This window comes from Alosa pseudoharengus, unplaced genomic scaffold, assembly GCF_046254945.1.
Source record: "Alosa pseudoharengus isolate Yale_2024_CS ecotype anadromous, Long Island Sound unplaced genomic scaffold, YU_APseudo_1.1 YU_APseudo_1.1_scf_19, whole genome shotgun sequence".
Lineage (NCBI taxonomy): Eukaryota > Metazoa > Chordata > Actinopteri > Clupeiformes > Clupeidae > Alosa > Alosa pseudoharengus.
Genome location: NW_027468657.1, coordinates 33916729 through 33967690, shown reverse-complemented (window position 1 = coordinate 33967690; position 50962 = coordinate 33916729). Strand labels below are relative to the sequence as shown.

At 44.7% G+C, this 50962-nt stretch overlaps 4 protein-coding genes across 6 annotated transcripts in view; 3 read left to right on the top strand and 1 right to left on the bottom strand.

The window, feature by feature from the left end:
* kdrl (kinase insert domain receptor like) overlaps nt 1-2026 on the top strand; it is a 46903-nt gene extending 44877 nt beyond the window's left edge. Inside the window, exon 30 of the mRNA XM_076292517.1 lies at nt 53-2026. Within this exon, the coding sequence (XP_076148632.1) occupies nt 53-236 (184 nt within the window). The 3' untranslated portion in view covers nt 237-2026. The remainder of the gene's footprint in view (nt 1-52) is intronic.
* A 9196-nt stretch (nt 2027-11222) lies between these two features.
* cdx4 (caudal type homeobox 4) lies at nt 11223-13753 on the top strand. The gene is made up of 3 exons (XM_076293031.1): nt 11223-11658; nt 13273-13418; nt 13520-13753. Exons 1-3 carry the CDS (start codon nt 11223-11225, stop codon nt 13751-13753), a joined length of 816 nt encoding a protein of 271 aa, XP_076149146.1.
* A 1552-nt stretch (nt 13754-15305) lies between these two features.
* On the top strand, nt 15306-21570 carry chic1 (cysteine-rich hydrophobic domain 1). Its single transcript, XM_076292516.1, has 6 exons — nt 15306-15448; nt 16392-16446; nt 17738-17893; nt 19016-19072; nt 19642-19701; nt 20014-21570. The coding sequence occupies exons 1-6, from the start codon at nt 15306-15308 to the stop codon at nt 20062-20064; spliced, it is 522 nt and encodes a 173-aa protein (XP_076148631.1). The 3' UTR covers nt 20065-21570.
* A 1521-nt stretch (nt 21571-23091) lies between these two features.
* On the bottom strand, nt 23092-41264 carry lnx2b (ligand of numb-protein X 2b). Of its 3 annotated transcripts, none has more exons than XM_076292513.1 (10): nt 41027-41264; nt 36342-36996; nt 33809-33993; nt 32285-32481; nt 28350-28820; nt 27440-27571; nt 25718-25892; nt 25310-25553; nt 24899-25057; nt 23092-24630 (listed from the first exon to the last, which is right to left on the bottom strand). In XM_076292513.1, exons 2-10 carry the CDS (start codon nt 36767-36769, stop codon nt 24495-24497), a joined length of 2127 nt encoding a protein of 708 aa, XP_076148628.1. In that variant the 5' UTR covers nt 36770-36996; nt 41027-41264; the 3' UTR covers nt 23092-24494. The 3 variants fall into 3 exon arrangements, with proteins under 3 accessions (XP_076148628.1, XP_076148630.1, XP_076148629.1); XM_076292515.1 differs by having other exon boundaries at nt 41171-41247; XM_076292514.1 differs by lacking the exon at nt 41027-41264 and adding an exon at nt 38044-38217.
* Nucleotides 41265-50962: the final 9698 nt, after the last annotated feature.

The window sequence follows — 50962 nt, the reverse complement described above, 5'->3', positions numbered from 1 at the left end:
ACTGTTCAGTTCAGCTTCTGGTGATGTTAACCTTGACGCTTTCTCCCTCTAGAATGAAAACTGTGAGCAAGAGTAAGGAGTCCGTCCTAACCGAAGGGGACAGGGAGAAGTACCAGGCACCCGTCCCCTCGCTGGACTTCAGCCTGGAGGACTCGTCCCTGGACCCTGAGCTGGAGTGCCACAGCCCCCCTCCAGACTATAACTCCGTGGTCCGCTACTCAACCCCGCCTGTCTAGAGATGCCTTGTGCTGAGAGACCCAAAGAGCCACCAGTCCTCTCTGCTCCTCACCTGGGCAAACTGATCGCCTCTGCTCCCCTCCTCTCCCCTCCTCTCCCCTCCTCTCCCCCTCCTGAACTGAAGCTTGCGCCTCCAACTCCTCAGGAGTTGTCACAGACAGCCACTCCAATTTCTGTTTTTGCTCTAGTTTTCAAAGACTTTTTGGTGCCTTAGTTGCGGTCGATTCTTTGGACACTCGTTCCTTTCTCTGTTCTGTTTTCAAATGAGCACTTTCCAGGAGTAGATTTTTGTTTGTCGAGTACAGTGGTCAGAGGAAGGGGATGTCCATTTTTCATTAGCCTCGCCAAGCGCTGCTCACACTGTGCCCACACCACTGTGCTATCCACAGAAACAGCTAAAGACAGCCTCAGGTATTCCTTTTATCTACTGTGAACACAAAAAGAAGCACAACACATTCTTATTATAGCAGCAGATCTAATGACATTCCACTAAAGGCACTGGTGGCTATCCAGAAATGAAGCAAGCCAACTTTCCTTAATGAAAAATGCAGCGCGATAAGACAGCGGGGAGGGTAGATTTTTGAATGGTTTTGACATATTAATTATTTCAATTCTGTACAAATATTTTATGAAACTGGAATGTTATTTGATATTTTATTTTAATAGTATGTAATTATTTTGAAAATAGCCCTAAAATATTTTATAATATTTTTTGAACAAATGTTTTATATCTAAGCTTATTCTTGGGCTCTCTAAAACATGTATTTTTTAAAAGCAACTGTCAGACTAGCAACACAGGGGTCCTTGAATTATTAAAAATGCCGTCTGGAAATATATCTCACTGGATTGGCCAGACTTAAATAATCCACATTAAATCCACACAAAAGATGTCTCACCCAGGTAAATTTGAGGAAGCCCAGAGTTTTTATTGCACCCTCTACACAATCACTATACACAATCACTTATTTATTTCATATAGTCATATCAGATTTTATTCCACATGGACTTATCTCTGTAGTATGTTAAAGGAAGTATGAATGTGGGTGTGTCTGGAGGGTTTGGGTTGTTTTGTTGTCAGTGTTATTAGTCATCACCATATGAGTTATATGTCATCAGATTATGATATGCATTTGGTTAAATCATCCGCAGCAGTAAGTCAGAGCAGTCAAACCAAAGGTAATGTCTTACTCCCTCTGATGCAAGGCCTCATGCTGTTAACACTACTGTATACATGATCATTGCCTGAGTATTGCTGTTGCTAACCACATTGTTTGTAGTGAAGGTATTTTTTTTCCTGCTAAAATAAAAGGAGAGCTTGCAGGGCAGGCTACAAGTGAGCTTATAACCTTTTCAACAGGCTGGTCACTTTGGTATATACTGCTCATGGGAAGTTAAGTTAAACGCTTGTGCAAATTTATAGTTTTTGCTCTGTATTAAAAGTGGAAGTTATTAGAAAGATTATCAGTAGGGAATGAGGACAGTCTTGTAAAAGTCTTAGATTAAGTTGATCATTAGAGAAGGTCCTATGTTTCTTAACACTAACTTAGTGTGTATGTGCCAGTATTGCAGTCAGCATTCAATTTTACACCAATTTCCAAACAACACGTACTGCCAAATGATGTCAGTATTTGTTCTAGATCGACCAGTCTGTGTGCGCTTTGATGAAGTAAAATGTATGCACTGATATTTTTATCAAATATGGATTTTTTTTTGTATTCAAAATGTATTTTAATATTAACCAAGCATATGACTTAAATAAATAAATAAAGATTTATATATTTATACTTTCCATTTTGTCCATTGTCTTTCCTAACACATTCTCTGTTAATATGGTGTACATGTCCTGTGAAGTTATCACTCCATTCATTGAATTTTTTTTTTTCATTTTCAAAATGTTTAAATTGTTCAATTATTTCCAGACACTACACAAAATCCACCTGTTATGTACAACCCTTTGGCTAGAGTGCCAAGGCCTACAGTGAGTGTCTGCTTTTTAACATCCTGCAAAAGTACTGTGTGTGTATGTGTGTGTGTGTGTGTGTGTGTGGTAGGCGGTGTGTGTGTCTATGTCCATGTGTGTCTACTGTTTATGTGTGTGTGTGCGTGTGTGTGTAGGCTGTGTGACCCTGAGCGTGAGGATGGCTGACATGTTGGGACGGTGTGTCATCAGCGTGTGGCGCTCCTCCTGCTCCTTAGCCTTAGCGCCACGCTTCCTGAGCGGGGCGAGGTGCCGGCAGTCTGTCTGTCACCGGCACAATACCTCTGTGAGCGGGAAAGGAAGCAGGCCTTCATCATTCCCGTCATGACCGGGGGACTCTTCATGCGGGCCCTTCCTATGGGCCCTCAGTGCCCCCTGGCTCTGGCACAAGGTGTACCCCTGGCTCTGGCACAAGGTGTACCCCTGGGGCAGGCGGGCAGGAGGGGCTTTCTCACCGCTCCCCCGTCTCCGCTCGTCATGCTTACTGCATGTTTACAGAGAGGCTGAGTCGCTTATCTAAAAACACCAAGCTGGTATCAGAAGGTCAGCGTCAACTATCGAGCACTCCACGCAGGTTGGCCAGTGATGTAAACCGATCCCGGAATATGAGGCATAAACAAACAGGGGAAGGATGTTAGGGAGGGTCAGGGCCCATCATCTTCTTGGCCACAAACACACAGCACTTGCACACACACACGTATGCTGTTACTCACACACATATGCAGATACACACACTCACTCAAATATAGATGCACACACAAATCACGCACCTCTGGTATTTTTTCACTCAGGACAAAGTTGGGAAAAGACATACATATATGCATGCACACACACACTTACACACACACACATAAACATCGCCAACCCCTACTCTTGAGCAAATCATGAACGCATAGGGTTGTTTTAAGACTTCCCTAAACTCCTTCACAACTGATACAGGGTCAAGCCCCTCAAGTGGGTCCAATAACGACTAAAACAATATAATTCAAAAATAAAACTATCTGCATTAGAGACCGCTAAAATAATGTGTGCAGCTGAAACAGGAGAATGAGATCAGAATTTCATCTCAAACCCTAAAACAGGAGAATGAGATCAGAATTTCATCTCAAACCCTAAAATAAGGATAAGCCCTCTCATATGTCATAATTCCACAAATGACAACTTAAATATAATTTTCATTTAGATAAAATACAAAGTAAACAAGTCTTGGAATCATGCACAGGGTCAAGTATTCCATGTAGAGCCAACTTGGAAATGACTTCAAACTCTTGTAAACATCAGTCCACATGCGCACGTAACTGAAGACAAATGAGGATGAAAAAGTTACATTTGCATGAAGGAAACATGGCAACATGAAATGGTCCTGACCAGTTCTGACAGTTATTCCAATTGAAAACACATCTCCGGTAAGCGGAGGAAATTTCATTTGCTGCTGAGAGGATGGCGGATGTCCTTATACCTCACTCTTTGTTTTTGGTTGAATTCATTGTACTATAACAGTATGGTGCACTCGTGATCAAAAACACATTTGTCTGTAAAAAAAATAAGTAGTGGGAGCACATGAACCATATTTAATAGCAACCTGCTGGGGTACTTCCTCTAATGTCTTTGTAACACAATAGACAAAAAAACATTTAATTGAGAAAACATCCCGTTTGCATCTAATTAAAGCCTTTCACCTATGGGGACGTGTTTGGGACTTCTTTCCTCCACACAACTGGATGCAAGTAAATCCCTGCAGTGACTTCCACCAGCCCTTCCCAAGACAAACACAGCCCTCAGTGGCAGGATGCTCTATTAATCACATTACCAGAGGTGACACGTCCATGGGGCCCTTGAAGGTTGGCCAGAACACATTCTCTTAATCAGAGGGAGACTGAGACGGCCATCAGCCTCTGATTGTGAGCCCCCTCTTGGTTCCCTGCCACCTTAAAATGAAAACCCGATCCCAAATTTGCATTTCCAGCAGGGTCTCATACAATGCCTTTGCACAGCCTTCCTCTAAGGAGGCTGCGTCCCCTCTGCCTCTCACCTACAGGCAGAACAATGGGGCCAGGATGCCGTCTTCCAATGCAGACTTGATTTACCCCACCTTTCACCTAATCAGGAAGCAAGAGACCGGACCAATAACAAGAAACCCCCAGAGAGAGCTTTCGGCCTCCCAGAGCTCCGCAGGAGGAGAGAGCGCTCAGCCGGAGAGAACACTTTGTCTGAGGGCCACATGAGCACTCACAGGGGACTAGTGGGCTCCTCAGCCAAAAAGAAGCATGTTGCGCTAGAGCACAGCTCAACTACAATTCAATCTGTGTCATTTGTATGAGCAAAGTCTCATTGAGACAAAGTCTGGGATGGTTTTTTTGCCATACTCTACAGTCTGTAAACTTTGGGGCCCATAAAGATGTGGAAGACCTCCCATGCTGTTTGACAAAGACATAACAACAGTCTGCAAACTTTTACATTCAGGAAAAGCGAGGTTGGATTACAGAGGGGTTCATGAATGATGCAGGGTAATATGAGAGGGACAGGGGGCTGTGAACGTTGGCACAGTCTATTGAGAGAGAGATTTCCATCAAAAACTGGCCCTGTTTACAACCACAAAGTCGAGCTGAGTTGGTGTGCTGGAGGGTCTGTGGTCTCAGACGATAGGATTGACCACCACACCACACTCTGAGTGGGGTCCATGAGTCCTGCCCAACAGGCTCAGAGAACTGGGCTAGCCACAGACATGGAGAGGAAGAGAAAGTGAGTAACAGACAAATGAAAAGACAGAAAGGCAGCTCCTGACAGAAATCCAAGGGCTATAGTGTGGGTCCACAGTGGTCTGGGATGGGATTAACACTGCACCCCACCACAAACATGTGTTTGTGTTCATTAATAGCCCCTTCATCCTCGGAACTGATTATGGCACAGCAGTCGCTGCATTTTTCCCATGCCCCTCTGATGTCTCTGTATGGCTTTCTCGCCTCTCCCTCTGCTAACAAAGGCTGGCTACTGTTGAGCTGGTGCAATCACTTGGAAAGGCATGGAAATATATGCAAAGTCTTTGAGTCACATGACTGACCTGATTGCGTTTCAGGCATTCTAGCTTTCTTTGGGGAGTCTGGGGATGCTTGAACTTATGACAAGTTCAGCAATGTCGGCCAGGCTGCTCATTGTGAAAATCCTGTCTAAATGCATTCTTCTGGAAGAGTTTTGGAATAGCTTTTAAGTAATTTTGTCTGATAAGCCTGTGTTTTTAATTTGTGCACAAATACATAAATGGGAGATGGCAGAGAGGAAACACATGCTATGAATAGAGTAAACATTGTGCAATCGCTCTTCAAGTTGATTAGCGTTTCCCCAATGGCATGCCCGTCAGATGCAAATAAAGACAGCCTCACAGGCATTCCATTGTTTCTGTCATCTGTGTTTGTCGAAATTCCTCCATAAAGCCTTCTAATGGAACTCCGTGCACATCCCCTTCCTAATTCACAACATATGAGAGAAAACTAAAATAGACAGTGATTCTTTGATTGAGTGCATTAGAAAAAAAAGTACATTATGTAAAAAATGCATGTATTTAGGAAATACATAATTGTGTCATGACTCAGAGAATGACAACAAGATAAACTTTTTGGCTCAAAAACTGATTTCTCCATGAAACAGTGTTGGGATACTTTTTCATGGTTATATATACTGGGATTTGAGATGATGTCAGGCATTTATAACAGTAAGCCATTTATGAGTGAGGCAAAAACTGGCACATGAATGGCTCTTTTGCCGTTTCCTCTTTTACATCTTGCCCCAATAAAGGTATCCTCCACTTTTGTCAAATGCAGGTTAACAATTCCAATGGTTCAAATAACAGCACTTTCAAAAAAACAAAAGTAGGTCCACAACCAAGAAAACAGTTCTTTCTGTTATCACCTAAAACAACAGAACAGCGCTTCAACCATCAGGCTTGAAGCATCCTGTTGAAATTGAGACGGCATGTGAAGAGGCTACATCCAAACAACCAACCGGGTGCAGCTCCCACCCTGAGCAGACTCTGGAAATGTGTGGACAGGGTCATGTTTAAGCACTGCTCCTGCAGTGCGTCTGGAGGTCCATTTCAACAACATCTCCCATGTTATGCAATTTCTCTACGCCTCTCTAATTCTAACTTCAACTCATTTCTAGTAAATACCAGTCCTCACTCATGGTTATGTTGTTGTCCAGTGGCCAATAAAGTGGCAGAATGTAGGTGGTCAGGTTATTTTTTAGCTCACCCTGCTAATGATTTCATGTTCAATTTTATTTCCAGACAAACAAAGATGTATAAGACAGTTGTATAAAAAGTTTCTGAAATATGCTATACTGCAAAGAACTGAAGATCTAGGAAAAGTTGTGTGTAGAATGTATTTTAGGGTCCAACAGTTTGTGGAATCTTTAGATAAATGGTGAAACCGAAATGCTGGGATCCAGCCTCATTGTTTGTTTGTTTGTTTCTATGTACGGTTGCTTGTTTATTTAAATTGCTTTAACATAGCCCACAAGAGGACTGAGATATTAGAATTGTACACAGGACAAATGCATTATTATTATTATCATCATCATTATGATGGTTCCATATTGGTGGAATGACTTGCCCAGTTCTCTCCGTTCCTGTGATAGTTTTGGGTCTTTCAAGAGCTGTCTAAAGGCATATCTGTTCAACATGCACTTAGTTTATTAAGCATTTCTTATGTGTTATGGTTTGTATATTATAGTTTTGTTTATTTTCTTTAGGCTATTGATTGAATTGACATTGTTGTTTATTATTTATATTCTCCTTAAGGTAGTCTTACCAACTTTTAAATAGTTTACTGTTAAATGTAACTATTGTATTGTTTTTATTTGTCTGTCGCTTTGGACAAAAGCATCTGCTAAATCCCATAACCATGATAACCATCATCATCATTGTAATACTACTGCTAATTATTATTATTATTATTATTATTATTATTATTATCATCATAATTAGTGTGTTTGTTGTGCTCTGTTGTTGAAGCCTTAAGAAATATTAAGATTATATCTGATGTTATTATATATTAAATATATAACTAGAAGGTCAGTATACAACCCCAAAATAAATACTGTAGCCTACATGAAAGCATAGCTAAGAGGTTTACTGTTGCTGAACACCAAACAGTACCAGGATGCCAGCTAGTGGCCCTTCTTGGTGCAATCCTGTGCATTTCTTCTTACCTATATGCAAACAGGCTGCTTCTGTTTCTAACTCATTTTGAAGAATTTATTTATTCAAAGTTGGTATACATGATGCCAAAATGTTGCTGATTCTAAATTGTAAAGCTTTCTGTCATAATATGTTGAAATGGCAATACAATTTTAATACCTTGCCACATAAACAGTAAATGTGTCATAAACGTGCCATGCATTGCTTGACAGGGTTTACATTTCACAGGTTATTGAAACCTATAGTAATGGTGATATTCACATGCCCACAATGCATATCTGGCATAGCGCCACCATTTGGCAACACATAGAAGGGCTATTACACTAGTGGCATGTGATCAATTTTGACGCACTTCTAGGTGGTTGATCAGAATCATTTCAAAATGATTCATGAGGACATAATGTCAAGATGTTGATGTTGAATAGTGAAGGGATTGTTGATATGTTGAAATGTGTCAAAATGGTGATGCAATTCATTTAAATATCTCGCTGAATAAACCCAAAATCTATCATGAAGTCACAATGTATTGGCTGATTTGGCTGAAACTACACAGTTTATTGATTATTAATTCAATTGATTAGTAATGATGATACCCAAAATGCATGTCTGGCATAGCGACACCATCTGGCAACAGATAGATTGGCTATTTTAATGGTCTTATCTCTACCATCACATCAGTTTCACATCAGATTTGTTTCACATTTGGTGTTTGCACTTGCAAGTGTTCTGATTTTATGGGGGGCCATGTAGACTGATATGAATAGTTCCCATGGGTGAGATTAATGGTTTCCATGGGCAAAAACTCATGAAATATCCTCTATTCAAGGACAGTGATTTGGCCCGGGGACTCCATAGCGCCCCTCTATGTCATTAAGTCTTGTGGTCAGTAAATAGTTTCACCCACACAGAACAAAAGTTGTTAAGAGATGTGGACCTCCCTCAGAAGAGCATAACGAGCATGTGGACCCCACCCTCAGTGGGTAGACTGAAAGTAGTTTTATAGGATAATTTGACAACTGTTGCACTGGACATCACAAACGTTATATCATAAACTAGTTACTTGGAAGTGCATCATTGTACCCTACATATTTGCGGTGTAGTGCCACTTAGTGAATACCATCGTTGTAAAACGTCACACCCAACAGGAAGTGAGTAAGCGTTTCCAATGTATAAAACAAAAAGCAAAAACAAATAGCACACACATCAGATATGTGCATTTGACAAACGCACCACATGTGAGTGCATTGTTGGATTCCGAAAGGTTACGGGTCGCGGGCCCACCATCACCACTTGCGGCTATATTTTATTCATTTATTTTTACAATTTTTTCCTTTTTTCTAATGTGCAAGGACATAGTATATATTTGTCCTGCACCTGGCCTTTAGCAAGGTGGGATGTGCATAACATAACTCCTTCACTAAAATAACTATTAAAGCCCCTTTATTTTTTAGAGTGATAGCAGAGAGGGTCAACAAAAAAGTAGCATACCTTTGGCCATGACATGAAGTCAAATTCAGTGAAATCAATTCCTTCCACCTTGAATATGAGGTGGTGATGTGTATCTGTAACCTGCATTGTGTTTGGCATCCGTTACATATCCACTCGATGAGATTTATAGAATCAGACCCAAATAACAACTTTCCCTGGAACTTCTCAGACGTATGTCCTATCAGTGCTCCTATGCTCTGGCAAAAGTTAGAAAAAATATCAATACTGGTTTCTTAATGTCATGTTCTAAAAAGAACATCCACATAAATTCAGCTGTCAACAACTGACACATTTGTTCTATGCAGTGTATCTTGCTCTTACCCTTTACAGTAATGATATAACCGACGGACTTCTTTGAGCAACAAATATTAGCACAACAGTCTATGTCAAATTAACTAAATAAAATAATATTCAGACAAACATTTAGTTCTGATCTCGGTAGGTTTCACGTTTATGTCACCCCACCTCACGTCACCTTCCTTTCTTTGGTAGACATCGCCACCTTGAGGGAATATTCTGTAATTGCATGTTATCTCGGACCTACCGTCGTCGGCCACCAGAGGGCGAAATATAGTTAAGTAAAAAGGTCAAAGAACAAATGCGAAGATAAGAGTTCGGATGTCAGAGAAAGACATAGACAGACGGAAATAAGGAAAGGAAGGAAAGACAGAAGGAAACGCACGATCTAGCCACCGCAGATGTGTGTTGTGTTTATACGTTCATATCACTATGGCTTTCATGATGAGGGCTCCACATATGATATAATTTATGAACAACTGCTACTTCTTTATTATTTTCACGAATAAACAAGTAATATGTATAATGGACGCTCAGACAAACTCTAGAGGCTATAAGCTACTTTTACGATTTTTTCAAGCTGTCTGAACATCTGCCAGTGCGTTACAGTGTCTTAGAAAGGCTACACAAGTGACCTGCCCTACCCTACAGAAGTAGACTATAGACCTACGAAAGGCTACATTGCCATATTTGAATGATTACTATTGTGTATAAAACTTCTTATAGGAAAATATAAGTGTAGCCTATAGGCCTACGTGATTTAAATATTTTTAGCATGCAACGCCATAATAATTGCAAAACAGGTCGTCTTGGCCTTCTGTGTCTTTTCTGGTGACTGACTAAGTGGCAGGTTTCGGGAGGGTAGTCTAATTGCATAGGTAAAGTCTGCGTAAGTGCAAACTGTCACTGCCACTGCAAATTGATTAATAAGCAGCTAATATCGCCAATTTGGAGTCACGTAAATTCACTCAACGATTTGGGGTGAAATAATCGAATGACTTCTTAAATGGCACGCACACGTATTGGTTCTTTCATGGCGTGGGAGCCCTAGTCTGATAAACTACATGATTCCCTTCAACCGGAATTAGCTGTGAAGTGTGACCTCTAAGTGTAAATGTGTGAACACAATCGAATGTGAAAAGTTCGCCCAACTACAGGAGCTGCCACATCTCTGCAACAGAAGATCTTAGGCGAGAAACGTGGCTTGGGTAGGCTACTCTGCAGAAGTTCCATTCCCAAGTTACAACTCGCTCTCCAACGGCCTTGCTTGACTTAAACGCTAATATGTAATTGCCATTGCAAATCGTTTTATGTCATTGTTTGCCTCATCAGGGCAATATAGTGCTATTATTATTGTAGCCAATTCTAAAACTACAAATGTCATGTGATTTAAAATAATAATAATGATATTATTATATATATATATATATATATATATAGGCCTATATATTAAAAAAGTAAAATATAGGCTGATAAACATAATATTCATAATTATTTCTAGTGTTCTTATTGTTGATGATAATTATGATGGTGCTGATGACGAGATTTTCTTCTACTTTTAAATAAATAAAAATGTTTAATCTCATCATGGTGCAGACATGACATAGACTAAAACCATGGTTTTTAAATGAATCTTACTCATTATGTCAAATATAGGCCTATGCTTTCAGACCAACGTCTATCAATGTACTCTTCTTAATTGTTTTCCTCAGTTGCTGCATACAAACGACGCTAGGGGAATCTGGCCACGGCGGCGTTATTGGGCCTTCATTTGAATGCAAATCTGAAGGGTTTGAAGTCTTGTCTGACGTCAGGAAGAACTTGGTATACCTTAGCCGCCACCACCTTGTCAACAGACCCACATCATGTTTGACTGACCCAACGCAAGGACTACGTCGCATCAACATTCTGCGGAGCTTCTTTGGACTAGAGGTCTAAAGAGTCAACAGGTTGATTTGTGTTAACTAGCCAGTTGTATGGCTAGTATGTTGCCTTAAAAACGTTTTTTGGATATTAAAAAATCGAATCATGTATGTGGGATATCTTTTGGATAAAGAGAGCAGCATGTACCACCAAGGACCTGTACGTCGTTCCAGCATCAATTTACCACCACAGAACTTCGTTTCAACACCTCAATATTCTGATTTTACTGGATATCATCATGTGCCCAACATGGACACGCATCATCAATCTACGGGGGCATGGGGAGCTCCTTATGGTGCACCAAGGGAGGACTGGGGTGCCTATAGTCTGGGACCCCCTAATACTATATCGGCACCCATGAGCAATTCTTCCACGGGACAAGTTTCCTATTGCTCAACTGATTACAATCCCATGCACGCTCCAGGATCTGCTGTATTACCTCCACCTACAGAAAATATATCCGCGGCCCAGCTTTCTCCAGACAGAGAAAAGCGCAATTCCTATCAGTGGATGAGCAAAACTGTCCAGTCGTCTTCAACAGGTGAGTTTGATTTTTTTTTTTAAATGTCTTTTTATTACTAACTGCATGCTGTCATAAGCATTTCTAAAATAGTGGCAGATAGTTCTGCTTGTGTCTGGCGGACAAAATTGTGTTAAGATATCATTGTTGTTGAGATATCATTTTAATAGGCCTGCCGAACCTCTTGTGCTTTATTTCATCAAAGGTTTTAGGTCATCAGGTAATGAAGATGCAGGTAATTCATTTATTAATAAACAATAAACATGCGGGTAATTCATTGCATCTTCAGTAATTACATTAAGATAGGGTGGCTGAAATGATATTAGGGTATCCATGAATAGCATAGAAAATTGCTTGATGTGGTTATGTCATCTTGTAGGCCTAAGTTGATTGTGCAGGTAGTTGCGCTGTGGTTCAATGACAATTTGACATATACAGAAAATGCTGAAAATGAATTACTCTTTGCTAAAAAGGACATGTGTGTGTCATTATAAGTACTTTATGTATTAAATCTCAATGTAGGCCTATTAGTCATACATTGTCGGGATTTTTAAAAATCTAATATAGGCCATGACATGAACATAAATCTATTTTTTATCATGTTAACAGTTGTCAGTAGAAGTAGGCCTAGGTGTTGGGAAATGGCGCCAGGCTTACTTGTAATGCTAATTTCTCAACTCCTGTAAACTGAATGTGAGGTCTACGTTTCCCATCTACATTGTCCCACGTTTTTGGGTTATCTATCGTGTTCAGGCGGCGGCCCCCTTTAACACCTCCTTTTTACTTTGATATGCACCAAGTGTCTTCCTCTGTCTCGGTTCTTCAAAAGTCATGCTGCCGGAAAAGGGTGACAATTTTCACAGCATATAAAGATCGCCTGTCCCTGGTGCATGTTAAAATTAAGTGGTTTGATGCAACATGAAAACAATTCCCTCAAATCAAATCAATAATTTCAACTAGTTCGTTCAAAATGATCATCAAAATAGACAATGAATAAATAAAACGAAAACAACAAGTTGATCACGACCCCCCCCCCCCCCCCCCCCCCACACACACACACAAAAAATATACCTTTCATAAACAATTTCCAACCACTAACTGAATATAGTCTATACCTGTGGCTGACAAAGCTATATGTTGATGTATTAGCCTACATGTTGTTGAGTTAAAATTTTCCTAAATCAAACAACGTTACCAGACCATAAGGAAAGGATCTGAGATAGTATCGCCTTGTAACCCTCTGTGGGTCGTGTGTTGCTTTTTTAACACCTTCGTGGAGTTTGGGTAATATCTCCAAGTCTCTTTGTTCGGCAGTTTGTTCATAACTTGACTTCAAAGAAGATCACAAGCACAATTAACATAACTGGCCGAGGCGAAATGGCGCACGACGCACAATGGCTCCAATTTGCTATTTATCGCTCTTGCTAATATTTTGAACTGCTATAGGGCTTTGCCAACATCTTTGGCCTATATATATATTATATATATTTAAGTCACACTTAAATTCAGTGCATTCCACTTAGCACAGAAAAGCACAGACACGTTTTTTAAACTAATGTATTCTGTATAAGGTAGCAAAATAATTGTATGCTTATTTGATGCGGTGTAAATTAAATCAATCTGTTTTAATTCTAGGCAAAACAAGAACAAAAGAGAAATATCGGGTGGTGTACACCGATCATCAGAGGCTTGAATTGGAGAAGGAATTCCATTTTAACCGTTACATCACCATCAGACGAAAGGCAGAGCTGGCGGTGAGCCTCGGACTTTCAGAGCGACAGGTAATGTATGAAATGTGGCCTATGCCATGCCAGTTCAGTTCAGTCACATAAAACTTTATGGCTACTTCGATTCCATATCTGACGTCTTTGAATTTTCACAGGTGAAGATATGGTTCCAAAATCGCAGAGCCAAGGAGCGAAAGTTAATCAAAAAGAAAATGGGCCAATCTGACGGCAGCGGAGGGTCTGTACATAGTGACCCAGGTTCGGTGAGCCCTCTACCTGTGCCTGGGTCTCTGAGTCCGTCGGATATACATGGTTCACTCTATCCACCAACAGGCATGAACACCTTACCATCGATGAGGAACATACAACAAGTTACTGTTACACAGTAAATTCGAACTTGGGATCATCCAATTTAATCGAGCACTCCGCACGCTGAAAGGACAGTGCGCATGACTTAGCCTATGTGGTCCTCATGGATTATAAAATTCTACGAGACGTCTTGAAGATCACATCTTGTGGATTAAAACAAGGAACAATCAAGTTTTATTTGCAACGCAATGCAGGAGGCTCTTGACATATCATTTTAATAGAATAGTTTTTTTTATATAAAAAAAAGAAAGCATTGTACGTCTGGTCAAAAAACTAAATATTTTAATGGTTTGTTTTGTGTTTGATCAATTAAGATATAAATATCGTTTTCTTGTCTGTGGTGAGTGTATAGGTGTTTGTAAATAAATACGAAAATCCGGTACAGTGTTTTACGAATGTTAAATGTCTAAAGTGCTTGCCAATATGCAATATTGCCCCATTTTTTTCACAAGCACACTTTCACATTGTTTTAAATGAAAGAGGGGTGAACTACCAGTGATTCAGGTCGTTGTGTGATGTGGTCATATGTAAATAAATTGCTTTTACAAGTAACTTACATAAATCTCTTCTTCCTTTCAGACAGGGCTACTGAGAAACGTTGTTGATTGCTTGGGTATTTCTTACAGGCAACAAAATTTATCTGGGTCCAAAATTTGAAATGAATTATGTCAACTCAGGAAAAAAAGTTACAATTATAAGGTGTACAATATGTGTATAATAATGTTCAAAGTGAGATTTTATGAAGCTAGTGTATTTCCTTCTGAAATAACAATAGGCCTACTTTTCCTCAAATAGGCTCCACTGAACTTTTGCTCACTTCCATTCACCATTCAGACTGTTAGGCTTGTCAAAGATGTAGGTACCTAGTCAACCTAGACTTTCCAAAGGTCACATAATGTAGCCTAAGCCTAGTTTCACTCTTTTCTCACACTGTACAAAGGTTAGTCCTACTGCTCAAAACAATCATAACAAAGTTAAGGCAGACCAAAGGTAGGCATTTGGCTACTCATAGTCTACCAGTGCTAGGTTTTTGGCTACCTGTTCCCATAATTTTGCCATATTAGAAACTCAGTTTAATAGCAAATTATCCACCATCTGCCTTAGCCTCTTTCAGTGGTCCAGAGCCAAATGCACAAATTTGAAAAATGGGCCCCCACATAGCCTATTTTCTGCCTGGGAAGAAAACATAATATGGATAGGGTATTATTAAGAGTTGCCTAGCCATTTGCGCTATATACAACTTCAATCTGCTATGGTGTAAGTGTAAGCTAAATCTTAGCCTAGGCCTACATTTCAAGAGCAGTGTGCTTTTCACTAGGCCTACCATAAAACGTTTCTTTCAGTTTAATATTAAAAGCAATAAGCCTAGCCGCCCGTGCCTTTTCGCGAACTGAAAAATGTGGCCTACAGAAGTAATTACATTTTGCAAAGGCCAATAACTGATACATTGTATCCCTCTTCAGCTATTTCCTATTTCACTGGCTACATTGTAATAATTTCCCGCGCCACCTGTGCTCTGGTGGCGCGTGTGAACACATTGCCTGATGTCATCTTGGAAGCGCTAGAGACGTCATGAGCGTCTTACTGCCCAACATGGCGGACTTTGATACCATTTATGAGTTAGACGAAGAAGATGAACGGATTGTTAGTGAAGAGCACCTCGCAAGATACTGCCCCGAACCTGTCATCATGCGAGGAGCTGGACACATCACCGTGTAAGTTAGTCGTTAGTCCAGGATATCGGTAACGATTGTTAATTGAACATTGGTAGGTCAGCTAGCTTCTCTGCTAACCAAGGCCAAACCAAACCAATGTGTAGAACGAATGTTCTGTTTCTTGACAGTAATCACTTTTAGGCAAAGCATTGTCTCTGACAACTATTCAGTCGTGCGAGCAATGATTTATTGCTTTATTGCAAGCCATGCATAAATTCTGCCCCGTTACTCGTAAGGACGTTAGCTAGCTAACGTTACATTATGACTTCAAAACAAGTATGGACCATCTAGTAAACTGTCAATCCACAATCTGACCATCAGTTACCTTTTTGAATACCCGATTTTGTTCTTTGCTAAAACAAATGTCACGATAAAAAAAGGAAAAGTCAAAGAGCAATGAAAATATGTATTTATTGCTGTAGGCGTTTCTATAAGCTAGTATGCACATGTCACAATCGGCTGTCTTACAGTTATAGTATTTCAGGTTTAGGGCCCAGACCAGAGGACTCGTAAAGGTTAAAGATAACTTTTTCTATCATAATTTAATTTTCTCTAATTTCATATTCGGGCAACCCATATATTCGTCGTATTAGACTCATACTCGCCTGCTACAAGAAACACATCATCCTCGATTCTAAGTGTAGTTTAACATTCAGAAATGCACAATACCTCAAATGCCAACAAACGACTTCTCTCGCTCTCTCCCTCACACTCTCACACACACACACCACACACATGCAGAGAAACAGTGTTGATTGCATGCACACCATTGTGTTTCCAAGTAATTTCAGGTTTGTTTGATTGAAGCAGTAGTTCATGCTACATACATACAAACAACACACCAATAAATTATGGTATATTCTACTATTCTACTTTTTATTGATATTGGTAATCAGCCATTCTAATTCATGTTTCTGAACCTTTTCATGTTTTATATCTACAGGTTTGGCCTGAGCAATAAGTTTGATACAGAATTTCCTTCAGTTCTCACAGGAAAGGTAATGTACAATTTAGTATTTATCTCTAGTCTGGGCTAATCAGTTAGCTACAATTGATTGAGCACAACTGAACAAAGCAATGGTTGAATAATATGAATTAAATGTTCTCATTTTAAGACGCAGAAGTGTATAATTGCATAATTATACACATTACTATACATTAATAAAGGCAGCTGTAATATTGTCAGATTATAAATTAATTGTCCTTCATAGCATAGCTGCTAGTTTTTCTTACAGATGTTTTGTTACAATCAGATGTAACCGGCCCCCCCCCCCCCCCTGCTGTGGCACATTGGAGAGTTGTACACAAGAGTGTTCACATTTCCAAAAATGAAAATTACTTTATCCTTCTATCATTGGTGACTGCTATTGTTCCCATAAGCCTTTGACAAATCAAGCAGTCCTTAATTTGCTCTTTCAAGCCTTTTGAGTGTCTCCAATCTGATAGTAATGCATCTGCAGTCATGCACGTCAGTGTGTCTAATGCTAGCTGATTGTGCCGTGGCACTGCCCTGTCAATAAGTAAGCTATCTCTGTGTCCTCCGTTGGTCGGGACCTGGTGCTGGGAGGACACAACTCCAGGTGACAAAATAATGACATAAAAGACTGGGGTGCGCACAAGAAAGAGGAGCTTCCTGGGTCAGACACAGAAACACAAAAAGGCTGGAGGGGGCAGAACAGGCCGAGGGAAGTGCGGGGCAATAAAATGTAGCTCCAGTATTGTGACCCTGGGTGACATGTGATGGATGAGGTCACGATTATGATGATTGAAGGGTGCGGATCAGGCCTGCTGGGCTTTATTTCGAGGTCTTTCTCTGTTTGCAAAGAGACCTTTGCATCCTGTCATAAAAGATTACGACCCCAGTTTTATGGCGTACATACCCAGAGAGAGGAATGAGCATCCATTCATGTTGTTTAGACGGCACAGCCACAGGCCATGAGCTTATCTGCCCTTTTTGTTCCCTACTTTGCCCTGACACTACAAGAGGTTGGTTAGCTAGTTAAAAGCACACAACTGAAGATCTCATCTGATATCTGAAAATCTCCACAGACCTCCGCCTATATATTCTTTCCCTCTTTCTATGCTATACCCCAGTTGGGAGAAGATCTGAGATTTGTACATCAAACAACACAGTCACAGACCTCCATTTTTCCACCCATTTCTCCATCATATTAATATTGCGATCAGAAGAAAAAGAATGACGCACAAAGCACAAAACGCTCTGTCCCTCTGCCCCTCGCCTCATGCACCCTCATCACCCTCTTCTTCTCCTCTCTCTGCACGGCGCAGGTGGCCCCAGAGGAGTTCAAGACCAGCATCAGCCGGGTGAACGCCTGTCTGAAGAAGAACCTGCCCGTCAATGTGAAGTGGCTTCTGTGTGGCTGTCTGTGCTGCTGCTGCACTGTGGGCTGCAGTCTGTGGCCCGTCATCTGTCTCAACAAGAGAGTGAGTCTCCAGCCTTTGTGCTTGAGTCTGGGTTATGGTCCTTTGGTTATGGCCCTTTGGTCAGGGTTATAGTCCTTATGTTCCCCTCTTCGAGAACTCTCTTGCATCCGAGGCAGAGTGACATAGCCTGGCCCCGCCCGCCTAGTCATTTTCATCTCACTGAGTAACTTGTTTGGTTACTCTCAACGTGTTTACTTTTCCCTCCGTCACCTGGATGGTGGGTCAATTAGCGACACAAAAGGGGATGACATTCATTTAAAAATCGAAAGTGGTTGCGGTAAATCGGTAGTAGGAAATATCAAAAAATTAAAAACATCAAAAAATGACATGCAGAAGAATGTGTCAGTTTATACAGCAAAGGTATCATTGTTTCCTGACTGCTTATATGCTTCATTATCAGTTTGTAAAACGGTCAGGCAAAGTAGGAAGTAACGTTAGGAATCCCTGATCAATGTGATTGATAAGGCTGGACTAATGATTTCAAAGTTAACACTGCGCTGAGTTAAGTCTATTCCCATGCTAGTGTATATTTCCCAATTGTGAGTACCAAGACTCAAATCTGTCTTTTATCTTAAATATTCTATGCTGCTTATTTATTGTTTAGCCTGCACCAGAGTTTTTCCTTAATGTAATATTTAGAGCCAGGATTTACAATGACATTTTTTACTGTTTGTTTTGAACTCCCTTTTTTCACCGCCTGACAATCGGTCGGCCCAGGTTTGATTTTTGCTTGATTTGGGCTCAGTACAAACCTTAGTAGTGCTGTGAACAGTGTTAGTCATATGGTTATCTCTGAAAATAACATGTGAGCGTACAGAAAAGAAAACATTATTGTCGATCAAAGTGGTTTTGTTTCATAATCCATTATGATGTAAGATTGCCATATCCATCATTTACCTGTAGAGGAATAATCTTGGGTATTGATATAGGGTAGTGGTGTTTACGTGTTGTTGTGGGCCATGGTGTAGAAATTATGAGCTGTTTAAAGAGCTTTAGTCCATAAATTGCTCTTCCCAACTGGGGATTTTGTTGTCCTTTACTGACAGAGTGATTTACCTGTGCAGAACTGTGTGTGTGTGTGTGTGTGTGTGTGTGTGTGTGTGTGTGTGTTTATTTCCGCAGACAAGAAGATCTATTCAGAAGTTGTTAGAATGGGAAAACAATCGATTGTATCACAAGGTAAGCAGAACACAGTCAGGCGATCGGCCACACATCAAACCCTAATGTTGGCAACATACAAAGTGTCAAATGCTGACCCCATAGGTTAAGTCTTCCTGGTGAAAGTTTTTAAGAGTGAATTTAAGAGTGTTGTGAACAGTCATTGTTAACACGGGTCAACTTTGACCCTTCCAAGCACTCATTTCCCTTGCAGACATTGCTGTCTGATCCATTGATAGAGGCCTGAGAGTGCCACCAGTGGTCTATAGAGGTCAACAGTTTAGAGAAGGGTAAAAAAGCCACGTTAATTGTGTTGTGTCTCGTGATGGACAGCCAGTAGCCGCGCAGACACATTACCAAAACCACTTGGAGCACTGACCACTCACTGACCCCTCCAGACAGTCCAGGCCTCAAGGCCCTGAAAGACTAGAAGAAAACATCCTTACAGACCTCAGGTGCTCAGTCAGATTTGGTGACTGATGTAGAGAGCAGGCTCTTCCTGTGTGTCTGTGTGTGTGTCTGTGTGTGTGTGTGGCTGTAGTTGGCCTCTGGGTAGCTCTGTGTGACTCTGTAACCCTGTTCCTCACCAGCTGGGACTGCACTGGAAACTCAGCAAGAGGAAATGTGAGAGCAGCAACATGATGGAATATGTGAGTGAGAACTTAGTTCTGCTGTCAGTATGATTATGCAGTGATATTTATAAACGTGTGTACTTCTAGAAGGCAATTGTAACTAGCCCTATTATCAAAGAGGAATTGCACACCAGTTGTGTCATTTTGATTAGTACATTCATTCTAATGCTGGTTCAATGCTAGAGGAAAACACACCGTTGATATGATTTAAAAATCTGGTGGTTTTATTTTATTGATATGCAGCAAAGTATATTTCTGTGATTTTGTGCACTGTTACATTTTCCCCCTTATTTCTGTCTCATCTGCCTATATTCATCCTTGTTTCCACAGGTGATTCTTATAGAATTCTTACCCAAATATCCCATTTTTCGGCCAGACTGAGGAGCCGGCGGGCAGATTCTGGTGTTGTATCCCTCTCTCCCATCCTTAGTGCCTTGTACATATGTTGGACTGAGGGTCATCACTGGCATCTGGACAGCTCCCCTCCACACCCTAACCCAACCTCTTGTCTCCCCTCCCCGTACCTTGTACAGTAGAAGTTGCAACACTGTCACTTTGTTTTAGAGCAGATTTTGCACATTTCCTGATGTAGTAGAAACGCTCCTTTTGTTGCACTGAAAAACATTTGGTTTTGTTACATACGATGACAATTGTATTCTCAAGACAAAAAGACAACAGAGAACTGAAACTGTTTAAAAGTGCATTTACCCCAAAGAGCCATCAGTCCTCTTCACATGTTGTATCAAGATATCTTTGTAAGAAAAGGTCACCTTTTGGTGCGTATTTGCCTTATGTTCAATGACAACCTTTTTTTCTAACGAGATGAGTGTTACGGGAGGATTTGCTGTATAGAACTTGTTTTACCGTTTAACAGGTTCTGCTGTGAGGTTTTGGGCATTGCCTTCTAAAACCAGTTGTTCTTTCCCCACATCGGGGAAAAGCAGGTGTGGAATGGTCTGGATGCTTGGTCTAGGACTTGACAGAAGTCAGCACCATGGTTTTCCTGCACTTTTGGAGATTCTCCTCGGGCTACGTGTAGGGGGGATGTCACATGACTGACTTGTAAATATATATTTGGATAAGCTGTACAGTGTGGTATGCCATGTTTACATAATGTTTAGCAGAGTTCATTTGTCTTTTTGTTTTGCCAATATATACCTGTACTATAGATTTGTTAATGAACAAGTGTCTCCATAATGTCTCCAAGTGATATTGACCCGTGTACCTTAGAAAGCCATAACCTTTGATGTACATATTGCCAGAGTTTAAGGCTGAACATTGCACTTGAGTGATGGAGGAGGTGAGGGTGCCTGTCCACTCTCTGGCTGACTCCCAGAGACTGGGCCTTTTACACTGATACCCACTGGCTGTGGAAGCATGGTCATGCCAACCAAGGAAGCCATTTCACAACAAGCAGAAGTGTCATCTATTTCAACTCAAGTGTCAACATGTGATGGTTTCCTTTTCCATTTAAAAAAAAAAACCCTGCACTTTGTTGTATCCTCTCTCTCCTGCCATTTTCAATGCGTCATAGTCTTGGGGTTAACCTTTCACATTTTACTTATGTTGTTGATGTGCTAACTGTGCCACATGTGGACACTGTCTAGCACTCGCTGAGGAAATTTGCCCTCTGAAGTGTGTCACTCACCAGTTAATCTCCCTCCCTTTATATGTAGTCAGCCCGCTGCATTAGAGTGCCTCTCGGACTTGTAGATGAACCTTGGAGAAGAGCTGTGCTCAAGGACAATGGTTTAATTTGCCATTAATATATCGGTCTAACAGGGAGTCAGAAATCTCCTCTCAGTATTGGTCCTGTTACAGAGTTCTTGTAAATGTCATTACCCAATCCTAGGGAAAAGGCTTAAATAAATGGTTGATTTTTACTTCTCTTTTCCCAAAACTGGCTTTTGTGTTTTATGTTTTACGAATTGATTCTGTCATCTACAAACATTTAAAGATGGGTATTTAAAATGCATGGCTTATAATACCTTCTCCCTTATATACATAGCAATAACTGTAGTTGTTAGATTATTGTTAAAAAAAACATACTGCTTGTAAAATGACAGGATTATAGCACAGTTACACTTTAGGTGATCTAATGGGCTAACTATGGCCTCATGCTCTGACAATTTGTTTTGCTTAACAAGGTGTTGAATCGTTAACACCCAAGGCACTAATTGCTTACCACTTTAAAAAAATTAAGACAGGTTTGTAGCTACTTCTGACACCACCCAACCCCCCTCTCCAGTGCAGGCAGTGCTTGGCAGGCACCCTGGCTCTGGTGTGGGACCGAGGCAAAGAATCCTCAAGGAATATTCCCCTTACTTACAGAACTGTATAGTAATGTCCAGAGGGTGCTCCAGATATATGTTCTGGGATGAACAAAAAATATTGCATTCAGGCTCCATTATGTTAACATTGAAATTCTCTCATGCTGACATTGTTTGAATACACCAATGTTGACTATTAAAATCTAATATCTAAAATCTAAAATGTTAAAAACCAAGCTACTATCAGTTAGACAAACAAACATGAACATCAAACTTGAAATCCTCCCAAAAGACATCCTGGTACCCAACTTGCCCCCAGGGGGCAGTGTCTCATATGCTGAACTGAACTGACCATTGGGGGAGGAAGGGCAAAACCAGTATCTTGGCATTACAGTAGGTGGGAAACTTCAGACTATTGTCTGGAGTCCATGAGGGCACTGTAGAGTGTTGCTCAGAGTGTAGTGGTGGCATATCTGTTTGCACCTCCTGTTTTCTTTACGGCAGCTGCTGCCTCCACATCTGTAGCAGCAGGGAGGCGACAAACATCTGAGAGAATGTGCCAGAACAGAGGCCCTCCACACCGCCAGAGGGGGTTTCACTGAGGCTTTTGTGCAGTGAAGTCCCCAACACTTGTAAATCACAGCTGACATCTCTCCCTTGAAATATGATTTGTTTATGTGTTATATAGTTGAATTATTGTCTCTGTGCCCTTTGGTCTGGTGATGGCACAAATTGATCAGTGTACCGATTGTTCGATGTTATTCCACAAATATAAACATAAACAAACACATTCACTACAGCTAAACATCATTTGATGTTTTCCATTGCTAAGGCACATTGTATTTTGACCCCTACATACATGTTCAAACATGTACATGAACCATTGGATGAGAAATCTAAATACTTTTGTTGAATTGGTCATTTAGTTGTAAGAAAATTGCAAATCTGACCGATTAGTCAGTCGAAACACACACCAATGTTGAAATGTGCTTTATGTATCCAACTAAGCTCAATTAATTCATATAGTTGTAGAATGGTTCTTCCAACTCAGTACATCTTATAGTCAGTGAAAACATCATATATTTGTATAATGGTTCTTCCAACTCAGTACATTTTATAGTCGAAAAAAGGGCCCGGCTGACCATGTGATGAAACCATATTGCTTTATTACATAACCACAGGGACCCAGGGGCTGGCCCCTCCATGTCTTTGCCATCCCTGGGGGGGAGGGGGGGGGGCTGGGGTTGAAATGGAATGCATCCACTGTGTGTGTGTGTGTGTGTGTGTGTGTGTGTGTGCACTACACATAAAGCACTCATCAACCCTAGTAATACAACAGAGAAGCAAAAAAAAAGGAATCGTTGATTGCAAGTTTTTGGTCTATTGGCATTTAAGGCAGGTGTGCATAGATTCATCCTTCGTATACATATGCAAGGCACCCAAATAAATCAACATTCATCACGATGCATTCAACAAAACTTCAAATAGGTAGCCAATTATAGTATCAAACCCCAATTAATACTGCAAATCTAAAGTCATTATGATGTTCTAGCACAGTTTAATAGAGTATTTGGTAAAAAGTATGAGAATATCAGCATCATCAAATCATAATCCACTCAAATTTGGTCTGCTCTCAGCGGCATCTCCCCACACTCAATATACACGTAGGTCTGCCATTCTCACAGGGGGTATGGAAACTGAGAGCTATATGCAACAGTTAGATTCACTTAAAATGAATGAGGGCATATTATACTGCATGTTCTCCCTTCTTGCCTTCATCACAAGAGGGCAATTCCACACAAAACTGTCACATCCATCACGCCAACACAATGCAATGGTATTTTAGTTTGCGTTATGGATGTGACAGATTTGCGTGGAATTGCCCAAGAGTAACATTGCTTTACTGATTCAACACAAAACAGGCAACTCTGAACTTTATATGTTTCATAAGTGTAACATTCAACCAACTCTCAACGTTCTCAACAGCACTCTAAAAAGAGACATTTAAACATTGTCTTCTGTGATAAAACCTTAGGTCCCGTCCTGCCCATTAACAGCTCACCACAATGACATTGATGAGACAAAGCCATTCAGCAATCAAACATAAACAAGAAGATAAAACACCTTCAAGACTTTTGCCTAAATATAAATTGTGTATTCCTTACATAATCCTTCATATTGAATGAATTCCTGGTTCTTGATTGTCAGTTCTCTTCCCTGATTTGCTGTCATCTGTCTCCAGGGGCAGCCATTTGCAAGCCAGTAACAGCGGATGGCCTCGAGTAACTGCACACCGCAGAGCCAGTGATCAAACTCTACATAAAACATTGATAGCAATTAAAACACTTCCACGGGGAGCCCAACTCTCTCATGCTTCGTCCTGGACAACGGAGACTTGGAGATACAATGTGACTGAGACTTTAGTTTTTTTCTTTAGCCAACGGGCTTCCATTTTGCAATCAGTTCTCGATCGTGATGCACGAACCATAAAGAGAGCGGCGTCCAGAAGACAGGCTAGGGCAGACAGGACAGAGGCGTCGGCTAGACCAGACTGCCAGGCCAAGAGACTACAGTAAGAGTGACCTTGTTCTTCTGCAGCTTGAGCATGGGGATGAGAGATGAGTTGTTCATGCCCACGGTGGTGGCGCCATTAACGGCCACTATCTCATCCCCGCACCTGTGGGAGAGCAGGCAGACGGCAAACTCCATGAGCACAGCACTTCATTCAAACAGCCTGAACCCAACCCCCCAACCACACACGCACACCCATCAGTGGTGATGCTATTTATAACCCATCTCCAATAAATGGATATAACAAAAATAAACAAGCCTGGGCCTGAAAAAAAAGAGACTCGTATTCAGTCTTTCCAAATTTTTTGGAAAGTAAAACTAGAAACTATCTTCTCTTATCTTAGTGGGTGCTTTGAGGAGGCAGGCTGACTCACTTCAGGCGCCCATCAAAGTGGGCCGGTGTTCCAGGCACTATGGTCTTGATGAAGAAGGGCTGCTGGCCGCGACTCTCCTCATAGCCCCCGACGATGCTGAAGCCCCAGCTCTCACTGTTGGTCTTCATCAGGACAATGTCACGGCACCAGTGCATGTTGCTTGGGTTGAAAACATACAGTCAGTGTTGATAGGTAGGCAGCTCAACTGGAGTTATATGGCTTTGCGTGCACAATGTGTATGCAGTACACATGAAATGAAGGTTTACATTTTCAGTTAGAAAAATGATTGATCATTTCCTTCCGGTGAAGTGTACGCAACATTTAAAAACACGCATGTGACAAAAATGGCAGCAGGGCAGAATGTGTGATGCCTGATCTGGCCTGCGTAATGCCGGACCTAGGCGGTCTCACCTGGGCAGGCCCAGCCAGCGGGTCCACAGCGGTGCCCAGTTGATGTCGTCCTCGCGGAGACTGTCCCCGGCCTCCTCCTCCTCCTTGGTGGCGGCATCTGCCTCCTCCTCGTCCTCCTCGGTGACGGTGCGGATGACACGCAGCGCCACCGATGGCTGGGCCGTCTGCGTCTTCAGCGCTGACACCGCCTCGTTGTACGTCAGCTGGGTCAGGTCCACGCCATTGATGCTCAACAGGATATCCCCTGCGCAACGGGAACCATAGCAACCATTAGCCCCAACTCAATAGGCTACATGCAAAACCAGATCAGACATATTTGAATATGGCGTGGCTGGAATGTCTGCTCATTTGGATTATGACACGACACAGATCACCGTAAAGGACACACACACACACACACACACACACCTGTTTTGATGGTGCCATCGCGATGCAGGCAGCCAATGGGCTGCACACTGGTGATGTAGACGGGCAGGCGGCTGCGGCAGTCTCTCCCGCCGGCGATGGTGATGCCCAGGGAATGGCGCGGCTCTTTCTTCAGGCTCACCGTCTTCTCCTGGCATGAGAACCCGCTGGGCGGCTCCTACACCGCAACATTGGACATGGAGAATCAGTGTCCGTTTACGAGCAAATGTCATGCTGTTGGGCTTTCCTTACCAGGAGAGTCACTAAGGACACAATGCACGTCATTGTATTGTTCTGGAAGTTTAAATACTATGCTGGATATCACTTTATTAAATAAAAGTCAATCACTCAATCGTGCAGGGAGGGTAAGCCTGCCTACTCTGGAAATGAAGACGTTTGCCCGGACACAGCAGTGTTTCCTCTGAGGCCGAAGGAGCCCAGATAAAAATATAATGGATGGAGTGACCTCCTGTGGGGATACAGCTTGTGCAAACAAACACGTCAACGTGACACATCCCTGAGCCAGCAGAACACAACACAGAGCTCTGAGGGCATGTGCCAAAACTCTCAGCCACCATTACAGCGCCTCTCCCCGGCCGCACCCCACGCTGTGTGGATGTGGGGTGGGGGCTGGATCACTCCTTCCTACCCAGCAGGAGAGCCCACCCCCCAGCAAGAGCAAAGGCTTGAGCCCAGCAGGCCAAAGCTAACTGTCACCAGCTTTGATCCTCTGCCACCTGAAACCCCCCCTTTCCCTCTTACAAACACACACACACACACTCACACACACACACACACACACACACTCACACACACTCACACACACTCACACACACTCACACACACACACACACACACTCACACACACTCACACACACTCACACACACTCACACACACTCACACACACTCACACACACTCACACACTCACACACACACCAGAGGATCTTGGCCGGGGAGAGCGAGAGGGGAGAGAAAGGGAAAAGCACCTCTGCCTGTCCCAGCCACCTTTTGATCAGTGAGAGGGGCAGTGGCAGAGGCCTCTTTCATCTGTCCGGACGAGAGGAGAGGAGAGGAGGAGAGGAGGAGAGAGGAGAGGCTGCCAGCTCTGCATCTGCTCCCTGTGCCTTTCACCTCCACGCTCCACAGAGGAAGTGACACGCTGCCGGGGTGTGACTCCAGCGCGGTGTGAAGAGAGCTGCTCTAAGAGCAGCACCAGCAGGCTGTTTTACCCTCACTCTTGCCAACGCACGCTCACTCTTCAATCTCTCACTCTCTCTCCTGCTCTTATGCACTCATTCTCTATTTATCCACTTTCTTTTTATATCACGCCACTTTCTAAACTATTCAGACTTTTTCAAGAGCTCATTTCTAGTGCATATTCTTCTATATTCTCTTTTATCACTCACTCACACACTCACACAGTCAGTGTCAGTCACACATCCACTTCAAAAGTGCTGAGTAGCAGCAGAGCCTTTGCTGTGACAGGAGAGGGATTAAAGATCTCAGTGTGGGAACCAGATCATGAGGTTGATGAATCCAAACATGGGGGGGGGGGGGGGGGGGGTGAGTATGCCCGAGTACATTGGCTCTGGGGGAGGCTGAGCACTTATTAAAAAAGCCACACAGACAGGACCACACACACACCTCCAGGAGCAGAGCAGAGGGGGGATGGTGGCCAGGGATAGGGACAGTCTCTCAGCCTGGAGAGGTCAGGTGGGCTTACCTTGACGTATGTGGAGCGGCGTCTGAAGAACTGCAGTTCAGGGGCCCGTCTGGCCCCCCGGAGCACCACCTCAGCTCCCTCCTCAGGCTCAGGGTGCCTCATCACCACAAAGTTCACTCGCACCTCACTAGCCTGACACACACACACACACACACACACACACACACACACACACACACACACACACACACACACACACACACACACACACACACACACAGGGTGGTCATTTTACACAGTCATATGCTCAGCTGGTCTTGTCAACATGGCATTTAGTTTTCTGTATCTGTCTATAACGTTGCACAAAACACTACAACTTATTAACTCTACTAGAGCAACACCAGCTTGACTTGATGCCATTTACTCTCCTTTATCACCTCCTTCAGTGTGGTCAGTAAGGGTGTGCGTACCTGTATGATCTGAGCAGCGGTGTCAGCGTGGTCAGTAAGGGTGTGCGTACCTGTATGATCTGAGCAGTGGTCTCAGCGTGGTCAGTAAGGGTGTGCGTACCTGTATGATCTGAGCAGCGGTCTCAGCGTGGTCAGTAAGGGTGTGCGTACCTGTATGATCTGAGCAGCGATCTCAGCGTGGTCAGTAAAGGTGTGCGTACCTGTATGATCTGAGCAGCGGTCTCAGCGTGGTCAGTAAAGGTGTGCGTACCTGTATGATCTGAGCAGCGGTCTCAGCGTGGTCAGTAAGGGTGTGCGTACCTGTATGATCTGAGCAGCGGTCTCAGCGTGGTCAGTAAGGGTGTGCGTACCTGTATGATCTGAGCAGCGGTCTCAGCGTGGTGAGTAAGGGTGTGCGTACCTGTATGATCTGAGCAGCGGTCTCAGCGTGGTCAGTAATGGTGTGCGTACCTGTATGATCTGAGCAGCGGTCTCAGCGTGGTCAGTAATGGTGTGCGTACCTGTATGATCTGAGCAGCTGTCTCGGGGGTCCCGTGCCGCAGGTCGTGCCCATTGATGGCCAGAACCTTGTCGTTGTTGCGCAGCTTGCCGTCCTTGGCCGCGAGTCCGCCCGCGAGCAGGTCCAGGATAAAGACGCCCGACTCGTCGGACTTGCGGATGAGCTTGATGCCCAGGGGCTCGGAGCGCTCGCGCTTCACCAGCGTCACCTGGGTGACCGTGCCCTGGCTGTGGTGTGGGTGGGTGGCGTTGGCGTGGTGGTGGTGGTGGTTGGAGGCCTGCGGTGATGTGTTGGTGGAGGAGGAGGAGGAGGAGGAGGGGTTGGCGGCGCTGGAGGAGGAGGAAGAGTGCTGCTCGGGCCGAGGCTTGAAGCCTTTCTCCTGCATGACGGTGATGCGCAGCAGAGCGCACGGACGCCGCAGCACACCGATGGCCCGGTTATGGCAGACGGACGCCAGGCTCACATCGTTGACCTGCGACACAGAGGCAGGGAGCAGGCAGGGTGAGAAATACAGGCTCTGACCGTTACTTTGACAATGCATGGTGATATTCTCCAAGTTGTTAACTAAGAGAAATACAGAGAAATCTTGTTATATCTTGTTAGATATATATATCTTGTCTTGTTATACGGCTCTTCACAATGCTAGTAGAACGCTCCATTGACTTGAATGGGATTTCCCAAAGTTCTAGCGGTAAGATATATTCATGTAATTACCGCTGCAAACATATAATTACCGCGGTCAATGACAACGGGTTTTGTGCTTCTGATACGTCTTTCATATCACTACGCAAGGACTGGAACTTCATTCAAACGTGAAAGCAGACGGTTGATCAGCTGTGTTCTAAAGAATGTTTGATTCAAGTTCAGCAGCGTGTGTTGTTGCGAACTATTTGTTTCTCAGCAAATGCCACGATGAACGGTAACAAATAGGCTAAAGTGATATCGTGGGGAGTTTATTATTTCGTTTTGGCAAGTAGCCGTATAATAAGCGGGATAATGTATAGAACGCCGGTCATTACTGTGAAAATAAGTCCCTTCAGGGCGGAAGAAGACCCCTCCGCTGCGCGTCGGGGTCCGGTTCGCCCTGTCGGGACTTATTTTCCCAGTAACGACCGGCGTTCTATACATTATCCCTTACTTGGTGTCTGCCCAAGGCTGTAACAAGCACATAATGTGGATCTAACATTCAGTAAATTGAGCTACCGGAGTGTCTATAGCTGGCTGTTTACCTCATATCTTTACCTTGACAATCAGTGTATCTAGAAGATGGACTTTAAAAGCAACACCAAAAAGTTTCTTGTACCTTAAAATAATGTTTCCCAAATCGTTTCAGTGATTCATCCACTTGTAACAGGGTGAACGACACTTCTGCATTCACTTCGCGACCCTCTATTGGCTATAACCGCATTATGCATGTTTGGCAGATCGGGTAGGAGCTGTAGTCCGATGGAATGAGACATACACACTCTGTTATTTCCAAAGCCGGGGCTGGATAAACAGATAGCGTGCGTGCGACAGAGCAAAAGTGCTTTGGTGTTGCTTTAAGGAGATATGCAGAAGCTGAGCTTGTTGCAGTGATTATCTTAAAAAACAGCTAACATCCAGCAGGATCACTGACTATGGCTTTAACACCGAGACAGACATAAGACTTCCTAATCTCTAACATTATCATGCATTATGCGAAGAGGAGCGGCCACACCATCCGTTAGACATGCAACCATTTCCACTAAGCTCAGCTGCTTAGCTGCTGGCCATTCTTCACACGTGTAAATTGGTGTGAGTGCCGGTTCTGCATGCCTGAGGGGATTATTTATTCTGAGGTCGCCAACTTGAGCACAGTTCAGTGGGGCTGCGTCCAATGTGTGACTCCAGTGTAATCTCAGTCTTGAAAAATGCCACGTCTCTCAAGAGCACAGTAAGTGTGACCTCGGCTCTCGCTGCGGTCAAGAGGACGTCGAAAGGAGGAGAGAACATTTGGGAGGTGAATGAGGGTAACCTCTATCTCTGGCTCTCGCGTCCTCTCCCTCCTTCTCCAAGGACTGGGTATTTAAAGAATGTCTCAGAATAATTTAGCCGGTGAGCCTACACCAGCAGCACTGTGTCGCTCTGACTCGGTGAAACGGCGCAGGCTCGAAAAAAAAAAAAAAATCAATGGCATCGACCAGGACCGAGAGGGGAAAAGAGAGATACCGTTTCAAGGAATGAGAAATCAGATCTTCTCGCTACTTCGGCGATCTCTTTACGGACAAACTGGCCCCTCACAAAAGCCAAACGTTGTTCAGATAAAGCCGCCACAAAGCACCCCATTGGGCAAGACAGCCTCTCGTTGAGATTTCTGTGCGTTTGTGATTGGTCAGAAGAGGGACAGAGCTTAGAGGAATGATAGGCCTGGGATTCCTGAGATGAATGTTGAGGCCACTCTGTGGCTTGGGTTTAGTGTGGCACTGCATTCCAGGACTGCTGGGGGGAGAAATCCTAGGAGAGCTCGGGACTGTGGGAAGACAAGAGGCAAGCGGAGAAAAGTGGGACAGCGTGTCATCAGAGGCGGAGGTTAACCCACTGTCCTCTATTCCGTGTGGGTTCAGGCATCACTTAGCTCAGCTTTCACGTAAACAACACACTCATTAATAAGGCCGCGCACTGAGAAACTACAATGACTAACTTGACAGACTCTTAAGGGTCATGGGTTTTTAAGAGCCTTCTGAAAAGCTGGAGCTGCCCATGTGTCTCCTGCCTGGGAGAGAGAGAGAGGGCCAGGCGAGGCCGACATTGAAAATGAGATCCAGGAGATGATAAAACTCGATGAGAGAGCGCCCAGAATAAGGGCTCCATTGTGGAATTAATCCTGGAGAGAGACCAGCAGAGCTGACATTTTAACTCACTTCACCTGTTCATGAGAAACTCACTTTACTGCTCAGGAGACAGGATATTACAGGGCTAATGTTTCACGTACGGTTTCAACTCAGCTCGGAGAAAGGGTCTTTGAGTCAAAAGTAGGACATAGGGGTCAACATGCACAACACGCAGTCTGTGTCCTTTGACCAGGTGAGCCTTGCCAACGAAACGAACGACTCATCCCAAAACAACAGCGATGTAATGGCTGTCAGGGAGCCAGTGGAAAACATTTCTCAAGCTTCCCTTATCGTCACCGTGAGACCCGTCCTTCCTGTCTGTTGACACGACGCCCAGAGGACCAAGCTCACCGCTCTGTTATGTGACAACCGATCCTCTCCCAGCCTCACACTACACTCAGCAGGCTAGGAGAAACCATACACAACCTTTGGCCCGCTCCAGACGGAAGCTTTTTTTAATGAAAAGGGAGGGAGTGCTGAAAATGTGTCCAAACACTGGGGAGTTTTCACCACACAAACAAGCACACAAACACACATGCATGCACACACACACACACACACAGACACACACACACACACACACACATGCGCACACACACACACACACACACAGACACACACACACACACACACACACACACACACTTCAAGAGAGAGTGGTCAGCATGGTTGGAATGCAAATGTAAACACAGCCCTGCTCAGGTGTGTACACTCTCAACACTGAGCAGAAACCAGGAGCAGGTCACATTCCGGATCACTCCAGTCACTCACAGGGCGTAAGATAAACACAACACACTATAGCCTTGTACTTAGCACATCTAGATCAAATGTTTTTTTAAGTTATGACTGGCAGTGAAACGTACTGTAACAATCTTCACAATAACTAGCATGAGATATTCTAGCGCAAACCCACTTGATTTACCAACTAGTTACAGTGAGCAAAAAAGCCAGCCCAACTGATTGGCTTGATAAGAGGGAATGTTCTAGGTGGACTGGGCATGCACTTTTCCATGGGGAACGCACCCCGTTACCATGGTTTTGTTCTGTTTTCACCTCCACCTGTACCTCCTGAATGGATTCTCACCTCAAGAACGTGGTCTCCAGGAGACAGCTTGCCACTGCGTGCCGCAACAGAATCGCGCACAATCTCCTGGATGACAATGTTGCCCAGAGGGGTGTCCTTCCCGCCCACTATCCGCAAGCCCAACTCCTCCTCCGGGTCATCCCGAAACAGCTCCACCACGTTGGCCTCGGCCACCAGGCTTGACCTCAGGTGAGTTTCTACAAAAGAGTTGCACAGTGATTAGTCACTATTGAACGATCCACTAAATCATGCCACTAAATCAACATGAATGGAGTCCGGGGCACTGTGGGCACTGTGGGCACTGTGGGCACTGTGGGCAGTGTGGCGCATAGGCGAGTGCCCACGGGGACCCAGGTTCCAATCTGGCCTGCGGTCCTTTCCCCGATCCCACCCCATGTCTCTCTCCCACTCACTTACTGTCATTCTTCACTGTCCTATCCAAATAAAGGCAAAAAGCCCCCCCGCCCCCCCCCCCGCAAAAATCTCTACTACAGTTGACAAATTTAATTTTGAATCAGTCAGATAAAATCAGTAGCATAAATAAAGTGCTGTAGTCTCTAAACAGTCCTCACAGATTTGGACCATCCAGGTTCCCTTACCTCCTATGGTGCGTCATATCCGCCTTAAGTCTCATAATCCCCCTCAGAGGCTCATAAATGCTCAATGGCGTCATGCAGGTATTCTACTTGTTTCATCTTATTAAGCATCCATCTTTACATATAAATTAAAAGGGGTTGAACTTGTGTCTTGGAAATTACCACCACAAGCCCACACCTGATTTAATGTGAGCGCAGGCTATGATTCATCGGGCAACATTATCCTCTCCAGGTGCTGAGTCCTGACTTTCCCCTTAAGTTTATCTCTCATACATGATGTCAAAGACAAAACCCCTTTGTTGCCAGGTTACAGCGTGTGATAAACACGCCTTGAGGCGTCACTGGGCCATGACAGGCATAGGCTACAGTAGACGCTTTGCGTTTGGACACGCTCCCTGTGAGCCACTCAGACAGTGACTGGTTGAGGAGTGCCACTTTCCATTCCTCAGTCTGACACACAGTGGAGAGAAGGCAGGCGTCTGTACCAGCCCCCCCTCTCCTCCTCCTCCTCTTCCTCCCACTCCCTGGCACAGACACATCAAAGGCCTCGGCTGTTTGGTTTCTGACAGTAGGTCAACACAGCTGGGTCTCCATTTCCTCCTCACTGCCTGCTTTTGTCGACTTTTCACGCGTCCACCGCCCCCTTCCACCCCACCTCCCCTTCCTTCCAATATGGCGTTGTGTCTTTTCTTTCCTCACCGAGAGGTTATCTTTGACACCGCCCTTGTGTGTAATGATTTCAATCTATCTGATACTGTGGAGGCGACAAATAAAAGTCTTTCTGATCGTGCAGTAGGCGCCTTGCGGTGTGTTTATGTCTCACCCAAGCAAAACTGATTTAGCGATATGTTCGGTTCTGCCCAGGTTCATGAATTAGCCTGCCGGCTTTGACTGGATGTTTTGAGAGGTGCAGGCAGAGAGCTCTTACCCTCCTCTCCCTCCTCGAAGGCAGGGTTGACCAGGCCGGGCTCTGCTGGGCCCCGGGGGGACGCACGGGAGAGGGTGGGGGTGGATTTACCGTCCTCCGCCTCCGCTTTGCTGGCCTTAATTTCATTCCAGGGAGGCCTCTTCCTCCTCTCTGCCTCCTCACGCAAGCGTCTGAAAGCAGGGCATCTGAAAGAGAGACCAAAAGAAAACAGAAATAGATTAGAGAATGAACATGAGAGAGAGAGATAGAGGGAGAGAGGGAGAGAGAGAGAGAGAGGGAGAGAGAGAGAGACCCTCATTTATGGGTAGTCTGCCTATCCCAGCAATTAACCTCAGAAGACATCCTTCACAACATGGCAGCAACAGCAACTAAAAATATCTCCCACACACAACTGCTGACTAGCGCTTTGTTGTTCAAGGGAGGTGAACAGAGGAGGTAGTGGGAGTTGTTGGTCCGATCCGTGTTCATTTATTTGTGTAATTAGAGTTAGTGGCGAGGAACATGCTTACACACCGTTGGGTTTGGACCCGTGCCAGGCAGCAGAATTGATGTGGACAGAAAGCCGAGAAAAAATGGCGAGAGACAGAGGGAGGGAAGGGAGGATAGAGAGAGGAGGCTAGGAAGAGATGTGTAGACACAAACAGAATGAGAGAGGGAGATAGATAGACAGAGAGAGAGAGAGAGAGAGAGAGAGAGAGAGAGAGAGAGGGAAAGGGATGAGGCGAGGGAGGCTATGCAGATGTGCAGGCTCTTTTTACTGCATTGCAGGAAGAGGAAGAGGGGAACAGGTCAAGCTGGAGCCGAGCTCAGGTCAAAAATGAGGCACTAGCAGTGCTATTAGCACTAGCTCTCCCTCTCCCTCTCCGTTTCCCTCTCTGTCTCTGTCTCTCTGTTTCCCTCTCCGTTTCCCTCTCTGTCTCTCCCTCCCTCCCTCTCTCTCTCTCTCTCCGTCGCCCTCCTATCTCACTTTCGCTCCCCCTCCCTCTACCTCTCCGCCCCTCTCCCCCTCTCTCTGCCTCTCGATCTTTCCACAGCCGGGCTCTGCGTCTGAACTTTGCCTCCTCTCTCTGTTTACACTGGTTCATGTGAAATGAGCACAGCTCAACCTTTCGCCCCCAGAGCCCACGGCCGGCGCGCTGGAAGCGGAGAGAGTGGCGCAGATGTTGAAGCAGCAGAGGCAGATAGAAGGCAGCTCAGGCAGCGAGAGACTGCGCAGTGCTAGCCAAGCCTGGCCGCCCGTCCTGCCGTCCCGGGTGGGTTCAAGTACAGTGTGAAGTGATAGAGTGTGTGTGGGGGGGGGGGGGACTCCAGGGGGAGGCATGTTGACGTTTTGGGTGTTCTCACTGGAATTTTGGCAGCGCCGTGGAGGGGTGTTGTCAAACCCCCCCCCTCCCCCCAGAGTCACCCACGCAACCACCCACCACACACACTCAATGTTACTAGAAGAGGAGACGGCAAGACTGGCCAAAACTCAAAAGGAGTCCATTCATCATTTCACGCTCACTGTTCTCTCTGGCAGCGAGGCAAAACATAGGCTGCACTATCGAACCCTGATTCCACCCCCATAAAGCTACGAGGCTCTGCAAAACGTGCTGCCGCGGCCCATCAGAATCACTCTGGAGCTTTCCCCTCAGATCTCTGCTCCTCTGCCCCAGCTCCCCCTCTCTCCCTGCCTATCTTCCTCCCAGTTTCCTGTGTCATGCAATTAAGCATTTCCCCCTCCGTCTGCACTCCACAGAATGTTATCCCAACTGTCTGGGAGAGTGCTGCTGGGTGGCCAGCATGTGTCCTCGCCATGTTCTGAAGTGTCTAGGAATCCTTGGCTACATTTGCTTGTGCATTATTCATGTATGGTGATTCAAGTGCTTTATATTCATATGTTTGACCCAGACCCTTATGCAGTCACCTTCTATGTCCCGGCGACCCCCCCTCTCCCTTCCTTGCACACGCTCACATGTCATCTCCCGACTCTCCTCCCATCTCCTCCCCTCCCCCTGCTCCCGCTCCAGTAACTGCTAGTGGGTGGCTTCCTACATACCATCCCATACTCTTAAGATGTTGATACACCAGCTATGTTTTGAGCGATGTTGCTAGGCAGTGTTCCTGAGTATTGTTGTTCTGGCACACTGCCACTGATATTGGGCAACAATGTTTTTTAAATCAGTAGGCAAATAACCATGATCATCCAATCAGAACACATGGAACAAATGATGTGGTTGCCCAGGAACATTGCTCATAAAGTTGCCCCATGCATCATCAGCTTTAGACTACTTGTACTTCTCTCCATCTCCCATGCCCTCATGCTGTTGGGTGGGGAGTGTCACCTAGTAGCACTTGGCCTCCCACTACACATATCTTCACATCGCTCTCTCTCTCCCCACTCTAGCCTCCATATAGTGTTATGGCAGCTGGAAGCTGCTGACTGTAGGGAGGTACAGGGTGTCCTTCTAAAGAGTGTGTGGTAACTTTCCGTCCCTTTCCCCCTGCCGCTACCCATTTCCCCGTGTGGTTGCAGGTGGTGGTGGGCACTGACCTGTGGTGCAGGTGAGGCTGGAGCTCGCAGCGTTGCATGCTGCCCTGGCACTCGGTGTTGAAGGGGCACAGCACGGTCAGCTTGTCCAGCAGGTTGCGCACCAGCAGGCTGGAGGGCCGGCATTGGGCGAGCTGCAGCCGCTGGCGGTCCACAGGGCAGAAGTCCTGCTCACGCAGAAAGCTGCTCAGGCACTGGTAGCAGTAGGTGTGCCCGCACGGCGTGTCCATGGGCCGCAGGAGCGGCTGCAGGCAAATGTGGCACACCAGCTCATCGTCCACGTCGTCCTGGTACTCGTACAGGTGCCCGTCGGGGCCCTCGTGTGCCTGCCCGCACTCCTTGCACACGCGTGCCCACGTCAGGGCCGCAGCGCCCCCGGACGCCACCGCCGAGGCGCTCGCTGCTGCTGCTGGCACCCTGGCCTCCGTCATGGCTGAATCTCCAATCCCCACGACCTCCGCTTCCTCGTTTCAACCCCCCAGGGAGCAGCCCTCAGCGCCAGGCCCTAACGCTTGCCTTCCTTAAAAACAGCCTGGCTCATCTACTTCCTCAGGCACATGGCACAGAGAATAAAAAAGAGACCCGGAGAAGTGCTTCAAGCAGACGCGTCTGTGTGAGAGCTCCACGGCCGTCCTCCTCTTCTCTCCATCCTGGGTTTCTGTGGTGGAAAGAGAAGGGAGGGGGGGAAAGTGAACAAAGAAATCTGAGGCAGGACGTAGACTTTTCTTTTTTGGCCCCCCTACCCCCTCCTCTCTTTTTGGCTCGACAGGAAATGACACAGATCCATGAAAACGGCAACAATATGGAGCAGGCTGCAGCTGTATCCTTTCCCCTGAGCTCTGCTCTGCGCAGCCAGAGGAATCTGGAAAGTCTGCGGCTGAAATGTCACCGCGGGCCGGCTTCATTAAAAAGGTTAAGCTCCATGAAATGATTGGAGAGCAACAAAGTCCAGCCTAGACTAATGGGCAAGAACAGAGACCTGGGACTGACAGAGTGAGAGAAAAAAAGAAAGAAAAAAAACAGAACAAAAGACAGACAGGCAGAAAGAAAGAACAAAAGAAAGTGAGAGAAAGAGAGAGAAGAGGGAAAGAAAAGCAAGAGTGAGAGAAAGAGAGCGCGAGAGAGAGAGAGAAAGTTGTGAGTGAATTAGGCAGAAATGAAAGCCTTCGTCACTAATGACCCCCTCGCGCCCCATCAGCAGTGGGGCTGCTTCCCCCTGTGACATTCCTAATCTGCTCTAATTCCCTCCACTCTGGGAAAGCCTGGCTTTGCCCCAGCTCTGCCCTGTGCTCCACTGCCACATTCATATGGCCACCAGCATGCTAAAGAAGCCACCTAGTTACACTTTAACACACTACACTCGCATGGAGGTGAACTATGCACCTACACCAATTTCCATAAACCTAGCCATTTCCATCACCAAACAGCAGATATGAACAACACAGAGTTATTGTACGAGGCAGATGAGTGAAACACAGGAGCATCTGACTAAGCTCTACGTCAGCTTCAAGCACATTCCCGTATCACGCCGCCTCGACACAAGTCAGAATGCTAAACACCCGAACCCCCGTAAATAAAAAGCAGCGGAGTAAACAAACAGGCAGCCAGCCCAGCCAGTCCCTGTCTCGTCCAGCCCAGAGCCCAGCCCGTCCCCGTCTCGTCCAGCCCAGAGCCCAGCTGTGTGCAGATCTCATTCAGAATGTACCTTCCTCTCGCCGCCAGCCCTGGATGCTGCTGCTCTCAGCGTTGTCCCTCTCCCACCGGCCACCGCATCCAAACACGAAACTCAAACCCAGCGGCTGCACTGGCTGCCTGCAGCCCCACTGAAACCGGACTCCTTCCTCATCTCTGCCACCGAGCGAGTGTGCAGGGGAGTATGGGACTGCTTGCGCGCGCGCGCGTGTGTGCGTGCGTGCGTGCGTGTGTGTGTGTGTGTGTGCGTGCGTGTGTGTGTGTGCGTGTGTATGTGTGTGTGTGTGTGGGTGGGGGGGGGGGGGGGGGAGGCTGTTGGTTTTGTGTGTGTGTGTGTGTGTGTGCGTGCATGCGCAAGTGGCCAGGCAGCCAGCAAGAGAGCCGTGTGACTGAGCAAAAAGCTTAGCCTGGAGTGAAGAGGCACTCCGTCTGCTCGAGCCGACTACAGCAGGAAAGGGAGGGTGAAGGAGCGAGAGCGAGTGTGTGTGTGTGTGTGGGACCTAGTATGTGCGTGTGTGTGTGTTTATGTGTATTCATGCATGTTGGGGGGTGGTGCAGACTGCTGATGTCGCACTAGCGTTGACAGAGCATTTTCTAAAGGCCAGCCCCAGCCACTGACCAATAACACTGCTCCAGCCTTGTAGATGCTTGCACAGTGTCTAAGGTCACACAGGACAGCAACCCCCCCACCCCACCCCCCCCCACAACCCCTTCACTCTAATTAAGGAAACAGATGAGAAATAGTGTTGGAGCAGGCACTGGCAATCCAAGACAATGAAAACAGATCCCAAGTCTCTCCTAAATAAAAGAATACCTCCCTGCAGACCTAGTCAGACCTCAACTCATATGGGGGGAAAAACTGACTCCAGCTGGAAATTAAATTGCAAATCATAAACAAACTACTTCAAAGTGCTGTGAGCGCCACGAAGCAAGTTGAAACTCTCCTCGCTGTGCCAGAAATATTTCTTTATCTCAGATCTCGGCTTGAAAAACGGCTGTTTTTTGTGTGTGTCGGCTTTAGCTATTCTTAGAGCACGGCTCACAAAGATGAAAAAGCGAGAGAGAGAGAGGGGGGGAGAAGACACCTGAAACATAAGAAGAAGAAGGGGTGAGCGGAGGGAGAGGACAAGTGGTCCAGCAGAAGTCTCTGGCGTGCTGCTTCTGCGCTGCTGAGGAAGCAGTGGGACAGTGACCCTGGCCACGGGTGATGGATGGGGGGGGGGGGTCGCTCTGGCAGCCTCTCGGTATGGGCGAAGAGTCGCTCCAGAGTCCAGGGCTGCTGGGAGCTATGTGTCAACGTCTGCTTCTCCCATACTAATGCTGTGCTTTACGACGGCGAAGCTGCCCCCCTCAAGGGTGCTGGGCCGGTGGGGGCTGACTGCTCAAGGCTACGTGTCTGCATTTTCAACCCCCACGGCCCCTCATATGCTCCACTCATACTGTGCTGACTGCAACATGAACCAGTGTGTGTGTGTGTGTGAGTGTGAGTGTGTATTTTGTGATGGGTCTCAATTGGAATATAGAAATGATGCAGAACAATCAAATGTAAATATCTGATTTCAAGCCTGGCGCCACATGAATCACTGAAATGAAAAACTGTCTTAAGAAAGGCTTAAGAAATTAAAAAGTGCCAGTTAATACAAGTCTGTCCGTGATCTATGGCAAAACACAGATGCCTAGATAATATGTGCTGTCTAGGCAGGCACAGTGTGAATCATTATTTTAGACACACCCAAACAGAACAACAGTGAGTAACATTAGACATAATAGATCGCAAACAAGAGCCACCTCACTGCCCTTTACAACTGCCCAGAAGCGAAAAGAAGATCTGAGTAAACTCTCCCCTCACATCTTCCATTACCACACACATACTCACACATGTGTGTGGACACACACCCTCCCCTCATGCTGCGAGACTAGCACACATACTTTACCCTCGCTGGAGCCTCGCACGTGGCCCTTTGGGTATCCGTTGGAAAAGCATACCAGAAAGTCCCTAAGTCTCCCCCCTTTCACCAGTGCATTTCGATCTACAGCAGCGATAGGACAGCCCATTCTGCCATATAGCATAATGTACCATTTCAACCATGAAGTTCCATCATGGAACAATGGCTTTGATGTTGACTTGGGGACAAAAGAAAGCCAATGTAGGACTGCCCTAAAAACAAATAGAATATGGAGACAGTTAAAAAATAATCAGAGAATGTAAAAGTAAATCTGGCCCTTTGGCCTGTATCTTCTTTGCTTTTAAATAATTGTTTATATTTCAAATGTTCATCTGTGACATTGGCGCCAGTAACCAACATCAACCACACCACCATGGCAAAGACAGTCCAAATATGTGAGGTTAAATATTTACTAAAATCATTATGTAAGAACAGAAAGTCACCACCGCCCCAGGCTTAGGTCATATGGTAAGACAAAGATTCAACTGTAGCCTACCCACATGTAGCCTACTGAGAGTTGCTTATAAATAGAAACTAACACTCAATCATGCTGATTTGATTCAGAAAAACCTAACATTTCCAGTTATAGTGTATTCCTGACGACACCTCTTCTCAGGTGACGTCTTGGGTACTCGGATGAAGCGCCATAAATTATGAAAGTAGCCAGCCCAGCTGACAGTTTGTGACAAGGTTAACAACAGAGAAAATGTTAGCGTTGCTTCAACACCATTACAGCCCACCATAAAGAGAACAGTTGGATTTTCTATCTGATAAATGTGTTGACTATTTTCAGTTGTAGCTTCTGACTGTCGGCTAATAACCAGTAACGTTAAATTCACTCTAAAATTGCCGCCTCGGTCTGAAGAGGATATTGCCACAGGCAACGAAAGCGTAGAATATAAAATATAGGATGGGCTATTATTCACTCGATGTATGAAAGGAACTAATATTCCTGTCTAGGTTATAGCGATTAATCCAATAGCCAATACATTTGAAAATACCATGGTGCGCTACGCGCTACACTGTGTAGCCTACCGAAACCCGTCTTACCTGTAAAGGATTTTTCCGGAAGTGGTCTAATAAAACAAAGAGCTATCGTCTCGCTGTAAATGTTGATTCCAACAACTTTCTTCTAGCCTTAAACACAAATAAAAGAATTCGCATTAAACTCGACTTGTTAGATGTTGGAATCACCTCTTCTTACAACCCCAGGTGTTGTTGATGGGGGTTGACGTCGCAAATATTCCCAGTTTCGAACAACACATAAGTAGCTGGGATCTGGCGCTGTTTTTTCTTTTCTTTAACAGGAAGTCCATGCAGGTAGGCTAGTATTTAAATTGGCAGGTCACCACTTCAGTCAACGTGAGTAGCTACCTGTAATGTGATCATCATAACTAGCCTTTTTGACGCACTTGAAACTGTTGCAGTGCTTGTTAAGAAACTAAGAATTTAATTATAGATAGATAGATAGATAGATAGATAGATAAAATAACTTTATTGATCCCCAAAGGGGAAACTAGTTAGGCCAAGGGATAAAAAATATTTTTAATTTTCCTTGAATTTGTGAAAAAAATGAACTGACAGCTGACAAAAGGACATTTGGTTTATCAAGTTCAAGTGTTTTTTGTTTTGGATTTATGCTTTAAATAGATTTATTATCCTAGTGATTGAATCCACATAAATCAACTAGCCTACACATTTCATGATACTTAACATTCTGTTAAGAGTTTTCATTGGACTGTATACAATTTAATAAAATAAACATTTCACACCCCACAAACATTTATTTCAGTTGAAATGAAACCTTTCCACTCTGTTCTTTGCTTTTTGTGTCTTGACTTGGCAGGGAGCGTAAAAGAGATCCCTGAATGATGCCCAATAAAGTAATAATTCTTTGTTTGGGTGACTGTGAGTTAAAAGGCCTTTGACACTTTGACTGTGTTGGTCTCCTACCCCCCGCAGGATGCAAAGGGAATTCTGTCCTGTAATAAAACTGCTCTTCCTAGGCTTGTTCCCACTGTGATTTACACGCCTCTGACTTCAGCAGAGACAGTGACATTAGCTGATCAGACATCAGAGCACAGTTCAATATATTGTAATCGGTTTTGCCATGTTTATGAAATGTTTTGTTATTGGCATCATAAACTTAGCGTATTATGTCATGGCCTATCTCACAAGCATGTTGACATAATGAGATGTCTGTCTGTCATTATTTAGCATGCATTTGGAGTGATGACTTCAAGAGAATTAACATTTGTAGTAGCCCATGAAAATGAGAATTGAGAATTAAGATTTGTAGTAGCCCATGAAAATGAGACTTTGGCCAGGTTATGACATCTACAAGATCACAAGCACAGTTCTCTGCTCATATGCCACGGTAAGCTAACAAGACTGATAACAAACAACACATCGACACAAAAACTTAGATGCCATAAATAGGCAGTGACAATCTTGTTAGTTTTGTTAATCTTGTTAAGAAAATACTCCAATACTTCAGTACTGCACCTATGCCCTTGCATTCAAATGAAGTGAAACATAATCGTGCACTTTTTCAGCCATTCACTGAACTGTTACACGTGAGTTAGAGTGACATCCTGTGGTCTGTTTGTGCATAGGTGGGGAGAATATGAAATCTTTAAAATGCATTATTGCTGATTGCCTACTAATCTCTATAATAATTATTGTGAGCTCAAAAGTATTATACACAGATAGAATCATTCCCATTTGTGAGTACATTCGAAATAAAGCCGTTGAGTGCTGAGCCTTTGAATCCGACATACTGTATTCACATTGAGGTATTTTGTGAACAGTTCTCCAAAGTGGACTCTGGTCATCCGATGGATGACGAGAACCACAGGTTATACACAGGTGCTAGCTGAATAAAGACTATATGACAGAGAGGCAAGACAAACACAGAGGCCTAACAATACAGCACATCCTGCCTCTCACCCGCAATGAAAGCGCAGGCCGCTCTGTTAGTGCTGGGTACCCAAGAGGAGGCTGTTTGTCTTTCCTGAGATTGGTAAACATCCTCAACACAAACAAATCTCCCCACGCTTCTAAGGAGAAGAGAGACTCACCCTAACAGGGCAGCTGCACTCTCACTCCACACACTCTTTGATGTCTGTAGGAGAGCACTGATAATGAAGCCCCTCAACGTCTTAATCCTTTTAATTGGCCCTTTGGAGAAATTCACTCTTATCTTGCTCACTAAATGGGGGTATTTAGGGACAAAAACTCTGAAGCCTCCCCCTTCCCTCAACAAAAGAGATTTTTCAGTATTTTTGAAAATAATTGCTGCTTTTCTTTTTCATGTCTTGACTGAGACACTTAAATTGGTGTATGGTGCATACATTCATATACAAAACATGCATGGATGCACAGACACTTACACACGCACACAAAAGTGAATGACCCATGTCAGCTTATGTCACTTCCAGGCAAAAAGCTGTTGTCACTCTGTACACTCAAATTCACAAGCAGCATGCATGCATCCATGTATGTGTGGATGCACACACGCACGCACGCACACACACACACACACACACGCACGCACAAACACACATGCACATACACACATGGACACACACAAACATATTGGCAGACCTGGATGCAGGTGCAGTGAATATGGCGCTGATACTGCTGTGCTGTTGCCAGGAGGGCCAGAGAGCACATTAACTCCACAGGCAGCACACCCCCCACCACCACCACCACCAACACACACACACACACACACACAATTCACTCCAAGCAGACTTCCCTCCTCCTTCAGTCCTACCCTCCTCCCTCCCCCAGGCCAGACAACTAGGCATCTGTTTCAGCCTGCACCCCCAACCCCTGGGTCTGTCTGGCCTCCACATGCAGCCCCTAAATCAGAGCCTGGGGAGAACACAGACAGACCTCCCCTTTTTACAGTCACACACACACACACACACACACACACAGCATCCTCCCCCCTGTCCTAAACACATACTATACACACTTTACACTCACATCCCACCCCCCGAAGGCCACAGTGTGACATCTGAGTGTCGCTTTAACAGGGTTTCTGTATTGAGTCAACACCCTCTTTTAAAGTCAGCTAATACAAGGGTTTCATTACACAGTGTTAGTTCAGGGATGCTCAAAGCTTTATGTATTGCATTTTCAAATTGTCCAATTAGCTTCTGAAAGTCTACGTTGACCACAACGCCACTAAAAATGCTGCCCTAAAAATGACCTGCCACTAAAATGCCACTTCCCTTTCCCTACTGTACCCCAAGAGCAGAGTGTGAGAGTGAGTGGCATCTAATATGTTGCGCCTCACTTAGAACAAATTGGCCAGTGGCCCACCATCTTATTCCTGCCTTGTGTCTAGTATTTGTTTGCCTTCCCTTTTAACCCCTAGCCCCACTCTAGGCAGCCTGGTGGGCTTGTTTGTACCTGTCATGTTGCTTTGCTCGTCCACCCAGCAGGTCACTCTGTAACCTCTTATCAGTCTCGCAAAGATCAAAGCCTCTCAGTGATCCCTATCAGGTAAAATCCCTTCCCTCCCTCCCACCCACCACGGCCTCCCTTACAGTGCTGCACTGACCTGAGCAGCCTACACACGTGCCTGCTGGCACTTTGGGCTTTCCTCCTCTTATCAACTGAGAGATATAAAGAGAGAGATGGAGAGAGTTTTTTTTTTTTCTTCTGAAAGCCTGGAGTGAAGTGGCTGCTAGCTGCAAGAAGAAATGGGCTCCTCTATCTCTCTCTCTTTCTCTCTCTCTCTCTCTCTCACATACACACACACATACACACACCACCTGTTTTTTTACACATGGCCACATAGCTCATCCCATTAAGGTTAACTGAGAGGTTAATTCAAGCCGGCATGCCTGTGAGTATGTAATTTGCTCTCAGTGTGTGGGCAGCAGCAACAGTGTCACATTTTATTGGGAAGCAGCTTACTTAAGTAATTAATAGCGAGTTAACTTGGGTCATCGGCTGGTCCTTGAAGTTTATGAGACCTGCCTCAAAGTTCATTAGCTAGAATGTTAGTTGACACATATCATTACTGCTCTTTTTGCCATTACAATGGACTGATGGCTGTTAGATTATTCGTCCCTGCTTCCTTTGAGGTATGTTGACAGGCATGAGCAGACGTCACAGGAAGCTCCAGAAAATCATTTGAAATGTCCCATTCTCCTCTCACAGTTGTGTAATGTACAGTAAACACATCTTGAGAAAGATACAGCACAGACATAGAAAATAGAGGGTGTCCAAAGTCACGACCTTGTCCTGACCTGGATGAAGGAAGTGGTCACGCACCTTAAGACAAAGCAGTGGAGGAGAGAGTCTGAGGGGGTGGTCAGCACAGAGCTCTAACAATAGAAGCTGCACATTCAGCCTGGGAACCACACAAAGGCCAGAGCAGCCCCCTTCTTCCCATCACACCTCGCAATAGAGCTGGTATTTCACACTGGTCTGTGAACAGCCATTCAATCAAACTACTGTTTAACCTGACCTCTGGTCCACAAAGAAATCAAGAGAGGTCTGGAGGGACGGCTTTAAGACGAGAAGTCACGTCATCTGCCACAGTCTCCTTGCCTCATCCCTCTGTGACTGCTGTTTCTGTGCCATATAGGGGGACTAAACACACTCCACCAACAACTCGCCATTTCAGCTATCAAAACATATTTGAGCATTTCAAAATGGGAGGAATATTTTTGATCATTTATGGTATGATCAACTGTTTGATAAATAACATTTAGAACCTCTGAGTGCTGTAGCGTCTACCTCCCACACACTGTATATGACTAAAAAGGTGTATTGGAAAGGCCAGAGGTTAGTTATTTCTCAGCAAATAGCTCCATTGGGAATGCAGGCACCTCTGAAAGCCATGTCTGGGTCAAGCACCCTCTGGCCAGAGCTGGGGGCTGAGGATGATTAGCCACTCCTCCCCACTTCTCTCTCTCTTTCAATGGACCAACCTCTAGCCCTTTTACCTGTTCCTTGCCTGCATCAAGGTGTGGGGAGGGGGGTGAATATCAAACAAGCCCAAGCCTTTGATGTGCAGCCTAACACAAACACTACTTTGCCTTCAGTCGTAACAACTTATTTGTTCCCTTTAGTCATTCATGGGCTCCTTGTTGAATGTCTATGCCTTCAAAGGCTTGCCCTGGTGGGCCAGAGCTGCAGTAGCCACACTGGCTCTGAGAGGGTCCTGACCTGCACGGCCGACTGTCTGCAGGAAAAGGGGCCATCTGGCTTCCTGCTCTTTAGATTTGATATTGATTTATTGGCTGTACATGTGAAGATAGGAGGACACCAGCTGCCAGCAGCCTCAGCGCCTTCCCCCCCCCCCCACACACCCCCCATCACCTCACAGACAATGAGCTCTGACGCTCATCAAAGCAGCCCAGCGTTTGCCTTGATTAGTCTCCCTGAGGAAACACTAACAACCCCACTCACTCCACTCACACCGTGTTGCACAATCAATGCAGAAATAGTTTAGTATTGTGCAGGATATGCATTCAGAATATACAGTAAATTCATTAATTTTTCTCCATAAATTACTACATAGTGTATGCAGTTATATTTGAAGTATGCAGAACTTGCCATTTTTGTAGTCTTGAATGTGCCAAAAGTGTTGGCTTCAGCCATTTTTCTCAGTGTTTCTGAATATTTTTTTTCACAAGAGCACAGCATTAATTCCGTATAACACATACCTTGTCAGAGCAGCTTAACACTGACACCGAGGCCTGTGTCTAAAGTCACACCGAGCCACAGGCCCTTGCTTGGAACTTTTATGAATTCAAAGTGCTCCTGTGTGCCACAAGTCTACCCCACCTGCAAAGTGAGCCAGTCTCACAGTGGAAAGGTGTCAGCATGGCACTTGAGCCATCTTTTGAATCTTTCTTTCTTTCTTCTTCTTCAACCATTTCATGTCATCCCTTTCTTCTCCTCCTCCCCCATCTACTTTCATTCTCTCCTCCCTGCCCCTCCTCCTACAGCAGGGCTGTGATGTAGCTGGTTTTCTGATAATGAGGTGAGAACTTTATTGCTGCTGTCTTCTGGCCCGGCACCAGCACGTGAGGAGCAGGCTAACCGCCTGGCTTTGGCTCCAGCAACATCTGATAGGCAGCGCCCCCTGTTGTCTGCTGATGAGAGCTTTATATTCTGCGTTTGTGTATTCTGTGGCATTGAAGCCATGGATTGACTTTGAATTCATCTCAAAGGAACGATTTATTTAAATCAGTAATTAAAATGTTTGGCATTCCAAGATATTAGCTTGATTTATTCATATTGCTTCTAATAAAAATGTGCCTTGGTAACATGGTAACAAATGGCATCAGATATTGTAACAGTTTATGGAAATGTGATTGGTAGTGTTGAAAAGCCACAGTACATCTTAAAATATACACTTTGATACTATAGTATGCAAGTGGTCAAGAAAAACATGTTAGTTAGGGATATTGTGTCACAGGTCATACTGAACTTTCAGTTCCTCTTGCAGCCTTTCACATCAAAGCAGGAGATCAAGGACAGGCTTGCGCATGTGTGTTTCATGACATGCAGTGCATGACAATGGCCTGAGCCTCCACCTGCAGCTACAGACCCAGGCCGCAGGACGCCGAGACCCCGGCAGACAAAGGCAGTCAGGAGGCCGGGAAGCTCCCGGCACAGGATACTCTCACAGTGAGAAGGGTCTGCCGAGAGGAGGGCACTATTTAATTCAAGAGGAAGACAGGGCCCTATCTAGTACAATGGGTGTCAGTGTGTGTGTGTGTGTTTGTGTATGTGTGTGTGTGTGTGAGAGAGGAGGAGTGGGGGTACATGACAGGGCAGAGGTAGATAACACAGACATCACATACACATACAGTACCACGGGTGTCCTGTGAAACCACTCAGGTGCTGTGATAAGGGTATATAAAGCACATGCACAAGTCATGGCAAATTATCAGCAGCATCAGCCCATTATCTTGTATTGGGAACCCCATGTATATGACAGTGAGATCAAAGGGGCCTCTCCTCCTACTTTCAAAGGAGGCACTGGCTCTTTTATTGCTCTCACGTCTAGGGGAAGCTCCCATCCCCACACTGACATTCTTCAATCAGAGCTGTCAAGGAGGGCTGTCCGATTGAATCTACTTTTTTTTCAGGCTTTTCCTCTGGCCTGGACCCCTTCCACTGAATATCTAAAGCTTTAACAACAACTGTTCCACTTTTAAGCAGCCTTACATATACTGAGATGCAGCCCAAATGACATATTTGGGCACCTATAATGGTAATCTGGTAGTACTATGCAATATGGCTCTGATTCACTTCCTGTTCAAGACCAGTCTTTCAGTCCTGCCCTGTCACTCCGCGTCGGCACGCCCTACCCCCGGTGAGAAGCACTGGCCAGGCGGCTCTTTTGAACAGGCTGTCGTTTCCTCTCAGGGGCTCTGTTATTCCAGTAGCCTTTGTGGAGAAGCCAAGTGGCCAAGTCGCAGACAGGGGGTGGACTCTTCACAGGTAGCTGAGGTTGTCAGCTCCGCAGGGGAGGGAGAGTCGCCTAGTAGGCAGAAAACAAACACTGGCCTTGATAGGAAAGGAGCTACAAGACCCTGCTGGGCGATCTGGGTGCAATGCTCTCCTATTTCTTGTGTCTGGCCACAATATAGCCAGCCAGAAGCACTTCTGAGAAGACATGCATAAAATACCACAAACATATTTAGAATGTCTGCTGGGCATGTGAGAATCTTTCAAATATGTGGTATTACGTATATGTACATCTATGAATAATCATACATGTGCAATTTAACTTGTAACCTTTACAACCATGTATGTGGTAAAATACAGCCTTATACTGTTTGTATGTTTGCGTAACTTTACTGATACAAACATGCCACTTTGATTATGTAAGATCAGTATGGGGTACACTACAGCAGGTCTGTCCAGGGTTGACAGATGGCATGATCTAAGAGCGCCCTCTACTGGAGTGCTAGTGAGGGCACAGCCCCCTTTCAAGACATGAGTCCTTCAGTATTTCATGCAGCATATTTACATATTTACATGGTGTGTTGGGCTGTATGGGAAACATTGACTTACTGAATACTGCACGATGAGTGTATCCAAATCCTACCAATAAATCTACAATCAGATCATTATAATACACAGAACAGCTAATATTCATTAATTTGACAAACAATTATCTGAATTGTAAAACTGAGGAAGATGCAATGATGGAGAAAATACTAATGCAAATGTCTAATGGCTCCAATTTCAGTTTTGACTGAGCAAGAAAGCTCTATTCTACATGCAATAAAGTGCAAAGGCTACAGCAATAGAAGGCTTGTCTTTGTTAAGTGGCCAAGTTCACCTGTGAGAGACTTGCTGATCCTTTCATTTGCATTTGTTTGTGATGTTCACTTATAAATGTGACATGCTTGATTAGCATTTCTGTTTGTATCACTACATGCATTATCAACTTTCAAGAGATCAGAAAACTGGAACATATCACTGTTTACCTACAAATCTGAAAACCAGCAGTGTATAGTAGTTTCATAGGTATATTGAAATATTCAGCTTTTAATTGAAAACCATTTAAAACAATGAATTGAAAAGAATGAAATCATCAGTAGTATTTGGCAAGCAGCAGCAGTCTGCAACAGTAGTCTGACCTGGGACAGACAAGAAGTTGTCACTTATAGAGCTATAGTGACCTCTAGTGCTGAGAGCAGACATGCATGGGGTGAAGTCATCAGAAATGAGTTAGGAGAGGACCCATGAATGACAAAACTTGACCATTCAGTTTACTGTAGAGAAACAAATGGAAGGACTCACTTCATGATGAAGATATGTGTATTTTATTTACTCAACCTACACCTACATTAAAACTACACCTAATTTACAAATCCAGCGTTGAGAGCATTTCTGTGAAGTGCTGACATGACTAACAGGTGCTATTGATGAAGCACAATTTCTTACCTTTATTTTCTTCATTCCTGGAATAAAGTCACACCAATTTCACACTGATCCCAATGTATCCTCATTAACTGTGTGGTTCATTAGCTGTACATGCTATATATAAATTGACTTGACCATGTGATACTACTGACTGGACAAAATCTTTCTTAGATTACTGTTTGCTTCAGCAATAATAACAAAGCTTGGAAAAAAAAGTCGGAAATACAGCTAACACATCTTTCTTGTCAATGAAAGCTCTTAATGCACTTGTTTGGTTGAACTGTTGTACTGACACGATCAGCAGCAGGTCACTGATTATTTACAAATATGCCTCAGTGGTGCTCCTCTGTCATTGGTATAAAGTTAAAGCATCGTAATCATAACATAATTGGGAGGCTATGCAGGCTAGGCCATTGTATTTGAGGTACAATGACAAGATGTCTCTGAAGAGTACAGTGCCTATACAAATTATTCACCCCCCCTTGGAAGACCCTGAGTGACTGACCTAAATCAAGAACGGTCCAGCCAATTGGTATTGGTCACAATTAGTAAAATGGAGATTGTCGGAGTGCAGTGAATGTGTATACTATAGTAATAAAGACACCTGAGGGGGGGCGGGGGATGTTGGATGTCACCGGGATGCAGAGCTAGAGTTCAGTAGAGTGACATCTCTACGGCACTTCACTCTGCTGTTCAGTGACTTCAATTCAGCATTCAACACAATCATGCCCTTCAAACTGATCACAACTCAGTGAACTGGGCATCAATACCTCCCTCTGTAACTGGATCCTGGACTTCATCCTGTTCTGACGGTAGGCGAGATGGACTTGGGAGATGATTTACTTTCCAGTAGGACAATGACACAAAGCAGACAGTAAAAACTACACAGAAATGGAGAACAATGTGAATGTTCTTGTGTGTCAAAGACCTCAATCCAATAGAGAATTTGTGGCTGAACTTGAAAAGGGTTGTCTGCGCCCAATCCCTGTGCAACCTAACAAAACGAGCAGTTTTGCAAAGAAAATTAACGAAAATTGCAGTATCCAGATGTGCAAGCCTAATTGAGACCTA

Coding starts and splice junctions, on each gene's coding strand:
- cdx4 (XM_076293031.1), top strand. CDS start 11,223: ATGTATGTGGGATATCTTTTGGATAAAGAGAGCAGCATGTACCACCAA. Junction 11,659..13,272: donor TGTCCAGTCGTCTTCAACAG/GTGAGTTTGATT, acceptor TTTTAATTCTAG/GCAAAACAAGAACAAAAGAG. Junction 13,419..13,519: donor TCGGACTTTCAGAGCGACAG/GTAATGTATGAA, acceptor GAATTTTCACAG/GTGAAGATATGGTTCCAAAA.
- lnx2b (XM_076292513.1), bottom strand. CDS start 36,769: ATGACGGAGGCCAGGGTGCCAGCAGCAGCAGCGAGCGCCTCGGCGGTG. Junction 33,994..36,341: donor CAGCCTCACCTGCACCACAG/GTCAGTGCCCAC, acceptor TCTCTCTTTCAG/ATGCCCTGCTTTCAGACGCT. Junction 24,631..24,898: donor CACTTTGATGGGCGCCTGAA/GTGAGTCAGCCT, acceptor GCTCTCCCACAG/GTGCGGGGATGAGATAGTGG.
- chic1 (XM_076292516.1), top strand. CDS start 15,306: ATGAGCGTCTTACTGCCCAACATGGCGGACTTTGATACCATTTATGAG. Junction 16,447..17,737: donor CTTCAGTTCTCACAGGAAAG/GTAATGTACAAT, acceptor TGCACGGCGCAG/GTGGCCCCAGAGGAGTTCAA. Junction 17,894..19,015: donor TCATCTGTCTCAACAAGAGA/GTGAGTCTCCAG, acceptor TTATTTCCGCAG/ACAAGAAGATCTATTCAGAA.